At 31.0% G+C, this 65062-nt stretch overlaps 4 protein-coding genes across 7 annotated transcripts; 1 reads left to right on the top strand and 3 right to left on the bottom strand.

The window, feature by feature from the left end:
- Window positions 1-30711: 30711 nt before the first annotated feature.
- LOC120085301 (coenzyme Q-binding protein COQ10 homolog, mitochondrial) lies at window positions 30712-34822 on the bottom strand. Its single transcript, XM_039041217.1, has 5 exons — window positions 34665-34822; window positions 34186-34529; window positions 33677-33872; window positions 31813-31944; window positions 30712-31118 (listed from the first exon to the last, which is right to left on the bottom strand). The coding sequence occupies exons 2-5, from the start codon at window positions 34488-34490 to the stop codon at window positions 30996-30998; spliced, it is 756 nt and encodes a 251-aa protein (XP_038897145.1). The 5' UTR covers window positions 34491-34529; window positions 34665-34822; the 3' UTR covers window positions 30712-30995.
- Window positions 34823-39332: 4510 nt separating this feature from the next.
- LOC120084481 (cold-regulated protein 27) lies at window positions 39333-41630 on the bottom strand. 4 transcript variants are annotated; one of them, XM_039040270.1, is made up of 5 exons: window positions 41370-41630; window positions 40676-40882; window positions 40306-40576; window positions 39833-39939; window positions 39333-39767 (listed from the first exon to the last, which is right to left on the bottom strand). In XM_039040270.1, the coding sequence occupies exons 1-5, from the start codon at window positions 41493-41495 to the stop codon at window positions 39708-39710; spliced, it is 771 nt and encodes a 256-aa protein (XP_038896198.1). In that variant the 5' UTR covers window positions 41496-41630; the 3' UTR covers window positions 39333-39707. The 4 variants fall into 4 exon arrangements, with proteins under 4 accessions (XP_038896198.1, XP_038896199.1, XP_038896200.1 ...); XM_039040271.1 differs by having other exon boundaries at window positions 39333-39755; XM_039040272.1 differs by having other exon boundaries at window positions 39333-39712; window positions 41370-41629.
- Window positions 41631-50982: 9352 nt separating this feature from the next.
- On the top strand, window positions 50983-53846 carry LOC120085295 (protein DCL homolog, chloroplastic). The gene is made up of 3 exons (XM_039041209.1): window positions 50983-51580; window positions 52536-52650; window positions 53381-53846. The coding sequence occupies exons 1-3, from the start codon at window positions 51195-51197 to the stop codon at window positions 53561-53563; spliced, it is 684 nt and encodes a 227-aa protein (XP_038897137.1). The 5' UTR covers window positions 50983-51194; the 3' UTR covers window positions 53564-53846.
- A 640-nt stretch (window positions 53847-54486) lies between these two features.
- Window positions 54487-59215, bottom strand: LOC120085294 (THO complex subunit 5B). The gene is made up of 8 exons (XM_039041208.1): window positions 58824-59215; window positions 58336-58626; window positions 57482-57818; window positions 57035-57372; window positions 56655-56911; window positions 55734-56337; window positions 55534-55659; window positions 54487-55318 (listed from the first exon to the last, which is right to left on the bottom strand). Exons 1-8 carry the CDS (start codon window positions 59049-59051, stop codon window positions 55052-55054), a joined length of 2448 nt encoding a protein of 815 aa, XP_038897136.1. The 5' UTR covers window positions 59052-59215; the 3' UTR covers window positions 54487-55051.
- Window positions 59216-65062: the final 5847 nt, after the last annotated feature.

Here is a 65062-nt window from a genome sequence, read left to right as displayed (position 1 = left end):
AACTTTTTTATTTTTTTATTTTTGAAAATCCTTTTTGTTTATGTATTTAATAATTTTCTTTTTACCACTCCCTATTTCAAATTCAATGCATCAAAAAGGGAAACTTATCCACTTGGATAATTATAAACATGATACATAACTTTCCTCCTGGTGTATATTTCGAATACTCATCATTTTTAGGATGCGTCTGGAACAATGAGTTAGTTATTATAGATGGGTTATGATAGTTTGTATTTGAAGTGTAGATTATTTTAGTTTGAGTTATAATAATATGTATTTGACTTGTAAACTATTTAAATTTGAGAAGGAAATAGTAAACAATGTAACAAATAATAAAAAAATGATAAATGTAAACTAATAAAAACTATAGTAAATAATAAATATCGTAGCAAATTGAGGTTTTGAAATAATAATTTTTACTGTAACAAGATGTCATTATTGTATTTTAATGATAATCCTGACCCCAAATATCACTTTAGGGTTAATCACTTACACTTTCAATTCCATTCATTCTTTCCATTCAAATTTACCGTCCACGTCCACGTGTGTCATCTCCCATAAATTAGTCGAGCGTTATTTCTTTAAAAAGAAAATTTGTTGGGAGTTGTTGGAATTGGAGTAATGTGGGAGATTGCTTTTTTTACAAAAAAATTTATTTGATAAATTACGCTATTTTTTTTACCGTTAGATGTATGAAATAAAAATATAAGAATTTATTATCTAATTATTACTGTTAAAGAGCATCCATATTTTTTAGTGCACATCCAAATGTTACTTTTGAGTTATTTACAGTATTGACTTTTTATTAGTTTATTTCCTTTTTTCCCCCCTTAAATTTTACACTACTCAATGTATGGGTTAAAATTTTAAAAATTTACTTTATACTTCTATTGAACATTTATCTTTAAAATATGATTATTTTAAATTTGCATCTAACAGTTATTAATTTATCATCTTACTGAATGAATTTTTATCATTTTTTTATTATAAATATAACCTAAATTGAAAATTATGTAATAATAAAAATAAGCCCCAGTACTATTTTTTCGCTTGAATTTTAAGATGGGTGTTTATTTAGTCACGCTTTTGATTTTATGAGATTTGAAGTCGTTAATTAACTAACAAAAATATGACGTGTGATAGATAATTTATATTAATTTTAAATAACTTTTCGATGATTGAACACATGAGTTGGCAATCAAATTCTTTCTTTTTATATCGTTTTCTTCCTTTTTCTCTTTCTCCTCCCGTAAATTTCTCCCGACGCTTGTTCGTCGTCCCTCTCATATTTCTCTCTCTCTCCAATATCTTCTCTTTTCCTTCCATTGCCTTTCTCTACTTTTTCAATCGTGAATGTGTGCAACCATCGTCTTTCTCATTGCAATTCATCGAAGAAAACAAGCTAGCTAACTATACAAGATTCAAAAAGGTCTTATCTTTATTAGTATGAAACTTATGAAGCGCAAATTTTCAAATACTTGCACTCAAAGTAAACGATATCATCTTATTGTAGGCCCATAGAAATATATTGTTAAGTCACTGATTAATCCAAAAAATTAAAAGGGGTTTAAACATAGAAATTTATGTTCGAATATCATGATAAATGACCGATTTACCCCAAAACTTAAGTTGATAGATAAAAGTAAATTTAACATTAATCTATCGTTGAAACGATATCTTGTCTTCTATAACGTTGGGTGCATTTTTGGTAATTGGATTATGAAATTAGTAAAAAGGGAGTAGATGGGTAGAGATTGGAGTGTGATTGATGTGGAAAAAGTTGAACAGATAGAGAGAGAGAGAAAGAGTCCAAAGAAAAAGAGGAGGGAGTGTTGTAATTACTGAGGTGATTAAATAAATGGAAGGATGCACAAGAAGTGGTTAGGCGTTATACGAAAGGAAGGGGAAGAGGGAGTGTTTCTTACCAAAATTTTGTTGAATAGTGAATTAATAAAGGAAAACAAACAGAATAAGGATGTCAGTGCCATTAATAAACAGTTCTTTACGTTCCCTTTTTTCATGCATGTCATGTGTTTCAACCTGTAACCCTACTGACTTTCACACGTACCAATCCCACGTGCCGTTTCCTTATTTGTTGTGTTATAGGGATTGTATTTGAGCCATGCATGCAACCGTCTTTGGTTTGAAGAAATTATTCGAGGAGACTGCTACAATGTAACTTTATATATATTGTTAGATATATATCAGAGAAATGACGGAAAAGTATCTAAAATATAATTATCTCAATAATTTATTTTTCCTCATCTTAGAGATTAAATGGAAGATTAATATTGTTTATTGAAACTAATTGAGAAAAAAATGAGCGAATTTGAAACCGTTTAGAAATGTTGATTGGGAATGTTTGTCTTTTGGAAAGACGTGCGTTAAGATCGACCGTAAGATGATTTTGTTAAATTGAATGCGTATGGTATTGCTATATCTAATATTGGATATTTTTATTATTCAATATATATAACTTCAATATCGATAATATATACCAAATTTGTGTTAATTGACCTATGCTCATTTTAACATATGTGTGGCAATAGTATAATTTTTTGTCGAGGAGATTTTAGACGATTGTTATTATGTTTTTTTTTTAAATTTTTAATTTGACATGATTATAAATATAGCATAAGTTAAATGTTGTAAGAATAATCAGCAAAATTTTCTAGTCTTTTTTCGAAAAAGGAATTGGTTTGTTAATTTCTTTTTACTTGATTATGGGGAAAAATATTTGATTTTCCTTTTGTTTCTTTTAATTAATTATCATATGCTTATATAATATAATTTCACATGGAATCATTAAATGAAAAAAAATCTTCCCTGTAAAATCTCAAATTTACATTAAATAAAAGAAAAAAAACACATCTTATCTATAAAATTTCAAATATAATTCACGTTAAAATAAGGAAAAAATTATAATTTTAAATTATATTTCATCAAATTGAAATCTAATTTTTTTATAAATAACTAATTTCAACCTCTCAAGGTAACTCCCGTCTTTTTTAGAAAATTTTGTTAACCTGGACACTATTTTGCTTTCATTTTTTTAAGGAATTTGTTGTAGCATTTAGGTATTTATTTTAATTTTATTTATAGTAACATCTTTCAAATGTTTCTTTTTCTTCATAAGAGTTAATTGTTCCACTTCATATATCTCTTTTAAGTCTATATGAAATATCATCTCTCTCTTCTTCTTTTTTCTTCTTTTAATTTAGGTTCTCTTTTTCAATTTTTTTCACTTTTTAAATTTGTAAAATCTATAGAGTAATCTACTATATAATTTATATGCTTTTGTAGTTTTTTCCTATACACACAAATTTACCTACTAATCTTTAAATATTGAAGAGAGTAAAGAAGAAGGCAAAGGTTCAACGAGATTAAGTAATTTAGAAGTCCACAAAGCGACAACAAGAAAGTGATTCACTATTTGTATATTTTTGTAATTTTTTTCGCTCTTTAATTTTTGTAAAAGCACACGGTTAAAAATAATTTTTACTATATTTTATATGTTTTTGCACTTTTTTCCTGTTTTTCATAATATTTTGAAATAAAGTTTATAATAAAAAAATATTTCAAATCAAAACAGATCTAAGTTTTTAGGGTTTTAATTAAAAAATATATCTTTATTTAAATTAAAAGTTTAAAAAATAAAAATTAGAAATATATACCCAAAAGATTTGCCCCTTTTATTTGATGGATATATCAATATATGAAATTTTATTTTAATTACCAATATTAAATTATTTGTAACACCCTCTATTTATTATTTTATAATCTTAATTTTTATTGCTTTAAAATCATTTTAGATTTAATTTTCAACCTTTTACATTAATTTGTTATTAAAATTTTGGTTTAAATCCTATTTTGATGCCTGGACTTTCAACCTTATTCTATTTTGATCCTTAATTTTTTTTTTTTTTTAAAAAAACATCCATTTTAATATCTGAATTTTTAAAAAGTGTTTTTTATTTTTGTCCCTACTATTAAAATTTTATTAACATTTTAAAGATAAAATATGTTTAAAATGAAATTGCATCTAACATGGATTGAGCAAGATGAATGTAAAGTAAAATATCAACAACGTGTCAAAATAGTGAAAGGCCAAAAATCTTGAATGCAAAACTACTTTTGAGATCACCTATAGAAAATTGCTTTACCACCTAATTCAAAATTGAAACCTTATATTTTTTAACATGACTAACTTATTTGGTAACCTAGTCATAATATTTTTCCTATCTTTTGGCATTCACACATTAATTTTTTTTATAAAAAAATCCCTTATTTTTTCAGCATTTACACGTAAAATAAATATTAAAAAAAAAATCTCCTATTTTTGGGATTCACAATGTTAAATGATAATATATATATATATATTTTAAAAAATCACATTTTATCCTCTAATCTTTTTAAAAAAATCATATTGTATCCTCTAATTGCTAATTCATGTTAAATAAAGAGAAAATAATCTAAAGAGAATCACATTTTTCTATTTCATATCTATCTCTAGTTTACATTAAAATAAAAAAAATAATAAAAGAAATTTTAAAAGAAAAAGTCATGCGACCTAAAAACCTATTATTCACATTTAATTATTGTAGTTTTTTTAATCATATTTTATCTTTAACTCACGTTAAAAGAAAAGAATTAGATAAAAAAAATCACAATTTATTTATAATTCACCTTAAAAGAAAAAAAATAAAGAATCACATTTTATCTCATATCGTTGAATAATCTCATTATATCCAAGTTTAAATACATAACAAAGATAACAAAAAGATCATTCATGTTAAATGCATAATAAATTAAAAATAATAATTTTATCTAATAATTTTTAAGATTAAATCAAATTAAATTTTGAATCTAAATTTCCTCTATACAAGAGCTAAATTACCTTACAATTTTCTAAGCCATCTCTCTCTCTTTTTTTTTTTTTCCTTTTTTTTCTTCCTCCCCTTTCTTATTTTTATATTTCGTTATAGTTATTTTTTCTTCTTGGAACTCCAATCATTTTTATTCAATTTGATATATCTACAATCCGTGTATATATGAGGAGCTTTTATTTTTATTTTTATTTTTAATATTGTGATTAGGAAAACAATTTAGGAAAATATAGTGGTTCTGAAACTATTTAGAAATCTATGGTTGTTTTAGAGTTTTCGAGGGTGAGGATTTTATGTAAAATATTTTGTCGAACCCTCGACCTGTTGAAAGAAAAGAAGAGGTCGAGGGTTTGACCCACGACCTAAAGAAAATTGAAAAATACGACAAAATTTGAATAATAGACCCTCGACCTGTCGAAAATTAAAGAAGAGGTCCAGGGTTTAACCCTCGATCTCAAGGAAATTAAGGAAAGAGGACAAATTTTTAAGAAGAAACCATCGACCTAAAGGAAATTAAAGAATCGTTTAGTAATTATACACGATCGCACACAATCGTTTAGTAAGTTACAATGCAATCGTTTAGTAATTATACTCGATCGCATACAATCGTTTAATAAAATTACTATACGGTCATTTAGTATTTCTTTATTAACGTAACAATAGCTGCAAACTTCTGGAAAGAACAAGTAAACGATAGGAATCAAACAAGATTAATCGATCGCTTACGAGACGCTAAACGATCGTTTACAATCTTTTCACGATCGCTCAGTATGACTAAACGATCGCTTACTAAATCCTCTGCGATCGACCACAAACTCCTACACGATCGCTTAACTGTTATTATTACATGATCGCCTTCTCAGAACCTATACGATCACATACTTTTTACTATACGATCGTCAACGAAGTGCTACACGATCGCTGAGCTTTACTACGCGATCGCCTAGTGGATGTAGACAATGAGCGACATACTGTGATGGCTTCTCCACGACAGCGTCTGCTGAACTCCCACTCTCGAGAGCTCTCTTTCCTCACTACCTAATCGCCCACAAACTCCTACACGATCGCTTAGCTATTACAATTAGGCGATCGCCTTCTCAAAACCTATACGATCGCCTACCTTTAACTATACGATTGTATACCAAGTGTTACATGATCGCCTAGTGGAAGTACACGATGAGCGGCACGCTGCAATGGCCTCTCCAGGACAACGTCTTCCAAACTCCCACTCTCGAGAGCTCTCTTTCCTCACTATACGATCGCCCACAAACTCCTACACGATTGCTTAGCTATTCCAATTAGACGATTGCCTGCTCAAAATCTATATGATCGCCTACCTTTTACTATACGATCATATACCAAGTGCTACACGATCGCTGAGCTTTATTACACGATGAACGGCACGCTGCGATGGCCTTTCCAGGACAGCGTCTTCTGAACTCCCACTTTCGAGAGCTCTCTTTCCTTACTACACGATAGCCCACAAACTCCTACACAATCGCTTAGCTATTATAATTAGACGACCGCCTTCTCAAAACCTATACGATCGCCTACTTTTTACTATACAATCGTATACCAAATGCTACACGAACGCTGAGTTTTACGACATGATCGTCTAGTGGAAGTACACGATGAGCGGCATGCTGCAATGACCTCTCTAGGACAGCGTCTTCTGAACTCCCACTCTCGAGAGTTTTCTTTCCTCACTACACGATTGTCCACAAACTCCTACACGATCGCTTAGTTATTACTATTAGACGATCGCCTTTTCAGAACCTATACAATCGCCTACCTTTTACTATACAATCGTCTACCAAGTGCTACACGATCACTAAGCTTTGTTACACGATCGTATAGTGGAAGTAGATGATAAGCGGCGCGCTATGATGGATTCTCCATGACAACGTCTTCCGAACTCCCACTCTCAAGAGCCTGTCTCTTATACACATCTAGATGTGTATAAGAGACAGATGATCGCTTAATGGACGTAGACGATGAACAACACACTGCGATAGCTTCTTCACGACAGCGTCTTCCGAACTCCCACTCTCAAGAGCTCTTCTTCCTCTGTCTCTTATACACATCTAGATGTGTATAAGAGACAGGTCCCATCCCATCCATTTAATTTTCCCAACGTCGAACGCCCGTGGGTCAAGTTTTCAAAACTCGACCTTTAACCTAATAACCTATATCCTCTCCTCTCATTTTCTCACAGCCTTCGTTCTCTCATTTTCACTACCTTCAGCCTCTCATTTTCTCACATTTTCTCACTGCCTTTATTCTCTCATTCTCACTACCTTCAGCTTTCGTTCTTTCATTCTGCCTTCTTCAAACCTAATTAAAACTCTTACAAATTTGTTTCTGTCTTCTTCATTTCTTCATTGGCAAATCTTCTTCTTCTCCCACATTCGTCCATGAAATTGTGAGGTTTGTACCTTTACTATACAAAATTTCATTTTTTTCAAAGAACTATAAATTTTGTTCCTATTCTCATACTATTATATATATATATATATATTTATATATAGTTTTTGTTGCTGTTTGGGAAACAAAGAACAAAAAAGGTAACGTTAACAAAAAAATCATATATTCTCATAATATTTTGTTTTTTTTCATAGTTTTTGTTGTAGATATATTCTCATAATATTTTATTTTTTTCATAGTTTTTGTTGTTGGATAACAGAGAAAAGAGAGACCTTTGTCACTTTGGGGGAAAAAAGTAAAACCACTATTAAACTTGTGAGTTTACTATTTATTTATTACTAGTTTTATTATATTTAGTAGATTTATCATGTTGAATTCAATAATATTTACATATTGATGTTAGTAGTTCTTTCTCTATTAGTGTCAATCTTAGTAGTTGTTATTAGTGTCATCTTATAGTTGAGATGTTATACTAACATGTTAATCTTATTTATATTTTGTTTGTATTTAAGTATAGTTCATTGTTATGTTTAAAAAGTTGATGTTTATGCTTTAATGTTTTTAGTTTGATACAAAATTATTATAATTTTTAAAATATATTTCTTATGATATTTGATTTTTTAATATTAACTTTGAAAATATAAACTTGATGACCCAACTTTGAAAAAGTAAAACCACTTTAAATGTAAATAGGATAGGGTGGATATAAACTTGAATATACCGGTTAGTCAGTTTGAAGATCCAACTGAATGTATTAAGTGTAGATACTTTTATTGTATATTCAATTTTTTTATTATAATTTATAAAGTTGTACATTATTCTTTTAATTAAGTTGTACATTATTTAATTGAGAAATAAATAATTTTTTATCATGTATATTTAATTTAGTTAATTAAGTTATACATTATTCTTCTAATTGAGAAATAAATATTTTTTTTTTCTTTCAAATCATGGCTTTAAACCCAAAACCTGTTGATCCCGATGTTTTGTATGACCAATCCATTCATCGATCATCTGTTGTATGGCGAGAAAAGAAATATCTTGCAGGCGTCAAGAGGCAGTTCTCCAGCACACTATCCCACTCCACCCTCAAATACTATCGCTACTCTACACATTTGGATTCTATGGGGTTACCATATTGGGATTTATTTAGTTGGACTGGCAGCTGATCATCGAGAGATGGAGGCCTAAGAAACATACATTTCATATTTCTGTTGGAGAGTGCAATATCACTCTACATGACATAGAAGTGTTGTTGGGGTTACCTGTTGACGATGAGCTGGTCATCGAAGTGATGTACGATGGTTGGTCACAAGTTTGTCAACTGTACCTCGATGTGACCCCTCCTGCCGACAAAATTAAAGGATCAAGGTTAAGTTTTATATGGTTAGGGACACAATTTTATGAGCTCGCAAATGATGCAGACGAGGAAACCGTCATAAGACATGCACGAGCATATATACTATAAATGATAGGTGGAAGTCTGTTTTTCGATAAATCAAGTAATTTTGTTTACTTGATGTTCCTACCACTATTAGCTAACCTCTATGATGCGGGGCAGTACTCGTGGGGTGGAGCATGCTTCGCATGGTTGTATAGACAACTATGCAAAGCAGCAAAACATAGCTGGGCCTCTCATACTTTTGCAACTATGGGCTTGGGAGCAATTTCCAACAATGGCTCCACAACTACAACATGTCAATGGTGCTCAGTTAGAGCCTACGGTTCTCGGTATGTTATTTTAATTCAATTTGATTTTTATATCACTGATCTAGTTAATTTAGAATCTAAATTATCAATTTAAAAATTTAGGTGGAGAGACAAAATTTGTGTAACTAGGACAACCACACATGTAGTCAGCCAGTGCAGATACATGTTTGATCTGCTTCAACCTGATTAGGTATATTAATACTGAACCAAATTGATTATTTTATACAAATTTTTATTGTATTTGTCTTAAATGTTCTCCAATATAATATTTTGTGTTTTAGGTTATTTGGGAGTCGTACAAAATTATTATGCATATTTTGCGCAATTTCTGTACGAATGGTCAAAACATATAGTGGACGATGAGTCCTCTCATATGTTTTTACATTGGTGAGTGGCATCTTCTTGACAAGATGATGAGACAATTCGGTTTTTAGTAGTATGTCCCATCACCTTGTAATACTGAACTATTACTGCATGATATCGACTTAAGACTGTAAATTGGTCCAAAAAAGTTGCACATTTGGTAATACGATGGCACTATTGTGCAAGGTTTATTACAGTGGGGGTTCTATTTATCAGTTTGATAGAGATGTCACTCAAGACTACATTCACTGGTATAATAATATCACAAGACACTACATCACTCGTCTGGGAGCAGGGTCATCTGGTAAATGAATGAATATTATCTAATTATTTTTAATTTAAATTTATTTTAAATATTATCTAATTGTTTTATAATTCACAAAGATCGAACAACAATAGACTCCATGATGTTGCGAATGATCCGAACCAAATTCTTGCTATATGTAGTGACAACCAAAGCTATATGGAGAAGATACATTATATGTACGATATACCTATTGTTCCTCCACCAACTTCTAGATGTAGAGGACCTGTTTGGGAAGAGGATGAGTTTGATGAGGTTGTCCATAATGTGGAAGAATTGCCCCATGTGATGCAGACGCAGAGTCAAACTTATTATGTTAGTCTGATAATGAATATTTATATTATGAAGCGTCTGCAGAGGTACCAGAGCAATATCAGGAAGAACCAGAGCAACCTCAAGTTCGAAGTCGACGACGAAAACTAGCTCGAAATCGACGACGTTCGCTTTATGGGACATATTGATTTTTGTAATTATTTTTATATAAATGAGATATTTTAATTTACACTTTTTTATTTTTATGAGATATTATTTTTTTTTAATTTGTTCTTTTTAGAGTTAAGTTAAATAAAATGATAAAATAATAAAATATTTTTAGAAATTGTTTTTATAAAATGAAAAATAAATAAATAAATAAAAGGTAAAGGTCGAAAGGTCGAATTTTCAACACTTGACATATGAAAATTTAAAATTTTAATTTTTTTTTTAAAAAAGGCAAAGGTCGAATGTTGACCTAGGTTGGTCGAATTTTCAACACTCGACATATTTAAAAAAAAAAAACAACAATATTTTTTTAAATAATTTCAAAACAACAATATTTTCATAAATTATTTTTAAAACTACAATATCCTTTTAATTTTCCCTATATATGATCTCTTTATCTCTTTTATTTTGTTAACAATATGCTTTTTATTTCTGAATATATCTCTCTCTCTTTCTTAACTATTTTTTTTTTTTTTTTTTTTTTTTATACTTTTAGAGGTAAATCCTTTCTCCAATTTTTCTTATATTTTCTTGTTCACCAGTCCCTTATGTATGTTTATTTTTTACATTCACCTTTGTAGAGGACATACGAAGACAATATTCTTTATATTTGTTTTTATTTAGTTATTTTTTTTTTATTTTTTTGTGAGATTGAGATTGAGATTAATTTTTTTTAGATTGAGATTTAGATAGAATAAAAATAGTACTTTTTTTAATATAGAAATAGGTTTTTAATTCTAATCAAAGTTGTTTAGCTTTATTATAAAGTTTTCTTATTATAAATATAAATATTATTAGTTTTTTCTTTTTTTTTTTCTTTTTTTTTTTCTTTTGAAGGGAGTTTGTTTGCTCTCTTAATATAAAAGATGTAAAGTGGTAAAAAAAATTCATTTTTTTGTGGGAGAAGATATCTTTTGATTGTTCTCTTCAACACTTCGCTCATAAATACTCGACTTTACTTTATTAAATTTTTTATATATAAGATTTTTATTTCACTTTTCATTTTATAAAATACATATAATTTCAATTAGTAAATTAAAATGTGTTCATGAAAAATCATGGATTTTTTTTAGAAAATAAACTATATTTAAATTAAATTTCTGAATGAAATCTCCAGCTCTTTATATATGTAATCCATTATATTTCAAGAAAATAACGTGGTTGATATATTTTATCCATTTACACAAATTCTCAAATTAAAATGGGAAGATTGTCCTCTCTCCCCGCTCAAAACAGAGAATCTTCGTCCTGTTCGGCCAGTCCGGTGGAAAAAAATAGTTTCTTGTTTGCCACGTAGGAATATCATTTTGGAAATTAATAATAATAATAAAAAAGAATTATTCTCTGAAATAAAGAATGTTTCTTCGAAAAACAAATGAAAATGAAAAATAAAAGAAAAAGAAAATGACAAAAAGTAGTCAACTCAATTGTATATGGTCGTGAAGTCACGTGACATGGATGTGGCCCGCTTTATCTACTTTATTTCATAATAAAAATTTTACAGATGTAAAAATGAAGAGATGATCTTTTGAATTAAAAATAGATTTTATTAAAAAACCACATTTCTTCTTCAGCCCTTCGTTCAATGTGCATTCAATGTACCACCAACATTTCACCAAAATATTTATTCTCAACTAATATTCTGAAGAGAATGAAATGTCTCTCTCATTATTCACTTTCTGCCGTCGAACTCCCCACGAAATTTTCTCATTATTTTCTCGTAGTTTTCTCTCAAAGTTTCAGCCCAACATCTTCGAATTCTCTCGTAGCTTTCATTGTCAGATTCAGTCTATATTTCTTCTTCCTTCAACGGTTTCTTCAGCCCTTCATTCAATGTACGATTTCCTCTCTGAGATCACTTTCATAATACGTATCGTTTAGCATTAAATTACTACACAATCGTTTATAATTCACTATACGATTGTGCAGTAAATTATACACGATCGTATAGTAAATTATAAACGATCGTATAGTAATTTATACACGATCGTATAGTAAATTATAAACGATCGTATAATAATTTATACACGATCGTTTAGTAAATTATAAATGATCGTTTAGTAATATATACAATGAATATTCTTAAGGAATCGTTTACTATGCGATCGTTTATAACATAAGGAATCGTTTACTATGTGAACCTTTAGTAAATTACTATGCAATCGTTTATAAATTACTACACAATCGTTCATAAATTACAACACGATTGTGTAATAAATTATAAACGATCGCATTTTCAGTTTTAGAAAAGTTTTCAATTTTGTTGGTGGTCATATGAAAGGTCTGAAAGTCAGAAATGATATAAAAGTCAGTGAATTAGAGTATGATGTACTAACGACTGAATATCGATCTGGATATATTTGATATACACATCAAATGTTGCTTCAATCTATTAGTCTCGGCTCCCCAATTGACATAGTCAACGATGAAGATCTTAGCTTCTTTTTAGAAGGTAGTGAGGCATCCCGGATGCCATTATTTGTATCAGTTACACCTGCTAACAATCATGGAGTACATCAACATTGCAATCCAACCGATTAACCCAATCCAATTCATACCATGTCTTCACTTAATGATCATATTGAGCCACGTGCTTACTGCTTACGCCGAACCAATCTTCCCAGTCAAACACAGTCAAGATTGGGTTGTAGTAAGTGTAGATCGACGTCAAACCGTCAGGATACCTTCAATTGGAGAGGAGCCACGACAAATACACAGGTGTACATGATGTGATCAGACAGGACATAACAAGAAAACATGCAGACAAACGTTGATAACACCTGGCACTAGCCCATCTAGATTAAACAATATGTAATTTTCGCTTCGATTTTTCTGTACAACAACAATTATACTATACAATATGTAATTTTAGCACCAATTATACTATACAATATGTAATTTTAGCACCAATTATACTATGCAATATGTAATTTCAGCACCAATTATATTCTATACAACATCAATTATACTGTACAATGTGTAATTTTAGCACAATTTTATCTAAACAATCGCTTAGTTATTTATTTGCTTAGTTAAATGTACAACACCAATTGTATTCTACAAATTTAGCACAAATTTATCTAAACGATCGAATAACAAAATCTAAACGATCGCATAACAAAACCTAAACGATCGTTTAACAAAAACTATACGATCGCATAACAGATATCTAAACGATCGCGTAACATTTAGCTAAACGATCGCTTAGTATTATCTATCCGATCGTTGAGTAATATCTAAATGCTTGCTTAAAGTATTTTAGAGACGCGTTCACCGTGCGGTCTGAAGGTTTTTTAAAAATTCGGGGTAATTTTGAAATTTCGCATGAGAAAAAGGTTAGTGGTAGAAAAGTTTTCGAATTTCGGGTCATTTCGTGAAATTTTCGTGGACAAATTGTCATTTGGGACGATGTTTACAATCTATGTGGAAATCAGGGCTCAAATTTAAATTAAGGTCATTAAATCTTGCTTCTTTTGCCAAAATATCAGCAACAACATTACAAATAAGATTAACATGCTTCAAAGAGATTTTTGATGTCTTCAATCCAGCAATTAGCAGTATAGGACCAACAATTTTCATCGAAAATTTGGTTTATGGCTTTGAATGCAATCTGATTCGACGATGATGTTGCTACATAAAAGGGATTTTGCAAATTTGATTACTTCTCGAATGGCCAATATTTCAACGGAAGGGGCTTCAAAATCTATCTCTATTTATCGGAATGTCACTCCAATTAGGTTTCCATTAGAATTTCTGAGAATGGCGCTTAAATTTGTTGATGGACATTTCACTATAAAAAAAAATTGACCTATTTTGACCTCTTTAATCGGATGTTATTAAAAATCTTAAAAAAATATGTACATTTATCCAAGGTAATGAAAAAACCTTTGAGAAATATGTAATTTTTATCGAAGGTTAATAGAAACATTTGAAAAAAAAAATATTACTTTTGAAAAAGATATACATTTATCAAATGATATTAAAATTCTTTGAAAAAATATATTATCCTTTATCGAAGGGCTTTAAAAAACCTTTAAAAAATATATACTTTTATCAAAAGATATTAAGGAGATTTTTAAAACATTTAAAAAATATATTATTCTTAATCGAAGGTTTTCTAAAAACCTTTGAGAAATATCGGTTTTTTTTTTTTTTTTTTTTTATCAAAAGTTATTAAACACCTTTGAAACAAATATACAGTTATCAAAGACTTTAAAACTTTAAAAACTTTTGAAAGATATATTATCTTTTATGAGAATTATTTTTTTTTTTTTAAGGTTATTAGACTTCTTTCGAAAAAATATATTTATCCTTTATCAAAGGTTTTTTAAAAAACCATTAAAAAAAATACTACTATAAAAATTATTAAAAATCGATAAAGAGATAATATTCATAAAAATATATTGACCTCTGTCCTTTTTAGTAATTATTAACCTTTATTAAAGGTGTTTCTACCAGTGAAAATAATACTTTCATTGAAGGTTATTAAAAGCTTTGAAAAGAGTGAGATATATTAATTAAATTTTAAAACCAAAAGGATAAAAAGAAAGATGTTAAGTTAAAAATATATGTATTTTGTACACATGTATAAGGAAAAATTTATATGTATTTTGTACGCTCAGTATTTTGGACGCACAACCCACTCTCGTTCAGGAAAAGGAACCCTATGAATCCCTCACCGCTACTCTTTTCATCCTTCATTAGTAACAGCGTCGTCGCTTGCTTTCTCTCTCAATCTCAGCATCACACATTTTCGTTGATTGACACAACTTCGCCGCTTGTCAGGTCATGTGCCGTTCATTACCAGATCAACAATGGCGGAACTCTAAGCTTCTTCGTCAGTGTAAAAAGGCAATCTTCTTTTCCTCTCTATCTCTCTATCTCTCTTGTTCTTTACTCACCATTGATGAATAATCTGATCGAGCTTTTTGTCGAAGTTGAACATGAAACATTATCTTCATTCCCATGTTCCTTTTTCTGGCATAAGCTTTTCAATAATTTCTAGAATTTAATTGAGATGTTTTGCAATTTTTTATTTATGAATCTTGTTTAAATGAATTATTGCAATAAAAATTTTCGTTGGATATAAGGAAGAAATTGATGGAGGAGTTCGAGAGTTTTTCGTTTAATTTGCACATGACCGAACTCCTCTCTCTATACTTACTACGAATTATCAAGTTTTGCGCTTACCTCGTCGCCACCGTCAATTCCTTCAGAGTCGTTGTTCAGTCATTTTTCCTTGACAATTTTCTCATTTATGCACCTTTGGTAGTGAAGGTCAGTGGTTCGAATTAAGATACATAAGCACATTTATGGCTGTGATATCAAAAAAATGACTTCCATTACTTCTCAATTATGTAAAATTTGATTCTCTAGTATAAGACTTCAATACTACTGGGTGCTAGGAGTTATTGCCACTTCAAAATCCATCAGTATTTAAAAAAACAAAAAAAAAGTATAGATTCTGAATATATGTATGATTGTATTCTGGACCAACTTGTATAATTATCTTGTTTCTTTCAGAACAAGAGACAAATTTTGGTTTAATGGAGATTAGGTTTTGGGGAAGAGATCTTCGGTAAGAGAGTTTAGATTCTTTTATATAGTGGAACAAAATCCAACTTTAAGATAGAAGTCTTAAAGCAATCATAATTACTAGTGAAGATTTGGTTTTTGGCATTTTCAAAATCCATTCGTTATTTAGTAAATTGTTGTTTGCAAAATTTGATTCTACAAGCTATGATTTCATTTTGATTTAATTCTATCAATGAAGATCAACTGTGTTCCCAATTATTATATCAAATATGAGAGAATTGTCCTTATATAGATCAATCTGTGTGTTATACTTCATGTAATTTTCATAATAAGTTAGAAGATAGATAGGAACATGACTCCTTCCGATCAATTATTTTTAGTTGTAGGCTACTATTGTCATAGTACTTGTAAAAATCTCTTTGAATCTAGGCTTTCAATTTATCTTATGAGTTATGTTGCAGGTGATGAATATCTCAAGTCATTTGTTATCTCCAAACCAGAAGTGACTCTAACCAATCTCAATTTTTGAAAGACCAACTTAAATCTTCTTTTGAGTTAATTTTAGGATAGGTTTTGATCATCAAATTAGTCTTCTTCTCCGTGTCTTTCCCCCACTCACCTTTCATAATTTGTTGCCCTTCGTAGATCAAATTTTAGATTTAAATGAGAAGATGTTCCTTATTTTCTCTTATTTTAAGCTTGCTTAATAAGGTGCTAAGGTACTATAATTTTGAAAAGAGATCAAGGGAGGAAGGTGTTCTTGAGTAACAATAAGGTGCTAGAATTTTAAAATTTGTTTAACTTCTTTCCATTAACTTTCCCATTCCATTATTGAAAGTGAATTGTTTAATTTGTGTAGCTTTTAATTTTCCATGAATTAGGAATAAGCATGAATTGAAGTGCTCTATTTAGACATTCAACTTCAATTTTGAACCTAAAAGACCATGAAACCACTAATCTCTATTGATTTACATTATATATCTGTTTCTGGTGTTAGAGAAACCCAAATGAAATGTATGTACTATAACAATTTGATTTTTTTTTTTAAATAAGTATGTGGATTATATTAATAGGGACGAAGAAAAGAATGTTATTTTCCAACATTTTATTGTTAAAATTTTTCTATTTATCAATAGGTTCTGGTATCAAAACATGGGAGTAAAAAAAATAGGAGGATTGTTTGCAGCAGAGCTCACCCTACCTTTTTTGGGGAATGAGAAAAAGTTAACTAGGTTGAACAAATAATTTGGATCACTTGACCTATTTCAATTCTCTTTTTGATTCACCAGATACAATTTCGTCTATTATGTAAAATTGAGTTACAAAACAATTCGAGATTTATAGGAAATTTTGAGATCATTGTTATTTGTTCATTGGACTTACTGCAATTTTAGATTCTGATTTGATGATTTTTTTTTTTTTTAAGGATTTACCATTGTTGATAAAAATTATATCTCAAGACTTTAAAATCTTTGAAAATAATAAGTCTTAAAATATAATAAAAACTTTTGACAAAAAAACATTTGACAATAAATAATCATCGGCGAATAGTTTGACAATTATCGAAGGTATGTGACCTTTGAAAAATAATTATTTTTGAAGGTTAATAAATCTTTAAAAATAATAATTTTTGAAAGTTAGTAAACCTTTGAAAAAGTTTTTTCGACGGGTTTTTATTTCGATACTTTTTAAAGGTTGAGATAACCTTAGAAAATAGATATATCGAAAGTCAAGGTTGTGACCTTCGAAAATGGTCAATTTTCTTATAGTGTAATTTGAGAAAAATTTCGGGTGGATTTGACCATCTTCGATAAAAAATGAAGAGATGATATTTTAAAACTGTAAACATATTTTTCAAGCAGAAAAAAACTACAAACACATACTTCAAGGACCTATTATTTTACCAAAATAAGTATAATTCAACTAGCATAATATTTGTACTATCAACCTAGAAATTAGAGGTTTGATTCAATGTGAGGAATATGTATATATATAAGAGAGAGATACTTTTATAATTATATTATATGTACAGCACAAGTCCCTTAATAGTTTCAATAGTGAATTTTGATTTCATATCACGGTCTTAATGATCGTCACGGGATAAGATTTAATTATTATTAAGAAAAATAAGACTAATATAATGTGTTAAAGACTTATTAAATTACGTACTGATTTAGAGGTGCAATAGCATCTCCAAGCTCTCCATGGCGAAAACAATTTAAATATCTAGAACCTATTGATTGAAAAGTCTAGATATATTAATAAGATTTTTTTTTGGTTGATTCTCCGTGTGATTTGCATAAAGGTTGTTCGATTCACGACTTTTTTTTTTTTTTTGTCAACCGTCAGTGTAAATGTTGCTCATGTCTTAACTTTTCATGTTTAATGTCTCAATTTTTCATAAATTTAGCTCCAACACCATCCTCCATATGGATGAATTTTGTTTTACTTTTTAATTTATTTATTAAGTTCTCTTGTTACCGTTGTGCTCAATATATATAACCATTTATTTTCTCATCATTGTTTTCATCTTTCCTAATTAAATATTTGAATTCTAAACCCAACTAAAGAAAAAAATACAAGTTTTTGAAAATCACTTTGAGCAGTTTTTAAAACTTTGATTTTTTTTGAAAACTATTCTAATTAAAAGAAATTAACTAAATTAATTAATTAATAACAAAAGTAGGGTTCATAAATAAAAAAAAACGTTATATATTCATAATACATTTCAACATCCAACGATAATTAAACTAAAATACAACAACAATCTCAGCTTGAAAAATAAAATAATGTCCTTTAAGAAATTAATTTTGTATGGTTTTATAAATTAATTAGGAGAATAAAAAATGTTAGACAAAAAGGTCAATATTTATGGACATGGCAAAGTAAACATAATCCGATGGTAATTAAAATGAACTCTATCTCTTTTTAAATTAAAATTCAAATCTTTACTTCCACTAATTCAATTGAAAAAAAATAAAGTCATTATAGTTATAGACATTGAAATAAATATTAATATCACATACGTTCGTGGAAAGATTGCAGAACTCAATAGATATGTGAAAAATTATTCAGATTAATAAACAAGTATTTCCCATTTCTTAAATAGAGATCAATTTTGTGGCCTTATTTCCTCGCCATGTGTATATATTACCTTTGTATTCATATATTAATTTTTTAGAAAAAAACGAATAATGAATATAAAATCTTAAATAATACTTTTCTCTAAAATTTAAAATTTAATACATATGTCCAACCATGTTAGTAAAGGAAAGTGCCAACCTGAACCTAACACGATTGATATGAATTTGTTTACATATTATTAAAAAAAAAAAAAAAAAAAGGTTTGCAAGAAATATCTAACATTATAAATCCCTGTAACTTACCTAACAAATCACATGTAAGAACGAGAAAATTAAAATTTTCAAAGAAGTATATATATTAAAAGGCTAATTTTGAGCTTCTTAGTTTGTATTTATTTGGCCTTTTAAGTAAAATTTTAAAATCGTTAAAATTATTTTTATCTTATTCATAATTTAAAATCAATCTGGTGTCTAAGTTTGCAATTTTAAACACAAATTTCATATTATAAAAAGTTCAAATAATTAAAAATACGAAAAAATATTTTTTTGTCCCTAAGTTTTGGATCTAGTTTATATCTAGTCCTATATTTCAAAAGATTGCACGATTAGTCCTTAAGTTTGGAGTCTGGTGTCAATTTAGTACCTGAGTTAAAATGTTACAATTTTTATCCTTGACATTTGAGTTTTACTTCAATTTGGTCCCTATGTTTCAATATTTACATTTTTTTAACTCGATTATTCACTAAATATTCATTTTCCATCTTTAGTATGAATTTATGTTAATAAATAAAAGTCATTAAAAGAATAATAATTAATCAAGATTCACTAGTTTTATCACTTTTAAAATTAAACTTAAAATTTCACTTCATAATTATTTTTAATTAATTAATAGAAATTGACTTCAATAATAAAAATAAAACTCAAATTTTAATAAATAATAACATTTCAAAATTTATGGAATAAATTGAAATAAAACTCAAAATTTAATGACTAAATGTGTAACACTTTAAAATCTAGTGACCGAATCGAAACTAAATCCAAATGTTAAAAATTAAAGTTTTAGAATAATTTTAAATACTAATAAGTGAGGATAGTTTTTTTAAGTCCTCAAGTTCATTTTCATATAATAAAAATGAGGGGGAAAATGAATGAGGGATATTTTTATGGACGAGATTTTCGTGGTGGGAATTGGAATCCAGCTCACGTGTGGGGGAGGGTGGTATGGAATTCTTAAGATCTCCGACGACGACGCCGTTTTAGGGTGGTATGGAATTTCTTTCTTTTTTTTTTTTTAAATAACGAATTTCTTACTTTTGAGTTTTTGAGTTTCATAATTGATTCGTATTCGGTGGGGCCGTCAATGTAGACGTGTACGGTAAAGTCAATTTTAGGGCTCCACGTGGAATTCTCTGAACGACGTGGACCCCATCTGTGCGTCCACCTTTTTAACTCCTAATTTCAAATTCGCCTTGCGATGCCTTCCACCAACACCAGCCTCTTTGCCAGCTGGCTTTTTCTCATGACTTGTTAAACATCCCTTGTGGCCCATTCCCAATTTTTTTTTTCCTAAATGTGAAAAGAAAAGACTTTTACTTTTTTAATTTATTTTGCATTTCAGTTTTCTTTTTCTTGGTGGAGATCCTATAAATAACAGCTCCATCTCCATTAATTCTTAAATATATATCTATATCGTTTTTGTTTATATAAGTGATCACTGTTTAGTGGGGCTAATTTTGAATCTCTTATGTTAGAAAAAAAATATTGAAAAATTATAAATCCAGTAGTGGATGCACTTACAAGGTTTGGTTGGATGAATTTGATGATACGTTCATACAGAAAAAAAAAGAAAGAAACCTTCTTAAATATAGAAAATATTTAAAAATATTTATAATTTATAACAAAAAATTCGAAAAATATAAAACACTTTTAAATTTTTTTGCTATAGAGTATAAATATTTTTTAGATTTTTCTATTTATAAGAATATTCCAAAAAAAAAATCATTTTCTTTTTTCTAACACTTACATTAATTTTTATTACCGTTTTGGCTTTATTTTAGGATTTGAAAAGTATTTTTTTTCCCCATTTTTTATGTTTTGTTTTGTTTTGAATTTTGAAGAAATAATGTTTTGATTTTAGTTCTACTCGTTATTTGAGATGAGTGTTGTGTAAAGTTTGAGAGCAATCAATTTATGCAATTTATACTGAAATGCTAATTTGTTAGGTAAGTTTTAATTTTCTTTTTATTACTTTTCTTATTTAAAGAAGAAAAAAAATCCAGAGAAACCAGCATTGTTTTTTTGTTTTTTTGTTTTTTTGTTTTTTTTTTTTTGACAAAAATAATGATTTGATTATTCCACTACTAAAAATACTCCAAACGTATTAAGGTAACCACTTTCTTTTTTAGTTTCTTGAAACATTATTTGTTGGTAGACAAAGGTATGCTTTTCAAAATTAAAATAATAATAAATTTATTAAATTGACAAAAAGAGAAAAATTATTACAGAAAATCAAATAACGATAAAATAACAAGAAATTATTTTAAATAACAAAACTGTTAAAAATATTTTTAATTAATAGAAAAATACATTTATATAGATAATAGTGTATCGCTATTTATCGTTAGCTATCACAGATAAATTGTGATATTTAGGTATTATATGTAAATATTTTGGTTTAGTTTTTTAAAAATTTGAAAACAGAGGTAATGGACAAAATGAAACATGAAAGTCTTCTGAAGGTGTAGAATGCTGGCTAGTTGCATGTGCAATGAAGCTTGAAAGTGTTTATTGAATATAATGTGAGTAAAGCATTTTAGGTATTTTTTTAATTAAAATCCAAAATTTTAAAACTTAACAACATTATTCAGATGTGATAAATTGACACTGTCAAAAGCATAGCATCATTTTATGTCTCGTATTCACCCGCAAAGTTCGTGAGGAGGTCTCATTTGCACTAAAAAATGGACAAAACCTAGAGGTTGATATCACTCGGCAAGCGGAGACGAGAGGAAAGGATCCGAAGCAAATGCATTTGTTTGTCTGGATGGAGAGAAAGGGCATCGGACTAGAACTAGAAGTTATATAATTTTGGTATGTAAAGTTTTAGGAAAGGAATCTATATTGATATTATTGTAAGAGAGAAGGGTGAAGATTTGAGAAATGATGAAGGTTGATATGGTTTAGTACTGGGCGTGTGGGCCTAAGATGCACACGTGTCAGAAAATGAAGCTGTTGGAGGGGTAGGTGGCACGTGGTGGGTTCGTATTGGGTGTCTGGATTTATTGAAATAAGAGAAGAATCTGAAATTGGATCTTGTTTTGGGGTTATCTGTCGAGCTGTCCAAGGCTACCATTGTCTAAGTCGTACGCTCACTGACTCCACCAACCACTCTTCTCATGCTCTCTCATATTAATTCACCCTCTCTTCTAAATTTGTGTCCACTCTTAAGATTCTACAATTTTTATCAGAAAATATTTACTGCCATATACTTTAAATTGAGACTTTTTTTTAAGTGAAATTTTTGGGGGGGTTTTATAAAAATAGATTTTTTTTTTTAAAAAAAATTATTTTAAAAAATATTGTTGTTTTAAAAACGGCCTTCTTAAAACACTTATTTCCAAGGATAAATTTAGAATCAATCCTCTGACAAATTGTGCTCCTTACATGCCCTCCAACTCCACCAAGATGCTCCTAGGAGCCCAACTTTTGGACTGCCTTCGCCATTGATCTGACTATAACGTTGAAGGATGAAGGGGAAGAGGTTGTTATTTTCCGTCACCCACGCATTTTTGGAAGCCTTTGCTTCATCCCCTTTCTTGATTCCTTCCCCTACTCAATTCTTCAAAATTAGGGATCCGATAATTGTTATTGCAAATTCGCGATTTTTGCTTTTGTTTGAATAAAATAATCAAAAAAAGGGGGAATACTTCATATGATTAAATATTACTTTTATCTCTCTTACTTTGTAATCGTATTTTCAAGTTGTTTACATCTTTTCACAAGGTCGTATGTTGAACATGTGATCTTTTATTTATTTTTAGTAAGGTCACATGTGAACATGCAGTCTTCCATTTTTTTTTAAAAAAAAAGGTTGATTTTTTGTCTTCGAATATGTGTTTTAAAAATATGTGATATTCTTAAAAACTATAATGTTTTTCTAAATAGTTTGAAAAGTTATATATTTTTATAATAACTTTAAAAAATTGCAATTTTTTTTTTTTTAAAAAAAAAAACCGTTTAAATTGAAGCAATTAAACATCATAGTGATGGCATACAACGTGAGTTGTACTAGTTTGGAACATAAGATGAGATTGATGGCCGTCTTAGTTTGACTATTAAGATAAGATAATCTAGGAGTTGTATAGGGAAGTATAGCTCCAATATGGATGGATTTGATTACGTGCAATTTGACTTAGGTGAGATGGAGATAAATGACCTAGTTCGAGTGAGATGGGGGAGATCTACGGTACCTAAAATAATGACTCAAGAGATTAATTAGACGTGTGATGTAAAGATGTGCTCATTCGTCAATTTAACTTAAGTGTAGGACTTTATGGAGTAAGAAAAATATGCAGTCAATGGCATGTCCTTTTGTGTCGACGTAGTATGTCACTGTAGAATTGAAATAGTATCACGTTTTAAGTCGTCTACATCCCTAGATTCCTTATGAAGTAATATATGTGTTATTCTTAATAAGTCATGTCATGAGCATCTATGATGTTTGTGTGTTTTGACCTTATCAGACTACTTATTTGATCTTCATGCATTTTCTTCTTTATTTATACAAGGATGGAAGAAAATGAAAATATGCTCTTTTACAATAAGTTGAAACTATTTAAACTCAAAGCTCGAACTTACTTTAGGTTTTGTTGAAATTTCGGCAAACACAACACATTTGTTGGCCAATATTTGTTAGTATTTGTCTATAAATTTTAATTATAATAGTCTCTTTCTATTATTGTTAATTCTAAATATCATGTTCATTTGATAAGGATTGTTAATGATATCAAAATGAGCATATCTCAGATGTAATTAATATATACTCATTTTTTTGAAGTCGAAGATTCACATTTTCACACTAAACATTTAAAAAAAATTGAAAAAACATTTGGATTGTCAATATATCCTATACCAAACTATCTAACGGTTAGTAGAATCTTATTGCTTTACAAAAAAATCTTATCTCTTTTCTCTTTTTCTCTCAACAAAGTCAAAAGTTTTTTTTTTCTTTGGAAAGATGTCCAAAAATCAAGTCAATAGATATTGATTTGAAGGCTGGTCTATTATTAAAAAAGAGAAAAGAATTCAAAACATGCTTGAGAATTAGTATGATAATGAATTTTATAAAGGAAATTTGTAATGGGTAACAAATCCAAAATGTATAAATAACCATGTCTTCAACGTATGTAAAATTGTAGATATGAAAAAATTATCAATTTTAAATTTTAGTTTATTCCGTATACCAATTTTGCCCTTTTAACAAATCTATATTTTTTGGTATATCAGTCAATTAATATGTCATATTTAAAGTTATTAGTTGTGTATTTTTCCTATTGATTTGTAAACTTTTTGCATCTTTTGTTTGTAGCAATATGAGTTATTACTCACTTTAATTTTTGTTTTTTCTATATTTTTATACCTTTTGTAGTTTTTTTCTTTTTTAAATGATGTTATTTCTTTCAATTTTAAGTACAAATGTACAATAGGCCGAAGAGATTCAACCTAAAGTTCACTAACACAAACTTTAGTATACTCATTTTGACAATTTGGACGTATTTGGAATAACTAGAGAAAATGTGTTTTTCAATAAAATAATTTTTTTTGTCTTTTTTAAAACATTTCAATAATTAGTCATTTTCAACCGTGTATCAAGTGTGTATCAATAGTATATCAAGTGTATATCAATAACATATTAAGTATATCAAAGGTATTAAATGTATCAAGTTGGTTGAATTTGTTTTTTTGCTATTTTTGCTAATAAGTCAGGGTTATGTGTCTAACCTTTTAAACTTATTTGGTCAAATCTACCAGAAAAATTGTTTATTCTTTTTTTTTTTCCCTTTTATAATTCATTTTCACGATATCCATCCAAACTTGTTAAACCAATTTACTATTATTATTATTATTATTATTATTCAAACATAGTTGATAAATCTAAATTTAATTTTATGATCTGTAAGAGGTCATTCATACATTTAGTTTTATCGAGATAAATACACTAAATAAATGAATTACATGAACTAATAAGTGCTTAACTTTATTTCTATTTTTAAGGCATTATTTTGCTAATTATATTATTTTAGCTTGGATAAATCTAAGTCAACAATATTAATGTTTTATTCTTTAAACGAAGTCCATTCATCTATAGATTAGAAAGGCATATTATATCTTTAAGGTTATATTGTATTATTCATTATTGACAACCACAATAAAGGAATTTTAATATAGAAAAAAATTGAAATTATTGAGATTATAAGTCACATACATAATGAGATAACCTTTAGAAAAATGAATATAACTTTACTCTAAATTAGACCGAGTTAAAAGAATTGACATGATATTTGAGAGCTTGAATGTATGGTTTGTATTAAATTAGAATGGGTGGTTTCGTAGCTAGCTATTCGATTTAAAAATTAAATTAAACATAAAGTCTTGTATTAATGTTTAACACATTAAAATGGAGTGAAGGGAGTTGGAAGGTGGTGGATAATTGATGGGGGACTTAACCCACAATGCACCATTCAGCCATATCATTACACTTTCCACAAGGTTTTGTTTCACAAATATTCCTATCTAACTATTTTTTTTTTTCTTAAGAGAGTATAAGTTTGTTTCTGATAAATATTTGGAAAAATTCAGAATATAATTAAACACTTCTTTTATTTATTTATTTGTTTTTGTTATCTATTTTAAGATTGGTTTAAAAAACCAAGTCAATTTTTTTTAACTTAAAAAATAATTTTAAAATACTCGTTTTTGCTTAGTTGGGAAAATATGAAAATATGTTTAAAGGAAATTGTGAAAAGCAAGTAGAATTTTTTAAAAACTAAAGCCCCCCAAAAACCATATCACCAAAAATATTTATATTATTATTTTAGCTTCTAAAGTTGTAAGTTTGAGTTAAATATATTATTAGACTAATAAATCTTTTAACTTTCAATGTTGAATTTTATCTGTTTGTTGAAGGTTGTTTAGTAAGGCCCAAAGTCTATAGACGGGTCCAAGTCCAAGAAAAGTTAAACTCTCGAATTTCAGGTGGACTAGATAACTCACAAAATTATACCAAAAGGGAAATAAGTCAGTCAAACTCTTCCATATTGGCACTTTACAACCTCAAAGGTCATAATCACCTTACCTCTCTCCCGACGTTACAGATAATCCAAATTAGGTGTCAAAGAAAGAACCTTATAAATAGCCCCCCTTTTGACAACTACATGGGGACAAATAAGTGAACTCCAAGTGAGAGACTCTAATCTCTATGTGTTTAGCTGAGCTAAATACTCCTTTACTATCCTAGGCATTTGAAGTGTACTCGACTCGACTCCACATTATTGAGTACTTTCACACAAGTTAGCTCCATAGACGATGTTAGACCAAAGGACTGGTTCGAAGAAATGAACTAGGACTCACGTGTAAGTTTCCCACGCTAACATGTTTAATTAATAGTCCTCTGAATTTTAAAATGTGTTTAATAAGTCACTAATTTCATTTTATAACAAGTTTTTGAACTTTCAATTGTGTGTTTAATAGGATTTTGCCCGACACTTCTTTAAAAAATTCATAGATTTATCAAATAGAATTGAAAGTGTATAATTTTAGTATACACAATTTAATTTTACATCTTATTTAAGTATTAATTTAATTTTTTTTATAAGTCAGAGATTTATTAAATACTTTAGACTTAAAAAGTTATAAAATAAGATTTATAGAGGTCAGATTCATAGACGTATTAGAAATACAGCGATTAGAGATAAATTTAATATTCCAAAAGTTGACCGCACGTGCCAAATTGTTGGTTTACATCCTTTTCAGTTCATGGGCTCGCTCGCTTCGATCACTGCTCACTTTTAAAGTCTAATTAAATTAACAAACAGTTTCATTTTTATTATGTTCCTATTATATATACGTGTGTAAATATTGTATTTTTTTCTTCATCCATAATACTTGAAAGTTGTTATATTTCATTTGTTTTATTTAGTATGCTTTTTATTTATGTTTTTTTTTCTTTACGGTGGGTGAGATTTATACCATCGACTTTGAAATCAGAAATTCAAATAATTATTATATGATAAAATAGAAGATTTTTTTCATGGTAATATCAGACATTAAAGTTCTACTAAATATGGATTCATTAGAATAATAATAACAACAATAATAAAAACATATTATAAATTAGGACGTTGATGATATTCATAGCTAACCACCCTCTTTTTTTAATCTAAAAACATCTATTTAATAATTATGTTTGTATAATTTATGTATGTTTTTCATTCTATAACTTGTATAAGTTGTTAAAGAACATAACTCAATCGATATAAATCTATATTATTAACCTCAAAGTTTAAAGTTCAATCCTCTCTCACGTATTATCCAAACAAAAAACTATTTTATAATATAATATATAAATTTCACATTGTAAGTTTTTTTTAATAAGAAGTTAAAGTGATTCATTGAATTAGCTTACTCAATAAATAAACTCATAGGAATTTAGGTCTTGTTTGGTTTACCCTTTTTTTTTTCTCTTTTGAATTAAATTTATAAACATTATCTTCACATTTCTTTTTCTTTTCTTTTTGAAGGCCACTCATTTCCCTGTTTTGCTATTTATGATGTGTTTCGTTTTATTTTTCAAGTTAATCTAAAAAAACAATTGAAAAAAATATCATTTTAAAAAAAATAAAGTGTTTGACAACTACTAATATAGTTTTTAAAACACTATCGAAATATATTTTAAACAGTTTTTTTTTTTTTTATCAAAATAGCTTAAATAAAAATGATTTATTTTGAAAACATTTTTTTCTCTAGTCAATCCAAATGAGCCTTTACTTCAGTGTTTTCAAAAAGCAAGTCAAATTTTGAAAAAAAGTAATTAATAATTTGTTATTATTTTTTAAATTTTGTTAAAAAATCAAATATTTAGTAAAAAAAAAAAAAATAACTACAATAAAGGAATTATGAAAGACCTAAGAAATGAATTTAAACTAAATTGTTGGAATAGCTACCTCCACTAGACAGAAAATGATTGCAAACGAATGACGTTTATCATCGAAAAAAAAAAACCCTGCAAAACAGAAGATTGGTTATAGGCTGAGTCGCAAAACTCACTCCCTTTAAGACATTTCACAGCTCTTCCCCTTGTGCAAGCAGTCCAAAAAATTGTCACACTGTCCCCAACAATCCATTAAAATGAAATATGTCTCAATCGAAGCTGCACCAAAACTTAATAGGAATACTCACATCCTTTAATATGTAAATTGCTTGGAAATGTAAAACTGGATGAAAGAATAGCTGGAAGTAAGTAGAGAAGAGAAGAGAAAATTGTTGTGTTTAGAATGAAGGAATTCGGCTATATTTATAGACCTTGAAGGCCAACCGTTGCACAAAACTGATGGGGGAGAGGGACGCACGTAACCACAAAACGTGCGCGAAGGCCATGCGTAAGATGCCGGGAGAAGACTGGAACGGCAATGTGGGTGGAAGACCACTCTTTCTTTTATTTAATAATAATGATAAAATAAAATAAAAAAGATTAAAATAATAATTATTTTTAATAAAAAAAGAAAAAAAAAATAATTACAATTACCTATCTTCTCAATCCTTCTAAAATATAGTTATCCTTTGAGACCCAAACCTATAATTCAAGATAAGAGTATAAGAAGGAGATTCCACTTCTCAAACTAAACAAAACAATGGGGATTTTAAAATTACCTTTTTATTTTCAATTAACACTTTTAAATTTTCACTAACAAAAACTTAATATCTGGACGAATTGAAGTATGTTGAAATCAATGGTTACTTACGTGGCAAGAACTTTTGGGACAAGGAAAAGGTAGAAATTGGCATGGGGGATTTGGATTGGCAATGAAGGGAAAGGGAAGGGACCCAATTCATAATTTCTTGCAGCAGATCCAGCTGGAAGAGTATCTCTCAAAGTGAATGAATTATTGGATATAGTGCTTCAAAGGCCATGGCATTCCACGGGCAACTCAGTCAAGATCATGACACCTCTTGTCTTCTGCACTATAAGTAATCATAGGTTTCCTTCATTTCTTAACCCTAAAGTTCACTACCCTTTTTTTTCTCTTCTTTTACTATTTCAATCATACACATACACACCTATAATACATAACAACTTCAAAATTTGAGGAGTGAGTTGGGTCTTGTCTCCTTATTTTATCCCTATATGTGCAGTAGAACGCTAATCGTGTTGCCTAGTATGCTGCTAGGTTTGTTAATTTGATTGATTTTTGTGATTTTTCCAATTCAGGAGATTAAGGATGGAGTTAGATTTCCGATTTCCAATTTTCAATTATTTTAGATTAGTTGTTTACCCATATTTGAAAAGTATTTTTTTATTTAAAAAACCATTTAAAACTTTATCCATCGTCCACTACTAAAGCACTAACTATGAACCACATATCAAGTTAAGATATTTTTTTATCCACTTTTGTACTTTAGGTTATCTAATTTGCCAAAAATCGCTTTTTTGGTGGAGTCTTTTTTGAAATTCTTAAAATGATGGATTGAAATCGATGAAACAAAGTTAGGAGACATTGAGTGACAACTGTTTGAGTATCTTCCGATAGAAACCGCATATGATTTGTCTCTCTTTTTTTTTTTCTTAAATTTTTTCTTTTTGGTTTTTTCTCTATCTCTATCTTGTTACTATTTGAGGTCACTTTCACTTTTTCCAATCTGTCATCCAATAGCCAAAATTTTCTTTTGGTGACTCCAAGATTTATTATTTTTTTTTTTTTCACATAAGAAAAAAAGGAAGGAATGAGAAAAAAGATGAAATACTTTCTCCACCTTCCAAATAAAAAGAGAAGATGAGAAAGGTGAAAAAATTAGATGAAACAAACCATATCAGAGGAACAAACCCAAAAGGCCAACAAGATCCTAAAGAAGTCCATGATAGAAGGGCCCAGCCCAAACGTTTAGTTGGTCCATAACATCACCAACTGGGACCCATTGTATCGTATGGTAGGTATGGTTGAAGGAGAAAATATGACGAAATTGGTGTTTATATTGTTGCTGCTAATAATTGTACTTGCTGCTAGCTGGTCCCTTTCCCTACAAGTGACTGGGAAATAGACGAAAAGAAACACGTGTTCTTAGGTCAAATTACATTTCATTCTCTATGTTTTAGAAAATTTGTTTTAAATGGCATCACGTTGATAACCCCTTAATGTAAATTTGAGATTCTTTTCTAAATAATTTCACCATATAATTTAATTTCGATTTCATTTAAAGACAATTTCATATGATGAGTTACTTAAAATTGCTAATTACTAGTGATTAAAACATATATCCTAAATTAAACCCCGAAAATAAAATCGCACCCTAAATTCCTTAGTTCACCATGTTTTAACTCTATTTGATTATGTTAAAACATTTTAATTTCAATTTCTTCTCTACAAATCTAGAAGACAATTTCATTGTTATCTTTAATCATAGTGATAATGATGAGTTACTTATGATCGCCAATTAAAATAATTGAGATTATAACTAGTGGTTAAAAACGCGCTCTAAATTCCATACCAAGTTGGTTAATTATTTGAAAATCATAACTAAAGAATGGAGGATATCAAGTGCCAGTCGATTCATATGTACGGATATAACCTGCAAAATACAGCCTAAAACTTGAAATATTATTTTTTCTAGAGCAGCATGTGACCTATTCTAACAAGAATAAACAACATTCATAAAGGTGTCGAATCATACTCTAAATGTTAAACAAGAAAAGGTGAACAATTACAAGAACTAGAAATAAAAGAAAACAAATGAAAATTCAACCAAATAATTAATGTCTTTTGATGGGCCACAGCAAAATAAGCAAGCTGCAAGTTACCCAGAAGGTGCATTAATCAGTCAAATTTAGGATACTTCTACTTCCCTATCTGCTCTCTATGAGGATTCTGTCAATTCTAAATTCATTCTCGCTAAATATCCTCAATCAAATGATACATCTTATGAAAAATTTCAACAAATTTAAGCTCGTTGGCTGTATGAATTTTCAAGGACTGGAACCCCTGGACCATATATCAAACGGCAGCGTTCATTAAATGAACCAACCAGTTTTGAGACGACCTCCTTAAAGAACACTGAAGCCACCTGAAAAAGAATGTCATATGAGAAATCATAATGATAGGCTGTAAGAGACTATGGTGACAAAACAGCTGGCAGTATGAAACAAAACATATTTAATACATCCTGAATTTATTTATTTACCAATTGAGTTCAACCGTTAGTGAGAGTGGATATTCTAACTTCGAATTTTTTGGTTGAGGTATAATGACTTAACCAATTGAGTAATGCTTTAGTAGACAGTTACAAATGAAAACAGTATACAAAACTACAGGATCGGCCAGCAATTTTGAATTTTGTTAAAAGCAGCCACGGGATCAATTGAGATGAGATTTCCAATAAAATTGTTCAAATATTATGCTCTCAAGCGCATAATAACAGGTTAGATAAATTTGCCAGTTTCATATTTAAGGCATAGCTGGCAATGGCATTTCACTCAAAGTTTAGATGTCAAAATTAACGAATATAATTTCGGTCTCTATTCATCAGTTATAGAAGCAGCCAGCCTTGAGGAACCTCATACTCTACCACAGGTAAGGCCACAAAGCAAAGGAGGCTACATTGTTATTATTACTGTTTCTTTTAAATTGAGAGTCAGAGACTAAATGCTAGACTTCAACAGGAGTCCTTAGCATTCCTGCTCAATGCCCATGATATAATTGAAATTTGAGATTTGAAATTTGAAATGAGGAAGGATGCTTGGAGTGAGAGAGAGCTTTACCTGTCGATAAAGTGGAGACTGGAACTTAAAATCTACCAAAAAGTAAAGGTTGCAAGTCCCTGGAATCGGTCCCGGATTGAACTCCCAAGTATTTATCAAGTGGTCAAAAAGCGCACTTCGAGATACTGTAGTCTGTAAGTGGAAAGAGCAATCAAGACAATCAGTACGATGCCTATTAAACATCAAAAGTTTGGGCAATCAAGAGCAAAAAATGCTTTATAGATACATATATCAATATTTTGTGTCTAGTGTACACATGAATACAGGAATAGACAGTACTGAAAACTAAGAATTGGAGAATATTATTGATTTGTTAATTCTTCTTTTAAAAAAGGTCTATATTCTAACACCATTCAATAATAGAAAAACGATCGGGCAACAATATTAACAAGGGAAATGGAGACTCTAGTGGTGAAAGGAGTGTGCTTGCTCTAATGATGTGAGTGAAAGCGAGAAAATTGTCTTGTTTATAGGAAAACATCTAAATGGAGACTCTAGTGGTGAAAGGAGTGTGCTTGCTCTAATGATGTGAGTGAAAGCGAGAAAATTGTCTTGTTTATAGGAAAACATCTAAAAAATTCAATGCATTTTTGTTTTCACTAAAGACTCGACTGCTACTGCTGCACAAATTGAACATGTACTTGGCTTACTTTTGGACTTCTAGAGAAGGATTTGAAAAAGAGGGAAAAGCCTGGAGAGAGTTAAAAAGAAAGAGAAAAAATGAAAGGAAAGAAAAGAAATGAAAAGAAAAAGGGAGGGGGAGGGGGAGGGAGAGAGAGATAACAGAACCAAAAAGGAGATGAAGAGTCTAATAGGATGGAGTGCTCTTCCTCATATGGTCTGAGTGAAGGTATGAAGAAGTCTTGTTTATAGCCAGCCCCTAAAATTCTATACAATTTTTTTTTCTCTTTCAATAAAGCATGTCAACCAATTTCCGACATTGAATTACAATATAAAGCAGTGCCTCTCAGGACTATAGAGCGCAAACTTCCTACTTAAACACTTCAAAGACAACACTGCACAATGCTGCCTGCAACTAGAAAAGATAGACTACTTCAAAATTGGCGACATGCTGTTGATTAGCAATATATCAATGCTAGTGGCATCGGTAAAAGACAGTGTCCATGTAGGAGAGATGTTGCAGGCATGTAATTGTTTCATTATCATGCATGTGTCCAATATTCTTGATATATCAATGTGTCAGAAACGATTTCAAAATGCCAACAATCTGTCGCCAACACATTGTAAAAACAACCCTTCACTTATTAATATCAATATGCCCATATTTCCAACACTGTGCATTGCCGATTATTTAATCTTAGTGTGCAATTTAAATTTTTCTTGTCGTGTTCGTGTCTAAAAGAATAACATTTTCTTTCTTATGCATGGAAGAAAATACAAACAAGTCTGGAACAAATCAAAACCAGGCATATGAAGTAAATGTGTGAAGGCATGATCTATAAGTTGATGTTCAAAAGCATGCAACCTGTACACCAACATGGCTCACGTTTTTTTCTTTGACCAAAGTCCATGTGCATTTAAGCTTACTGTTAAGATTGTAAAACCTGATATATACGATTTATCAATGGACTATGAAATCACACATGCAACATGCTTGAGCCCTCTAAAATAATACTGGAAGATAAAAAGAAATCTACACCACCTAACATCTCCAAATTTCTTGGACCTCTTTTAAGCATCCACCACATCGTCGTGTTACCCAATGTAACACAAACATAAACTAACTGATACCCTAAAATCCTTGGTTCTGAATATCAACCACGATAATATCACCACTAGCTAGCCGCATGAGTTACCAATTCAGTATGAGAAATTCATGATAAGTTATGGATGAGTTCATTACCTTTATAGATTTTGGTCTGTTCATCTCTACGTGTGAAATGTAACTCTCAACAAGAAATTTAAAGCCAATCTCTAGTTCAGCATCAAAGGATCCATCAGGATACTTTTTTAGTACCTCTGACCGCTGGCACCAAGGAACAAAATCATGGTACATGTCTACAGCAGCAACTACGTCAAATAACTGTTCCGGAGAATACCTAATAACAATTTAAAAGATGTAATTAGCTCAGCAACAACCACTAACAATGTAAACATAAAATTTCATGATCAACCAATTTTTTGGCTAACATCAAACGTGAAAGGAAGGAAGCTAAGTCAAATACCTCCTCAAATGCTTCAGATTCTCAATAGAAAAATAAAATAAAAGCCTTTATTAACAAAGCTAATTCAATCCCCTAGACAATGCAGGACCACGATAAGACAAATCCAAATTCCTATACTAATGTTTGCTAACCAAAACGTAGAAAACCGCATATTATATATAGCGCAAAAGAAGATTAATTTGTTTACCCCATTACGCGCCTCTCTTCATAAATTTTGGATAAAACGCCGGTCTCTGCCCCGTCTCCACAGCCAAGAAATCGTCTCGATTGTACAGCACTAATATCACGGAAGCTCTCGGAAATCTTACGGTCCTGATCGAACAGTCTATAAATCGTCGAGGTCTGAACGCCGGGAATACACCTTAAATGTCGAACGTTTTGATACTTCCACGACTCGGCATTACACCTAGCGTATTTGATCGCATGTCTGATACCACCTCTACGCGAAATCAATGACTCAACGACCTTCGAGGTAGACAGAAACGGCGGCATTGCTGTCCTTGGTGATAAAAAACTTGAATGTTTCTCCGCCTGCAAATGTACCACACAACCTAAGCAACGATTAGGCACTTCCCGCCTCTTCTCGCAAACAGAATACAAATCGGAACGAAAGAAATTCAAAAACTAGGGATTCAATTCAACGAAACAAACAAAAAAGGTACTGACTCGATGATTGCGATAAAGATTTGGCGGTAAACAATCACGAACAAATCCTCCTTTCCCCGTTAATAAATCTGAACAGGAGAAGAACTGAATGTTGTTATATATACAAATGGAAGGAAGATTCCTACTGTTCTAGTTTTTGTTTTGCCGTTCCTTTTGTATTTAGGATTGACGAAGATGAACTTGCGGATCCGACCCGATCCGAATCCGTCTACGAATTGGACTCTACGTGCAACCGCCCACGTGATTGATCAGCGCTTGAAGATTATTTGACCGGGAAAATGCCACGTGGATTTTGAGAAATACACTTTAAAATTGCGTTCCAAAGTAAATATTTTTGGTCCACAAAAGTCAAAGATCGTAACCCAATTTCAATTTATTTTCCTTTTTGGCCAATAGGCAAACCCGAGGTAGCTACCTAAAAAATACCGAACTTACAATTGATTTTTTTGGGGGGGGCTATTTTTTACAGACATTTGAAATGTAGCCTCAAATCAAATCTTAGCCATGACTATCAATATTCCAACCAATACCTTTAGATCGTCTTTCATAATCATTTAGGTCTGTTTCATAATCATTTTATCTTTATTTTTTATTTTTTAAAATTAAATCTATGTACACTACTTTCACTTCCAAACTTTTATCTACTTTTCATCCATGATTTAAAAAATTAAGTCAAATTTGATAAAGTTTTCAAAAAAATTATTTTTTTTTTTTAGAATTGGCTAAGAATTCAAATACTTGTACTTAAAAAAATGTAGATTATTGTAAAAAATGTGGGATGCTTAATTTTAAAAAATAAAAACAAAAAATCAAATAGTTACCAAACATAACCTAGTTTTTGGTTTTTAGTTTTTGAAAATTAAGCTTTTAGATACCTCTCCCACCTCTAGCTATCTTGTTTTAGTATCTACTTTCTATCCATATTTTAAAAAACCAATCCAAAATTTGAAAATTTTTTAAAAAATAGTTTTTAAAATCTTGTTTTGTTTTTAGATTTTGATTAAGTTTTTAACTTTTCTATTTAAGAAATATGCAAATCATAATAAGAAACTAAGAGAATATAAGCTTAATTAAAAAAAACGAAATGATTACCAAACAGGATCTTAGTAAATGATAATCCAAAGATAATCTTATTTTTTTAAAAAATTGTTTTTTAGAAAATAAAATCTTAAAAAATCAAATCATGTTTTAAATAAATTTATTTTCAATAATGATAAAAAAAATTATTAACTTCAAGCTGGACATAGCTCAACTAATTTAAAAGATTTGTGATTCGAAATTTCCAATTCTAAATACTTAAGAAAACATAATTATTGTGTATATAGCACATGTACTGACATAATAAACAAACTATATTTGTATGTAATTGTGTATATACTCATTGAAGTAAAGTAATCGATAACGTACTTATATTACCTACGCCGCCTGCAAATGAATAAATTTTTGGAACGAGAGTCTTAAAATTAATTTCGGCATAATTAAATGTGAAAAAGAAAGTTTTATTGATAATTATAAAGTGAATAATAATTTATCTGAAATTAAGTTATCTAAAAGTAAGAGAATAATAATTTATCTGAAATTAAGTTATCCAAAAGTAGTCATTAAAAAAAAGTTATCTAAAAGTATCTTTTAAAATATCTAAAAAAATAAATTATCTTTAAGAAAAATTATCGATTGAATTTTTATTCCCATTTGATCAATGGATAATTACTTCCGTTGATTCAACAATCGTTTGGTTTAAGAGTTTTATACATGAAAATTGATACGCGCATCTAAAAAATAAATTTGTTTCACCGTTTTTAATATTTTGTCTGAGAATAAACAATTTTCATGCATCCTATTTTCCTAATTTTCTTTTGTATTTTCTTTTTTTCCCCTTTTTTGTCTGTTTTTCATTTTATTATATAATTTTATTTTAAATATAGTTAATTAATTAATATTAATTTAATAAAATTAACATAAATATTTGTTTTAATAAAAAATTAATAATAAACTAAAATATTTACTTAATTTATTTTTATAATAAAAATTAATTGGTTAACAATATCTCAAATATATTTAATTAGTAAACTATAATTTAGTTAGTAGAAAAATTCATTTTACAATAACAATAATTGATTAGGTATTGTTTTTTTTATAATCAAACAATTATTTACTAAGATTAATTTTAATATGATATTTCATTATGAGCATATGATCATTATTCATTATTTATGATCGGTAAATTATTTATTGTGTCTAAATTTTATTTCTTTATTCATTATTAACCTATCATATTTATAAAAAAAAAATAGTATTCTTTACTAATATTCTTTATTAGCATATCATATTTTTATCTCATTTTTTTAATTTTTATATAATATATTTTTTATTAAAATATATTTTCTTATGTAATTTATTAAAATTAGAATTATTAATGTTTAATTAATTAAAAATAATTAAATATTATATTATAATTAATATGAGATTCATTAGGTATATTAGCTGGTTAATTTTAATGATAAATTACTCAATTTCAAGTATTTATAGTTAAAATTATTATTGATTTATAATTAATTCATTCTTATTAATATATTGAAATATATTTATTTAATTAATGAATCTATTAAATGTATGTAAAATTATCATATTTAATTTCATAAATATAATACAAATATAGGCATACAATACCGCAACCTACTCAAGATTTTTTCTTATCCTCACAATAAGGCTCGTCCTCACATAAACTTAATGTAGATGCAACCTGAAAGTCTGATTCTTCATCAATAAAATAAGTGTGATTATTAGAAAATCGGAAGGAAATCTATTGGGAGTAGCAGTTCATTCTATAGATCTAGACTTTGAAGTCCGTCAACATAAATCCTTGCAATTCGAGAGGATATTTGTAACATCTCGAATTTTAGAAAAATTTAAGTTAATTATCTAAAATTATTTAGTTTAAATTTTCCTTTCATTTGAAAAATTGAAATTAAATTGAAATAATTGGAAAAAAAATTATTGATTAAATTTAATTTAATTTATTAGATATTCGAACTGATTATCTTGACAATATTGAATTTTACTTCATTTGATTTTGAATTTTAGGGTCAACTTAAAAATAAATAAATAAGAGATAATTAATTTTATGTGGTTTTGAATTGATTTAAATATTTGAAGGATTTAACTTGTATCAAATTGATGGATTTTATGCCTTTTAATTTTGGTTTTTAAAGTCTAAATTAAGATAATTTAAAAAGTTAATTGATTTATAAATTTAATAGAATCTTTTGAGATATTGTGATAAAATATTTTATTTATCTTTTAAAAATTTGAAAAAAACAAAAGAGTTGAGATTTTTTCGAAATTAAATGATAGTAAAAAGAGGAAAAAAATTGGAGAGAAAGTAATTCGGTTTTTTAGCGATAGCTTTCACAAAATTGTCGATTGCTGGAGTTTGAACCGTTGGATCGTGTTCAAATTTGGTCAGTCTGATTAGAGACATGTGGAGTTTCATTTGAATGGTTGGATCATTGTTTAAAGCTATAATTTGTTTATAATTGCTACTGAATAAAATCTGTAAAACTAGAAATTCACCAAATAAAAGCTATGGTTTGTTCACTCCGCTTCTTCTTGCCGATGCCCTAAGCTGATCTTAAGAACGTACATAAAAGCACCGAAAATCGGACCGATGTAGCAAAAATTTGTGTTGGTTATTGGATAGGTGAGTAATTATGAGAAGAAGAAATTTGGGCGGTGGAGCACTTATAAAACAAGAAATATGCATGAATTATTTCTTGATTTATTTTAATGTTAATGGGCCCTGTCCATTATTAAGCGGCAGAAACACACATTGTATATATGTTTGTGAATGAAGAAAGAATTTTGTAAGTGAGCCGAAGGTATCTTTATGCAGCTGAAGAAGAAGAGAAGGTCGAGAGCACCGAAATTTCTATTCTTTAGCATTTTGGTTCGGCAGTGAGCAAATTTACATTGTGAATTTTTTTCTTTTTGGGTTAAATGTTTCTCTTATTATTTATTTCAAGTTATCGAATTGTGGTACTTGAATTCAAATAGTTTTCAAATAGTTTGTATTACGTTATTTGAGGAGAAATTCGAATTTACAAATATTACATTCATTCATTGAATTTCTTTGTTTTATCATGATGGTTTTTGGGGGGGGGGGGGTGGGAAGGGAAGGGTTTTCAAAAATTAGTTTTTATTTTTGAAAACTGGCCAGGATTTCGATTTTCGTTGTCAATTTGCCTTAAGATTGAGCCTTTGATAGATGTCAATATGGTAAAAAAATCAGACATTTTTTTAAAAAATAATTTTTAACTTTGGCACTTGAACATCATGCTAAATGATCCATATCCATACAAATTATGACACATCCACCCACAAGACTCGTCTCTGAATTTTGTCCGGTGTATATTATTTTCCAATTTATCAAAATGAAAAACCAATGTCTTCTTTTCAGGTTCATGTCAACCACAAACAAAGATGAAAACAAACTTCAAAAATCCAAACCTGTGAAGGAGAAATGACCAATCACAGGCAATAGAGAAAATTTGGTTATCTCTATTTAATGGACAAAGCTAAAGAAACAAAATGATGTGAATAAACATCTATTTCAATTGACAAACAATCAATGGCATAAAAATCTTGTTCAAATAAACATTTTATGAACAATTGAGGAGAAAATTAGAATTTTCTTACAATTTCATTTCAGGCTTCTGTTTATCAAAAGGGGAGAAAACTAGAAAAAAATGTTTCATAATCTTGTTATACCAAAAGAAATACATATATACACATATGCTGAATGACAATACCATACACATTTACCCAGTCAAAAACATAGCTGCTGATTTTCTAGTTACTACGTAACTGCAGATACCCAAAAGTATTAGAACTTACATTACCAGAAAAAGAAAAAACCCCAAGAACATCAAAAGGAGCATTATAGACCACCAACAATCTTTGATCTTCTATAGCCTTTCCCGAGTTAGAAAAGTAGTCGGTAAGTCTTTTGCCACGTCTTGGCGACAATCTGGGATCTAGCTATCTTCAGGCTGTAATAGAATTCTTGTTAAACATCATCTCCTTTTCATGGAACTTAAGGAACACCTAAAAGAAATCAGTGATCATTTTGGAGCAAGAGATGGTAGTTAAGTTTATATCACTTGAATTACCTGGTCATTGATCAAAGCATTGGTTTGTGGAGTTTTGACCCTTTTGGCATTACAATCACTGCTTCCTTTTTCAGCTTCTTCATCAACAAAGTTCTGATCTGATACTTCTGCAACATGAAAATCATTTGTCCAGCTTAAAATTTAAACAGTCATTTATCATCTGAAATAATTCAGCTTCACATCAGTGCAATTTTGATTGTCGTACAATTGAAATTAAAATCATAATGGGAACTCGAACATAGCAGATTACAAGAAGAAGTTGAGTTTCACTTCAGTCACATTAATCTGTTTTTACTCGGAACTTTCTGGTAGTAAAGATTAGACACAGCAAACATCTTCCCCAACGTAGAATCATTATTCACTAACTAGCAAACTTAAACTTGATAAACTAAATTATAATTACAACCAAAGGGAGGCACACATCTATATATAAAATATTGATCATTTATATGTTCTAAAGCCAAAAGATCCACCTTTATTACTGCTGATAAATTGCTGGGACAAATCAGAGTCGGAAGCACGCATAGATCCTGAATTATTAGCTGCTCCGAATGGCAACGAATTCCTCCCTCTTGAACCGATAGATTGACTTTTGCACGCAACATTTTTGTTTTTACGAGCAGCTCTAAAGTGGTGTATCCAAGGATTATGTGAGAGAGCTTGGTAATCATTTAATAAATTCGACCGAGATTCAGTTGGTTCAAAATTAATGTTCTTCCAGCTGCCTCGTCGAAGAACCTTAAACTGAGTAGATAAAAGCAAGGAAAAGAACAAAAAGAGAATTTACAAGCCATGATCAGAAAAGAGTTAAAACTCATAAAGAAAAAGCAATTGGAACTGAACCTGGCCAAAATGTGAATGAACATGAGAGGCGGATTGGCTTTGGCCGAGCAATTTTGCGCGTGAAGAATTTTCCTTGCTGGGGCAGGAACCAACTGAATGCACAGAATCAAACATTTGGCTGACAAACGATGCCTCCATGGATTCAAGAAACAAATGGTGCTTCTCATCGGTCCAATCAGAAGGTACAGAATCCGTCATATGAGTGCCCTAAAACCGAAACCGCATTATCAGCAATTCCCGCGGCAAGTTCATGGTCTATCTTACTAAATAACGGAAAAACGCTACTATTAGTCATCTTAATCACAAATCATAATGTTGAACAATCAAAACTCGTGTTGAATTTCCAGAATAATTTGCCAAAGATCCAAACCCCTTACAACGCCCTACAAATTCCATCGACAAAGGGCAAGATCGATCCAAACAGAGCCGAACAAAATACAAAACAAAAATCCTTCAGCCACGATAGGTAAGTGCGAAAGCAGTACTGTATTCTTGCCCTTCCTCTTTCTTTCAATTGTTTAATTCGTATATTTTCACTTTTAACACGAAAATAAAGAGAAACAGTGTAGTCTATGGTGACAGAGCATGAAATTGAAGATACGAAACATCACAGAAGCAAAACCTGATCGGAACAACAAAAACATCTAAAACGAAGATAATCTGAAGTATAAGGAAGAAAGTAGGGTAACAGTACCTGGCTAGAAGATACCACCGGGAGGGCAAACTCGGTAGACTCGTCCTTGGCGAATTCAGAGACGATTGAGTCAGAGCGAGTTTCTACGGCCTTGAGATTCTCCAAGTTTCGAGGTAACAACTCCATGAATGGGGAAGAAGATGAAGGATTATCTCCAGATTTGCAGTGGCGACAGAGAGAGGGAAGAAAGATGGAAGCGGGCCAGTGGGAGAGATATCGAAGAGGAGAGAGAGAGGCGGTGTTTTGGGACAGAAGAACCTTCACAGTTGTCACGGCTTTACACACGGCAATGGGCCTACATGTGCCACGTCAACAAAGTGTTGATTAACGCTGAGGAATCGGGCAGATATTATCTGGACCAACTGAAATATCTTCGGCCCTTTTTATCACAATATTCTATTTCGGTCGCAGCGCTTTTTTTAACTGTCAAACAGCCGAAACTCTTTTATTTCCTCCCTTTTTCTTTTCCCTAGAAGATACCAAATGTTATGCCGGTAACTGCCAGATAAATATCTTATTCCTAGGGGAAAAAACAAAGAATTTATTTGGTAGCATAACCAAACAAAAAATTGAAAATAAATTATTAATTAGAGACTATGAAGTACAGATACTTTTTATCACAATATTTTATTTCGGTGGCGGCACTTTTTTAACTGTCAAACAGCCGAAACTCTTTTATTTCCTCCCTTTTTCTTTTCCCTAGAAAATACCAAATGTTATGTTGATAACTGCCAGATAAATATCTTATTCCTAGGGAAAAAAAATTAGAATTTATTTGGTAGCATAACCAAACAAAAAATTGAAAATAAATTATTAATTAGGGACTATGAAGCACAGATACTTTAAGGTAAAGAATCAGTATAAGACACGTATCGAATATCGATATCGATACTTTTAAATACTTTCCAGATACGTATCTGACACGCGATTTGACGTATCTATTTCTATGCGTAATTTTTTTAAAGAAAAAAAGACAAGTAACTTATCTAATTTTTCCAATCTAAAATTAGACAACCTATTTAAAAAGCTCACTACTCGAGTCTAAAACTAAAAGAAAAATAAATAAATAATGGATCAAATCCTAGACTATAATCATCTAAACTCCAAATTCACATTTGAGTCCCCACAAAGTACACCAAAATATAAATCATTTGGATATCTTCAACAATAAGTTCTTCGTTTATCTTCATACTTTTCTCTCTAATCTTCTTTTTCTTCTTCTTTGCTATATGAATCATTTTCCTATTACATTTTATTAACTATTGTACTTCAACATCTTAGATATTGCTTTTTTTGTATTGTATTTCAATGTTTGTATTCTGTTTTGTGCTATTGTTATTAACTTGTATGTTAAATTTATCTATATCCTAGATTTTTTTGAAGAAAAAATGTATTTTCAACGTATCAGTATCCTCGTTTTTTTAGAAATATATAAAAAAAATGGCGCATCTTTAGACATATCCGTATCTTGGTTTTTTAGAAATTGACGAATCACCGTATCCGATCGTATCCGTATCGTGTAGTTGTATCTGTGTCTGTGTTTCATAGATTAGAGATGTTTGATAATATTTTCGTTTTTTATTTTTTATTTTCTGTTTCTATTCTCATAAAAAAAAAACATATTTATTTAATAACTGTTCTCTTTTTAGAAAATTGACAAATTTTGAGAAAGGAAACTTCTCGTTTCATTTCTATTTTATCTATTTTTATTTCTAAAAAAACATTCGTTTTTTTTTTAAAAAAATTCTTTGTTGTATTTCTTATTATTTTGAATTTATTAAAAAAATTTACATATTAAAATAATGAATGTCTTCAATGTCTTTTAAATTCAAAATAAAACTACTAAACTAAATTAGTTTTATTTTGAATTTAAAAGATCACTTTATACATTATTTTAATTTAAAATTTTTAAATTTTTAATACGTAAATTTTTTTAATATTAAATTTTGTAATATACATGTTTATATATTATTTTAATTTAAACTTCAATTTTTATTTCATATAAAATCAATTACAATTTTTTACTCTCATTGAAGGCATCCGCTTTTCTTTTTTTTTTTTAATCTTTTTTTCTTGCATTTCTTAATTCTTTATTTATATATTGTTTTAATTTTGAATTAAAAAAATATCTTTATGTATTATTTTAATTTTTAATTTTCAAATTTTTAATATATAGATTATTTTTAAAATTTTTAATTTTGATATTTGCAATATGTCTGATTATATATTATTTTAATTTTTATTGCATTTAAAACTAGTAACAATTTTAGAGCACATAAATTTTTTCACTAAAACATTCATTTCACTTCACTTTAATACTTTTTTTATCACATGCTCGATCAACTTCTTACCACTAAAAGTTATACTAATAACATGTTGTACAATCCAAACATTAGCCTTCTTACCACTCAACACAAAAAAATCACACTAATAGCATATTGCACAATCCACAATTATATTAGACTGAATGATGGTTAAGATAATCTATTCAATTACTTTAGCAATGAATTAATGTGTTGGTTTTTTGGCTCTTATTTCTAATTAATTAATATTTTGATGATAATAAATTTGATTTTGTTTACTAACGATTTCATTATTTTGAATAGTCTTTAGTGTAGAGCTTGAAACAATAATTTGGATGCCTCTTGAATCACAGAACTACATTATTTTGAATTAAATTGATTTAATTAGTTTATTAAAATTTGAATTTATGAAATTCAAAATTATGAAATTTGTTTATTAATTTTTTGAAATTATGAAATTCAAAAGTATTAATTTTGTTTATTTGATTTTGAATTTGAGAATTTCATATTTATAGCTTTGGTTTTAATATCAATTAACCCAATTTCACATTTAAAATTGGATTAAATGGAAAGTAGGATTGTAACGACTCGACCTTTTGATTACTCTGACAAAAGTCGTTATGATTAAATACACATTTAAAATCTAGATATTTTGTTTTTTTTTTTTTAAAAAAAAAAAGATCATTAAGACAATAAGGATAGTTTTTCCAAAATAGACTCGAAAACAAATAAATAAAACTTTTATTTGGGGTCCCTAAAAAAATAATATTCATAAAGAAAACATTCAAAACGTTAAAATTTGCTGTCTCACATTAGATTCTAGTTTCAAAAGATTCAAATGACAAAAACATAGACTAAGTGGAAGCGATTTCTCTTGTCTCCATATGGCTCTGTCACAGATCTTGTCTGTCACTCGCCAACCTGTTCCTGTCATTCCCTGAAAAAAAAAAAATAATAAAGGAATAAAGGATGAGTATAACAATACCCAGTAATTGATCCCATTACCGAGATCAGGTTGTGCATTCATATACAGTGAATGCTTGTGGGTAGTGGAACTTTCATGGTGAAGCTGTTCCTGAATGGCTAACTAAGGGGATAATCTGACTCGTCTTAACTTGCATGTCTAGTGGCGTAGTGGCACACCGTCAATCATGGAAAAGTAACATAAACGTGAACATGTCGATTCACGCATGTCTAGCAGCTCGAAAGCATATCGTCAAATATGGAAAAGTAACATGAACGTGAACCTATCGATTCACGCATGTCTAGCGGCCCGAAAACACACCGTCAACACATGGAAAAGTAACATGAATGTGAACCTATCGATTCACGCATGTCTAGCAGTCCGAAAGCATCCGTCAAACATGGAAAAAGTAACATGAACATGAACCTATTGATTCCCGCATGTCTAGTGGCCTGAAAGCACACCGTCAAACATGGAAAAGTAACATGAACGTGAACCTGTCGATTCACGCATGTCTAGTGGCCTAAAAGCACACCGTCAAACATAGAAAAGTAACATGAACGTGAACCTGTAAATTCACACATGTCTAGCAACCCGAAAGCACACTGTCAAACATGGATAATTAACATGAACGTGAACTTGTCGATTCACACATGTCTAGCAGCTCGAAGGCACATCGTCAAACATGGAAAAGTAACATGAACGCGAATTTGTCAATTCACGCATGTCTAGCGGCCCGAAGACACACTGTTAAATATGAAACTAGACCAGTTGGTCCTCTGAAATAAAACATGCATCAAGGCAAGACAGTAAACTACCTTATTAGTCTAATCATGCATCACATACATAATTTCAGTACTGTTTCCGCCGCACAGATCATAACATAACATGGAAGTTCAAACATGCTCATAATACTTATAACTGTCATGCAACAAGTATATCACAAAGACGAAATCATGCTTCTAAAGTCCATTAAGTAACTTTGTAAATCTAATCTAGGCCGCCTAGCATGAAGGCACCGGTAATAGTACCACTTACCTCAAATTAAGTCAAGGACAGTTATCTTGACAACCAACTCCAACAATTTACTTGAGCTAAAACCAACGAAAGGACCAAACGATCATAAATCCTGCAAGAAAGCACGCCATTGATCTCCAAACTTCGAATAGTAAATGTTCAACCTTGTTGTATATTGATAGAAACGCTCCCAAACTTCAATCTAAAAGCGAAACATAAAGGATATCAACTAATTTGGGCCAAAAGCTAATGGGTGGTCAAGAACCTCCAAGAATTCTAAAACTTACCCAAAATATCAATTTCGGTAACAATAGTATCAGCAACAGTAGAAACCATAGATAAGCAGCAGGTGTTGTTGTTGGACGGCATAAATTGTTTAGGCTAGAGGCTGGTAGTGAGGGTCTTGCATGAGGAGAGTTTGTGAGAGTGAGAGAGAAGGAGAATTTCTAGTTTTACAGATTTTATTCAACAATGATTACGAACAAACTAGAGCTTCAAACAACGATCCAACCGTTCAGAATAAAACGCTATATGTCTCGGACAGACTGACCAAAATTGAGTATGATCCAACAGTTTAAATTCTGGAAATCAACAATTTTGTGGAAGTTGTCGCTAAAAATCGAATTGCTTTCTCCCCGATTTTTGGCCTCTTTTTACTCTTTAATTTCAAAAAATCTCAATTCTTTTATTTTTTTTAAAATTTGAAAAGACAAATAAAATATTTTATCACAATATCTCCAAAATCTCCAAAGATTATATTAAATTAATAAATCAATTAACTTTTCAAATTATCTTAATTTAGACTTCAAAAAACAAAATTAAATGGCATAGGACCATCAATTTGATACAAATTAAATCCTTCCAAATATTTAAATCAATTCAAAACCACATGAAGTTAATTATCTCCTTAATTTTTTTTTTAAAAGTTGGCCCTAAAATCCAAAATCAAATAGAAACAAAATTCGATATTTTCAAGATAATTAGTTCGAATATCTAATCATTTAACTAATAAAAAATTTTCAATTATTCCAATTTAATCCCAATTTCTAAATGAAAGGGAAATTTAAACTCAATAATTTTAGATTATTAATTTAAATTTTTTTGAAATTCGTGATGTTGCATTCTTCCCTTCTTAAGAGACTTTCGTCCTCGAAAGTTCAAGTCGTTAAAGTCTCGTGATACTTAGTTCTTGTCTTATTCACATGTTTCCAAATCGCTTCTTCAGACCGATAATTCTGCCAAGGAACTTCTAACTAGCATTGTCTTCAAGTTTCAGAAAGCCTTCACCACTCTAACAAGAATTTTCCCTAGATTGCTCATCGTAACTCATGTTTTCATTCAAATGTAAGCACTCGTAGTCCAACACATGAGACTGGTTTTTCATATACCTCCTTAGCATACAAAACTTCTGCTTAAGACAAACATTAGGCATAAGAAAATTGCCTTTTTGTTATGTATTTGTGACTTGGCTACTTCAACTCTCGTACCACTTGTATTTTACTTGGAGCTAAAATACTTTCACCTTTAAAGTCAAATTAATGATATCATTTGTTTCTTGTTCTAATTTTATGCCTAAAATCAAGATCATTTAAACCTTGATAACATTAGCAACGACATACCTTTTAACTAATAAAGCATTATTATTCCATGTCAATAGTTCTCGAACAACTATTGCTACTAATATCTCCACTTATAATATCTCCTCCAACTCCACTATAATCTGAAGTAGCTTTTCAAGCACTCTTCCAACGCGTGATTTCCTGACTTAATCAAATTCTCATACTAAAACTGAGTTCCAGGACCAATGGTTTAGGCATGATATTCATTCAACTAACAAATACGAAGATCTAAAGTTCCATGTCGTAATAGGATTGTTCATACCAATTCCAAAGGTTCGCAAACACATATACCTATCTTAAACACCCATGTTCTTAATCTCAAAACATTAATTCTCTTACCTTCTCAAAAAAAAAAAAAAAAAAAAAAAAATCTCAAATACTTTCATTTTCCCTCACACTTAATTTTGGAGTTCTTATGATTAAGCCACCAAAAAGGAAGGTGCACCTGGTTAGTATAGGTAGACACTCCCAATTCTTTTAAGCCTTTCTTAACCATACTTTCATGTCCTCAGGATTCCCCTCTCATTCAATGTGATATCGGTTCATTCATCTACCCCTCCTGAATTTGGGTCGTTACATTCCTTAACCAATTCATCTTAACTAGGTCATGTAAAGAGTTCCTCATACTATCACTTTATGCTCCATCTAGTAATTCTTCTTCCTTTTAGGCACGTTACATAAAGAACCAAAACACCATACATTACTTGGTCCACCAACTTCGGTACCATGAAAGTGAGCATGACCTGACTTTAATATCTACTAATTCTTAATAGAATTCATAGTCTCTTTTTCACCTCTTTCTTATCTTTTAAAGAAACTTTAATCTCGTAACTAAGAACATTTGCCTTGTGATAAAGTTCCCTGTAGCACCACTAGTTTTATTCTCGTAATGCAAAACTTAATATTGTTCCCCAGTGAATTTTCAGTTCACCTACCGTATTCTATAGCTTAACCAAATACATCCATTTCTTCCTTTCATGTCATAAATGCATAACACTTCATAATTCTATCAGGTTTCAATATCCCTGAAGAGAAATATATGTTTGTTTCTAACAATCCTTCCATGAATTAAACTAACGCCAAATGACCTTATTATGATCCTTCTTTATTTCCATAACACCAACAAAATAGTCATCCCATATTAACTTCTTCCAGATCGTTGAACTAGCAATAACAATTAGTCAATACAAAGTTTAGACTTGAAGGCTTTTAAACACACTTTCCATAAAACAATTAATGAAAGAACATATCTGACGAGGACAAAGGATCCGTGAATAGCCATAAGAGACACAAAACGAAGACTTACATCGTAAGTCAGTCTATAGAACCTAAAACTTAGGCTCCGATACCAACTGTAACGACCCGACCTTTCGAGTACTCTGACAAAGGCCGTTACGACTAAATACACATTTAAAACCTATATATTTTGTTAAAAAAAAAAAATCATTAAGACAATAAGGATAGTTTTTCTAAAATAAACTCATAAATAAATAAATAAAACTTTTATTCAGGGTCCTTTAAAAAAAACAATATTCATAAAGAAAACATTCAAAACGTGAAAATTTATTATCTCACATTAAATTCTAGTTTCAAAACATTCATATGACAAAAACATAGACTGAGCAAAAGCAATTTCTCTTGTCCCCATATGGCTTTATCACGGGTCCTGTCTGTCATTCGCCAACTTGTTCCTGTCATTCCCTGAAAAAAAAAAAAAAAAACATAAAGGAATAAAGGATATGTATAACAATACCCAGTAAATGATTCCATTACCGGGATTGAGTTGTGCATTCATATATAGTGAATGCTTGTGGTTAGTGGAATTTTCATGGTGAAGTTGTTCCTGAATGGCTAACTAAGGGGATAACCTGACTCGCCTTAACTTGCATGTCTAGTCCCCTAGTGACACACCGTCAATCATGGAAAAGTAACATGAACGTGAACCTATCGATTCACGCCTGTCTAGAGGCTCAAAAGCACACCGTCAAACATGGAAAAGTAACATGTATGTGAATAGTGGCCCGAAAGCACGCCGTCAAACATGGAAAAATAACATGAACGTGAACTTGTCGATTCACGCATGTCTAGCGGTCCGAAAGCACACAGTAAACATGGAAAAAGTAACATGAACGTGAACCTGTTGATTCACGCATGTCTAATGGCTCGAAAGCACACCGTCAAATATGGATAAGTAACATGAATGTGAACCTGTCGATTCACGCATGTCTAGCGGCCCGAAAGCACACCGTTAAAACATGGAAAAGTAACATGAACGTGAACATGTCGATTCACGCATGTCTAACAGTCTGAAAGCACACCGTCAAACATGGAAAAGTAACATGGATGTGAACCTGTCGATTCACGCAAGTCTAGTGGCCCGAAGACACACCGTCAAATATGGAAAAGTACATGAACGTGAACCTGTCGATTCACGCAGGTCCAGGGGCTCGAAGGCACACCGTCAAACATGAAACTAGACCCGTCGATCCTCTAAAATAAAATATGCATCAAGGCGAGACAGTAAACTGCTCTATTGATCTAATCATGCATCACATACATAATTTATGTATTGTTTCTGCCGCAATGATCATAGCATAACATGAAATTTCAAACATGCTCATAATACTTATAATTGTCATGCAACAAGTATATCACAAAGACAAAATCATGCTTCTAAAGTTCATTAATTAACTTTGTAAATCTAATCTAGGCCGTCTAGCACGAAGGCACCGGTAATAGTATCACTTACCTCAAATTAAGTCAAAGTCAGTTATCTCAACAACCAACTCATCTAAAACCAATGAAAGGACCGAACAATCGTAAATCTTGCTAGAAAGCATGTCATTGATCTCTATACTTCAAATAGTAAATGTTCAAAAACTCGTTTTCCTTGTTGGATAGTGACAAAAAACGCTCCCAAACTTCAATCTAAAAGTGAAATGTAAAGGACAACCAATTTGGGCCAACTAGAAACATGCATGCTAATTAACTAAAATTGATGTAGTTAATGAAAGATATTCACTAGAAATCCTAAAATACTGAAAACTATGAACATGCATGCTAATTAACTAAAATTGATGTAGTTAGATTGATTAGATCTTTGGTTGCTTCCCTATGTTGAATGTCAACTTCAACAAAATTTTCACCGAAAATTCGCCGGATGACAAACCCATCTTGCCTTAAATTTTAAACCAATCAAGAATATTCAACAGAGCAGAGAATCGATTATTCGTCAATTAGTCCTGTTTTCTTGTTGAAGAAAGAGAGGATGGGAGGGGAGAGAAAGTAATTGAAAAACATTTTTTAGAATAAAAAAGATTTTTTAACCTTGAAGTTTAAATTATATATCATATTTTATTATTTTTATTTGCCAACTCAACTGTTTTTATTTTCTGAGTTTTTATTTTCAATTGGATGTGAGGGACTATTTTTAAGTTTTATTGAAATTTTCGAGATTAAAATTAGACATTTCAAAATATAGAAATTAAAATAAAATAATTATCAAACTACACAACCAAAACAATATTTTAACCTAAAAGAAAGGGTGTGACGAGACACTGTCGATTGGACTTTATGAGCGCTTTTAAGTGAGAGCCCAACGAAGAAGCTAAAGGCCCAAAAAAGACATTTGGGCTTCGATTGAAAGGCTCATTTTGATGGCTCGAAATCCAACTGGAAGGGCTTGGCTTCGGCTACGGCTATAGCTCAGCAACACCGCGAGGCCAGAAAATGCGGATTGAAGAGAAATCCGGTAGAATCTACAAATCCATGAGATTGATGATAATGTGAGTGACCGTTAACAGTTCTTCTTTCCTCCGTTTTCTCAGAGAATTGGGAGAAAAACCATGCTCCGCAACCGCAGACTACCATCTCATTCTCAATAGTTGCAAATTCAAGCTCCTTGTTTCAATTGAACAAGGACATGCTCATGGCCATGGCGTCCATTTTGAAGCCACCGCCATTTGTGCCCTCTCACTCCCTAAATCCAAACTTTTTCAACTCTTCACCAGTGATCTTATGTTTTCCTACACAGCCAATGACGTCGTTTCACCTATCTACTCGTGCCCTAAAAACTGGCCCTGAAGGCAGTAGAATTCGAAGCCACGAAGAATATAGTTCCGATTTGCTGCGAAAACCGGTTGTTCCGCCGGCAAGGGACCTGGCTCGACTATCGGAGGATGACGACAGCAGTGAGGAGAGTGGAAATGACGACGAGGAGGAAGAGGACTGGGTTGATTGGGAGGACAAGATTTTGGAGGATACTGTTCCTCTAGTTGGCTTTGTTAGGATGGTTCTTCACTCTGGAAAGTAAGCAACCATTGGTTTGTTTATTGGTTTTTTAACTGAATTTGGATTGCCTGGTCAAATAGAAATTATGCAACCATGTCATTGGGTTAATATCGAGCTTGCTTTTGCTAAAATGAAAACGCGTTCTCGAAGATGAACGGAACTACATAACTTAAGGTTGAAATTCTAGAACTTTTACGGAATGTTCATCAATTTTCGTAGCTCAAGGACAATAATTACGAGTTCTGTCAGTTAATCTCTTCAAAGTTCTTTGATTTTTTATTCAGTCTGTTCGAATTTAATTATTACATGGCGATGGCGTATCCAAAGACTTTGAATCTAAAAAATTGAAGAAAAAAGGCTCTTGCAACAACAGTACATACTCAACCTGTGGCTCTTAGCCTATGGATATTGCTTGAAGTGTTCGCAATATGATATGAATGAAGGGGGTTTCATAATATGAATGATTAAGATGACTCCTATATCAATATGTAGTCTAAGCCAATTGTTAACTCAATATATCTTCTCTCTTTTATAATAATTTCAACGATCAGGCATTCGTAGCATGTATGCTGATATCTTTCACTAAGAGTTTCGAGTTGCTATCATTTCAGCATATCTTTGTGCAGAGAAAATTTTAACGTTTTTGTTAGGAATCAAGATAGTATGAGTTACCTTTATCCCACATGGGTTAGAATGGGATGACCAAATGTGGTACTTAAGTGGCTTGACTCTCTCACCTCAATAGCTGGCTTTTGGGGTGTGGTTCTCCAAGGTGCTTAAGTACCTAACAGTTTTATAGTTATTTTTCTTCATCTGGATGTATGAGATTTCTTGACTGCATGCTTTGATCTTGTGAACACACTGTTGGAGCACCTATTCTCTGAAAGAGAACACGTTATATCTTGAATTCATCAGCATGATGAGGTAGAGTTTAATCTCCATTCGTTATTCATCTTCAATCAAACACATGCAGATATGGAAGTGGGGATAGGTTAAACCCAGAGCACGAGAAAACGATTCTTGATAGGTTGCTTCCATATCATCCCGAGAGTGAGAAGAAGATTGGATGTGGGATTGATTATATCACGGTATATCTCTCTTCATACATATTTGTACATGTCTCTTGTTTTTAGCTTATAGTATAGCTTCTTTTCTATTTCCTTGGATGAAAGAAAGCTTTGGTCATGGACCTGGTAAAGAAATTAAATGTTTACTATCAAGTTTCTTAATTACTTCCAATGAAACACGTTGATTATTGTTGTTGATGATCTTGACTTCAATCAGTCATGATCACTCATTGCGGGAACATTTGACTAGCTTTACTTTGTAATCCTAAAACATTTGTCTATAATGTTCGACTTGGAAAGATATAAAATGTTGTTGAACAGAACAAGTATTAGAAGGGAAAGTTACTTCTCCTCTGCTCATGATCTACATTAACTGTGGATTTTTTTTTGTAAAAGATGCGTTGCCCATGATTTAAGTGAAGACACTTCAAGTAATTCTCAATGCACGATAGTGAGAAATGTGGGCATTGATAAGTGGCAATGATTTGGATCTTTGTTGAAACATTGGCTTTTTACTTGATTGTATATATGTGATGCTGCCAAAAGGGTTATACCTTGACTTGAATTCCAATATCTTGCCATGAGAAAAGTGATTATATGGGATATTGAAACAAGAACCTGCTTATGGGCAGTTCCATTTTCATTTTTTAAACTATTTTCTTTGAAATTATCTGGGCATTGAATATACGCTCTGTCTTTGTCAACTGAAATGATCATAGCGATCAAGTATTGGTGTTTTTTTGGTCGGCAGATTGGATATCATCCTGATTTTGAAAGCTCGAGATGTTTATTCATAGTCAGAAAAGATGGAGAGTTGGTTGACTTTTCATATTGGAAGTGCATCAAGGGTCTGATCAGAAAGAAGTATCCTCTTCACGCAGAAAGCTTCATTCTTAGGCATTTTCGGCGACGTAGACGGAATTTCCGTCGGTAACATGTGTAAGATCTGTTAATCATACTATTGTATCATTCAATTTCAGGAATTCTTTGAATATCAAAGCTTGAAATTGACCAACCACGCCTGTGTGGTTCTCTTGTGTTTAATGATTTGAAATGCACAAATCGAGATGGATATAGGGTGAATGTAGACTCTTGCTTGAGGAAGGTGCTGGTAAAATTCAATTTTGTAAATCCTAACAGTTACCTCCAGTTTTCCTTGATCCAATTATGCTTAGTCTCTAGTGATTAAATCGGTGAGCTCTTGCTCTTCACAGTTACTCGCCACCTAAATTCTTTCGCGTTCAGAATATATGCTCAAGATCCTCTAACTTTATAGCATTTTGTACTATGGCCAGTATTTATGCTATGAAAAACTCTATTGAATTGGAATCAAGTATCCCTTTAATTCTATATGGAGTTCATGTCATATTAGGTTTGAGTTAAAAAAAATATATCTACTTGTACTCGATCATGGCTAAACCAAAATATCATACTGCAACTAAACTACTACTTCGGTCGACTTCAGCATTAGTCACCTTTGGTCAGATGGGGACATTCTCAACTATAACTTTGAATCTAAATTTTATGTTTTGATCTTTACATCCTTCTTGACATTTTTAGGTTGGACAATGAAGAACACTGTAGGGAGGGAGATCTGTGTAATCAGGCGGGCCTTTCTTTAGTTGTATTTATCAGGCTATCGAAACAAGTAGCTTTCTTTTAAAGCTGTGTTAGATGATTCGTTCCTGAATTGCTGTCTATTTCTATCCTGGGGATTACGGGATAAAACTCGAAATAAAGAAGCAAATCCTGGCTATTTGGGAGTATTCTGAAAAGTAGTTTTCTATTTTTCAAAACCAAAATTAGGTGACAACGAGTTCAAATAACCATTCTTTTTTCAAGTGGGGGTTTCCGTAGTTTTTGAGTACACAACCACTTTACCATAACAAATCATTTAAAAATCATTCTTCTATTGTTTACATTATTTTAAACTAGGCGACAATAAAATTGAATGGCAACAATTGTGGATGTCAAGTAATACAGTAGTAACTCATAAGCCTTAACCTACAACAGTTTCCATGACGTGAAAAATTATGCCTCAAGCTGCGATTAAAATGCTGTGATTGAAATGCTGGGAATTGTGAGCCTGTTGGAACATTTCCGAAGAGTCTATTCAATAGACGATCTCATTGGAACATAAACAAATGCACTAGGAAGAAAATGATCGGTTTGGCAGAACATTCAAGCTTGTATTAGATCAAGGAGGTTGCGGATCATCTACCTATAGTCGACCGTCCTGCGGAATCAGGCATCTAAACACCCATTCGCACTACATCAATCAATATTTCAATACTGGAGAAACTGGCTAAAAAGAAATAATCTCATTCTTCATATTTTTCAGGCAGGCAAACTTTCTCCAACGATTCCACCAGCAACAGTAGCAGGAGGTGCTAACATAATATTGTTAAGATCCTAAAAGTTCTTAGCATGGATAGCCCGGGGTGCATTCAATATCTTTCCAGGATATCATCTTCCTACGATCCCTTCCTCTAAATGATCTGGCATGTAAACTACCACTAACAGGTTTGCATAATCCAACATCAATGACAGAACTGCTCTTTCTCCTTTCAGAGAACAGGGATTCCTCGCCAATGCAGTAGTTAAACAACATAGCAAGACAACAAATTTGATGAGACAATATGTAGTTCTCTTGATCCAAAGGCAGCATCTTAAGTATATGGAGATTCACCTACAAAACCAAGGACACAGATCTATTAAGTGAAAAACTACCAAGTCAATAACCAGTACTCGAGCTCTGAAGAGGTCAAATTCATAAAAATGCCAGTATGTCATCCCATACACCATTCACCACTTGGAAAAAGTACTGGTTATTTACGTGCAGGCAAGAGGATGAATGAAATTCAGGTGTGTGAGGAGATTAAAACAAACTTTCCTCCTCCTTACCTCAGCTTCCATGGCCCGAAGTTCATTATACCAATCAGAGTCAGGAGAGTTTTCTTCAGAATTCATCGTGTAGAGGTTCAAAGTGAAGACAGGAGGCCTAAGAGGGTACTCCATGCTGATTTTAATCTGCCATAACATTATTGATGTCAAGAATCAGAAAATCAATCAAATATAATTTTGACGAGAGAAAAAAATGATACCTTCGCTTGCAATTTAAGATTTTTGGCAGGTGGCTCAGTGTTCCTGGTAATAACAAGGCAATATTCCTTGGACCCGTAATCCATCCATGTCTTTGTTGTTATGTCGTTGGAAGGAACAGACGCCAAATCATCTGCTGCAAGCTCAGTTTGCACTGGCTCATCCTGGTCGCTGTCAACATCTAGCATCAACTCATAATCTTCATCATGTTTATTGAAACTTAGCACCCTAGAGTAATTGGTTTGAGGTGTAATGCTTTTGGAAATTAGAGTCAACTGTTTGGAATGCTCAAGATTGGATGTTTTTAAGGGAGTAACTTGAGCATTATTTAAGATAGATGTAGATGAAACTAGCGCAGGAAGTTCCCCATCTTCCCTAGCACCGTCAATCTCCTCTCTTGAAATGCCAGATTTTCCAACCATATCAACATCTACTGGATCCTGAACTTTCTCTTTCTCCATTGTAGTCAGAGATGATGCCTGCCTTGTGGAGTAACCTACGAGCGACCAATCTTGCAGACAGCATAAAGGTTTATGCAAAACCCATGGGACATCATCACATGTCAGAACTGGCCATTTGAGTTTTTCTAGTGAATCAAGCTGTTCCCTGTTAGTCAATACAAAAATCCCAATTTCTCAACACAAACTACAAACCACAAACCATACTTGGTTGAACTATTGATCCTCCCACCAACCGAAAAGAATTCCATTATACAAAATGCAGCAGAAGTAAAAGTAAACATGGCAAATATAGTTTTCCTGAGAAAATACGGTGTTAGTCTAAATTGCAAGTGACCAAAGCAACAAGACAACAGATTGTTTATTTGATCTCTAAGCTACATAACCATCTTCTATCATTCTCATCTTCTATCATTCTTCAAAGTCATTCATAATTAAAACTTTGAATACAAATCAATGACTCACACAAGAGCCAGCTGAGCCTTTTTCCGAGAGCGTAATCTTTGCACAACTGTCTGTATTCGGTTTTGCTGACGATACATTGAGAGGCCTGATACAATATCATTTCTAACAGTTTCACCACCAGCAGATTCTTGTGCACTCACCAACGGTGGCAATTCTGGCAAAAAGTCAATCCCAGCCAAATGTTGGGCCCACTTATATGGTCGAGAGGTTCTCTTATCACTAAATGCAATAGTTTCACCAACAACAAGCTTGGCTGACTGCATCATTTAAAACAAAATAATATACAGTCAAGGATTTCCCCTCTTTCATTGAAAATGTAAGTTGGAGTGGGGCATGGGGCAGAACAGTCAAAACATAAATGGAAATTTATGAATTCATACCTGGTGAGGCAGCTCAAGGCCAGTATCATCAGGGAACAAGTTGCATAAGATGTTATTCTCAGGACCTTCATGAGATCCTTCAATCCCAACACAAATAACGTTCAATTTTAACAACCACTCAAACTTCAGAGAAAGCAATTTCATTGACTTGGGTTCACATGTTTCATTGCCATATATATGAAGGATGATCTTTAAGGGATGAACTTGATATATCCCTGCATGCTCAATGTCCACCTTAGCGGGAATCTTCTTTGGCCGTTTTCTCCTCCTTTGGCCATCATCATCTTCGTCAAGGGCATCATCCTCCAACTTGTTGCTCTCGGTATTGGTCGATGCACCTAGAATATTTGAAAAAATTAAAACAATTCTGACAATACAAAAATTATCATATATGATATAAATATAACTATTCAACTAATGGTCCAAAGAAAATAAACACCCAGGTACCAGTTTCCTTATTTGCTTGATGGCGTGCAAAAGCTTGGGCATCTTTGACACTTCCTACTATCTCCAATTCTATGTTTTCGCCAAATGCTTCCTTTTGTGCCAAGAATTGGGAGTAGATTACATAAAGAGGAGGTGGAAGTAGCTCTGCTAGTTGGTGTTGCTTTAATTTCTTTGTCTGCAATATTCCCAACTGATTCTGTACGGGCAAGGATGCCTTTTTCAAGGACTTGAGGTGTGAGGGAAGACTTGACAAGAATTTCTTTCTATTAGCAATGACTTCTAGAAGACTTTTCTTATGTTGTTCAAGTTCATCTCGCCGTTTGCAAAGTTCTTTGCGCTGATAAAATGATGGATATATCAATACACTCAATAGCAGCAATGAAGGGAAAAAAAAAACATTTTCACTAACAGGGAAAAATCAGATATGTACATCCCCGTCGATAAAGGTGGAAAATTGGAACTTTCAAATAAAAACTAAAAACATGGAAAACATCATACATGCACCCATCCTGAAAAGGGAAAGATTCAAGCTTAGGTATGACATAAGTTTGCAGTCATGATCCAAATTATAATGTTTAGGATGTCTTTTAGAAGTAGTCAAGGGCACACAAGCAAGCTAGATTCCCGGAATTCTTGAAAATAGTAGTTAAGCCTATGGGGTGACCAAAATATATTTTTCTTAGAACCACATAATCGACCAAAAGGAAGAAGCTGAATCCTCAAATTTTGGTATAGAACATGAAGTTAATGCTTTTATCCATCCTAACCGAGGTATTAGTATCTCTAATTACCAGAAACATTCTGCACCCGTGATTAATTCAAAGAGACAATAGCAAACAACAACTGAAGGCTACCTGGAAAACCTCATAGTCAAGCCTCTGCAGCATCAGATTGTGCGCGCTGTCCTTTGACCTCGTGGAGTTCTTAATGTCTTCGGGTGCATCCCGGAAAAACTCATCCTCAGACACAAGTTCAATATCAGGATACTTTGATTTGAAGTCTTTGCAGGCCTTTATAGCTTTAACATAGTGACTCTTTTCATACATCAAGTTGTTAAGTTGCAAAGTCGTGAAGTCAACTGGAGCTTTTGCTCGCTCTGTTTCAGCTTTCACTCGGTCCTCTTCCAGCAAAATAGATCGGTTGGCCTGTGAGCAAACATTATCCCACGAGAGTCATCAATGACTGCAATTTGAAATTGAAATCTACTACAATACAAAATAGAAGTTCGTCGTACCGCATAGCGCATTAGCGAGGCAAAATAACACAAAAATTGCCATTTCGAACCAATGAATCCTGGAAATAACCTAAAACCCTAAAAAAGAGAGCGTATAGAAACAAGAACCTGGCGAAGGGTTACGAAGTGAAGGAACATCTGTGTAACGAGTTCTCTGAGCTGAGTTTTAGGCTCGCCATGCTTCTTGATGGAGAGCATCTTGGTGACGATCTCCTCCACAGAACTTTTGCTCTCTCGGAGCATTTCGTAGGGAGACATTTTGCCCGTATCGCCGTCTGGTGGCGGGGGATCGGTCTCGTCTTCTATGAGCATTCCCTCCTCTATCTCCTCGTCCATGTCCGTAGATTGTTGCCCGCCTGATTCAGTCACCCGCTATGCTCTGGTCCGAGCTTCGATGTTGGATGAAGCCAAATTTGTAGCGACACAAAAAGAAAACGGCGCAGTTATCGACCTAGCAAGGAATGGCACGACGGAGGGATCGGCTGCCGGTCGGGCGGATTATTATTATTTTTTTCTTTTATTTATTTAGTTAAAATTACACAAATCACCCTGAACTATAGGATTTATTGCAACTACATCCTTAAATTTTTAATTTTATCGATCACCTCCTAGATTTTGTTAGGTGTTGCAATTAACCCGTTAGATTTAAGGTTTTATGAATGCTTGAGAAATAATAATGTATGAGAATAAGATTTCTAGAAATAAGATCTTAATTAAAGATAACTATGTTTGATTATGTATGGAATGAGAATAGGATGTATGTGAATGTATTATACTTTTTTTTATGTCATTATAAAGTATAAAATTAATTAAAATAAATTCTAATAATTAATTTTTGTTTGTTAGATTGTTTTTATTACATTAAGTTATTAAATCAATTTTAAACCATTAAAATTTAATTAAATTTACCATCTCATCCTTCGGTTTAATGTATTTATTGTCAATTAATTTTTTATATTGTACATTTATATTATCAATTTTTAATAAAAATAATATTGGTAATTAATTAAAATATCTATTTTCTTTCTTTCTTTTTCTATAGTTTTGTTAATTAAAGAGTATTAGTTAATTGATTGAAGTTAATTATAAGCCTTATATATATACAAAAGATGCTATATAAACTAATGGTTTTAGATAATTAAACAATGTTTTTAATTTAAAAATTAATTATAATTATAAATTAAAATTAGAAGTACAAGTGTAAAATATTATTTAGTTTAAAAATTAAATCATTCTATTATTAGTTAATTAATTATGTTTTTTAAAAAGCTAATAAATAACAATTTTATGTAATGATAAAGTATTAAATTCAACCAAATTTAATTTTCAATAATTAATTTACTCTAGTTAATATTAAACAATTAGTTGTTAGTTAATTTGTTATTTTAAATCAATATTCTAAAATATTTTTGAACAATCTAATTTAAGTTTCATTCATAGAAGAAAAAAAAGAAGCAGATGAAAAAAATATAAAAATTGAAAGAAATAAGAAAAATAGAAAGACAAATAATTTAAAGTATAAGATAATAAATATGTTAAGAAAAAACATATAAAAACATCAACCAAAAAAAAAGAGAGAAATAATTGAAATAATAAATTTAAAAAAAGAAGAAGAGAAGAGAAAAATAAAAAATAAAGAAACAGAAAATAAAAAATAGAAGATAAAGAAAAAAAACTAAAAATGAATGAAAAACAGAGAGAGAAAATAAAAATATTTGGATATATATAAAAAAAAAGCCAAAAGTGGGAAGGTTTAATGAAAATCCACCTATTTTCGTGGGATTAAAAATCCATCAAGGACTTTTCCAAATGAATATCTCCAAACCTCTAACCAAATATGGGTATACAAAACCTATACCCATTCCAATACTCATTCCAACCTTCTATACCTTCGAACTAAACGGACCCTTAGGTTAAATTTGAGTGCATATATATAGGGATGGCAATCGGGCCAAGCTAAGGTAGGAATGCATTCCCCATCCTCGTCTCTGTGAGGATTTTTAATTTCCATCCCGTCCCATTTCCCGTTTTGGGGTTCAGGATAGTAGAGTCTTCGTTTAGAGATTCGGGTCCCCACGGAAAAAATCTCCGTTTTTTATTTTATTATTTTATTTTGTCATTATTTAAAATTAACTAAATTTAGTATTTACATTGAAATTGTAAATTGTAAGTTAGAAATTAGTATTATTGTTACATATATTTGTTTAAATTAATAATTAAAAAAATATCTTAATTTTTTTTATTATAAATCAATAAAAATTAAATTTATTATATCGGGGCGGGGATCCCCTCTCCCTCCCTGTTCCGTCCTCGATCAGGGACACGATTTAAATCTCTGATTTGGTTAAATTGGGATTCTTCGTCCCAATTGAGTAACCCACGAGAAATTTTGTCATCCCTACATATATATGTAAGGGAAGGGGAAATTTGTCCCAAGAAAGAAAATTGTGCTACTCAACTTTCTTCATTTAGTCTCTTCTTGAACCACGAAAACCAATGAACTCCATTTTGGCATCTTCATTTCCATTCCCTCCCATTTTCACCCACAAAAAATCTTATCCTCCATTTCTAATTTTCCATTCTTTCACTTCTCTATTTCCTAAGCACACCCTATTCACTCTCTTTGCGTCTCATCTTCTTCTTTGGATAATATAACCGTTATCGTTTCATCTCTATTGTGAATAAAAATTTCAAGTTGAAGAGAAAGAAATTCACTATTATTAAAGAAATAAATTCTCTTTGCTACAAAGAATTAATTCAAAGACGACGATGAGGTAATTCAGTGTACCGACTCATATTGTGCTCATATTTCGACGTTCTAGATCATGTAGATCCCAAAATGCTTCCTCTTGCTAAGATTGATTTACCCAAAATTTGGTTGCAAATAAGGTGGGAAATGAAAAACGATGTAATTAGGGTTGATTCCAATTGGACCATCAATCGAAATGGGCCTCAATTGTAAACCAATGTGATTGTGATGTTGGTGTTTACTCATCTAATTTTTCAAAAGAAATATGATTGTGATCGAGTCTATTTAATAGTATGTAAGTGGACTAGATATTTAATATGTTTTCTAATTGATATCCGATATACTAATGATTGTACTTGTCGCAAATTTAATATATTTGCTTATTAATGTTTGATAGTTACTAACATACTCTACAATTTTGATATAATAAAAAAATCGATAGGTTATAAAATGATAGAAGAAAAAAGATTGGAAAACTAACACTTGATTTTAAAAAAAGAGATGCGATGGAGAAAAAATAAGAGAGAATTCGACAATGGAAATTATATATATATATAAAGAGAGAGAGGAGAGAGAGGAGACAAAGGAAAAAGATTTGTTCAAAATAATGATACCTTTGCTATATTAGCATATTGATAAAATACCAACAAAATTGAAAATATGTTTATTACGCTCCCCGATACAATATTCCTTTATATAAAGAGGGGAAGTGGAGTCCTTTAAACCGATAAGAACATTTGAAGCCACGGTTGAGACAAAAATTAGTGGAATTTTACTATAGACGCAAAGTTGAAAAATGGGAGACATGGTTTCAAATACACAAATATATTTTACTACCCAATGCAATTTTTCACTATAAAATTACCAACTCCACTCAATTGGCAAAATGCCTCCCTTATGCTTTGATTTATACAACCATTATTTGAGTTATTGTTATATGCTTTCCCAGATTACTCTCCCAATCTAAGAAGGGATGTGAAGATAGCAGTTGTTAATCCTCTTATGACAACTATTGGTCAACATACTCCTGTAAACCTGTGTCCCCTCACACCTGTTACACCTGTTTAGCAGTTCATAATTCACTTTAACACACAATCTCAACAACAACTTAAAGCATACATATTACTATTAATCGAAATATTAACTTCAATATGTATAAAAATTCTAGAAAACTAGAATATTACAACCTTTGTTCAACACAAGTCTACCATGTTCCCCATGACATCAGCATAAAGACAAGATTAATGAAACATGATGAGCCACCTAAGCTTCAATTTCATGAGGGTCTGGGAAGTGACTAATTGGTAGAACTGCTAGACCTCGGGAAATCGACTGCTAACTGAGGAGGAAAACATTAAAAATAGTGATTTGGAAAGTCCAGTGAGTGACTTCTTTTATGAAAACATGCTTCCATAACTCATAGTATAAATAACTTAATAATAAAAGATTCTCATTAGCACACTAGGGTTCGGGAATAACATTTAGGAAATAAAGAAAACATAAAATGAAAACCCTGGTTAAAACTCACCAACATATCCTGTAGAATTCCTCTACTCCCTTACCTGAACATGTGGGAGAACTCTTTTACTCAATCCCTACTAACCTTAGTTGAGAGAGAGACCTTTTGCTCGATCTCATCAATGTCGATAACATAAGTCTTACGTACACATAGAATTGAATAAAATCCTGCTTATCTTACCATACCTTCGGTAGCAAGGATCGATATATAACTAGGTACCTTACCATACCTTCAATACCAAAACTTAAGGGTAAGTTTTCATATCAACGCACATGTTAACATCGTTAAATAATATGCGTTCAAACTTACAGGAATCAATGGATAACTCATTTAAATGCTAAGTTATGGTATGAACACTCAAATAAAATGCATGTATATTTTATATAAAAACTTGAAGGATCCATAACGGGAGGGAACCATAAGTGAAAGCAAGATCGACCCAAATTTCATTTTTCGTTGAATGTGAGATTTTACAATAAAGCAATAAACAAGATATGCATTTATATATAAGTTACAATATACTAATAAATGAGTTTTAGAAACCTCACCTTTGAAGACCTTTCTTCAATAATTCCTTTGAACAACACACGAACCACATGAAAATTTTCTTCAAGAAAAAACTCGAACAAGTTCGAACATGACCATGAAGGCTTCCTCGGTATTCTCAGGTTGAGAACCCAGGAGTGGTGGACTCTGGCTATTTTGGATTTGAGGGAATTTTTTGGAGAGGAATAAAAGAGATTTGGAGATTGTTCAACAACAATTTCACAAACACATTACTCTTTCTGTCGTTCTCCAAAAACCAAAAACGATCGATCAGCTAAGAAGCAGAAACTTTTTCTTTTTCTATATGCCAAAAATAACAACCACCCACTTACGTGGGTTGAGAGAAAAGAAAGGGAAGAGAGTTGTAATTCCCTCCTTTATTAGTAAAATAATAATTAATATAGATATAAATATGATAACTAATTTATCATATTATATATATATATATATATATATATCAAATTATATGTTATATCAAATATAACATATAACCTATAGTTTTAATATTGTATCACATATAATATAAACTATAGTTTCTTTTCTCTCTTATATGACATTTAATATAAATTACATTTATATTAAATTTAACAACTATGAATCCAATTCATAGAAACTATATTTGAATCTTATTCAAATATCTATTTTCTCTCACTAAAGTTATAATGTATCAAATAAATTATAATAATTATATCACATATAATTAAAATAACTTAATTATATCATATATAATTAAATCCCTCTACTAATTTGAACAATTTAAATTAATCCAAAATATGATTCTCAGTTAATCATATCAAGCTACCAAGGGAACCTCGTAGACCTATAGCTTGAAGCTCCAACGGTACATGAATAATTAATTAAACTCTTTAATTAAATTATTTACCATTTGTTAACTGTCGGACACTTCACTAAAGACCGACAGCTGTACTCTTCGGACTACAGATATATTTATGTGTCCATTGGATATAACCAATCAACAGTACGATGAACCTTCACAAATTGCTCATAAGTACAACTAGGGTAAAAATACCGTTTTGTCTCTGTAGTTACATCTAACTCCTTAAGTACCACTGATCCCTCTAACAAACAATAGATCATAGTCCAACTATGACTAAACCCCTCTCGGATCAGGAGAGGGTGTGACGCCACATTGTTTAAGACCCAGAATCAGCCTTTAAGGGAGCAATTTATCTGCTTATCCCGACCTCGAGGAATGAGTGAATTCCTTATTGTGTAGCTGTATTCCCAGCTTCCCAATAAGATGAATCTCCAAATGGTATTAAGTCGGCGATTTGGTCACTCTCACTCATACAAATCAAAGGATCGTTCTCATAGGCAGAAGTTTACAACTCACTCAGGATTCAGGTCATGTTACCTATGGTCATCCTGGTGAAATATAAGTTTTTATTATGAACGACGTTATATGATGAAAATAAACATTTTTCATGGTCCGGTCTTATACAAACTCCTTTGTATAGAATATCCCCGCTCACATGTCTATATATGAATGATTAGGATCAGATCATTTGTACA

The sequence above is a fragment of the Benincasa hispida genome, chromosome 9 (assembly GCF_009727055.1).
Source record: "Benincasa hispida cultivar B227 chromosome 9, ASM972705v1, whole genome shotgun sequence".
In the NCBI taxonomy this organism is placed as follows: domain Eukaryota; kingdom Viridiplantae; phylum Streptophyta; class Magnoliopsida; order Cucurbitales; family Cucurbitaceae; genus Benincasa; species Benincasa hispida.
Note: the sequence above shows the minus strand (reverse complement) of the source record. Positions and strands in the feature narration are given on the sequence as shown.

What these genes read in the sequence shown, in the direction of transcription:
- LOC120085301 (XM_039041217.1), bottom strand. Translation starts at nt 34,490, where the DNA reads ATGCCGCCGTTTCTGTCTACCTCGAAGGTCGTTGAGTCATTGATTTCG. An exon ending in GAAGAGAGGCGCGTAATGGG is followed by an intron (nt 33,873 to 34,185) that starts GTAAACAAATTA and finishes AATTGTTATTAG; the next exon opens with GTATTCTCCGGAACAGTTAT. An exon ending in AGTCTCCACTTTATCGACAG is followed by an intron (nt 31,119 to 31,812) that starts GTAAAGCTCTCT and finishes ATTCTTTTTCAG; the next exon opens with GTGGCTTCAGTGTTCTTTAA.
- LOC120084481 (XM_039040270.1), bottom strand. Translation starts at nt 41,495, where the DNA reads ATGGAGTTGTTACCTCGAAACTTGGAGAATCTCAAGGCCGTAGAAACT. An exon ending in ATTTATCAGCAGTAATAAAG is followed by an intron (nt 39,940 to 40,305) that starts GTGGATCTTTTG and finishes TTCATGTTGCAG; the next exon opens with AAGTATCAGATCAGAACTTT. An exon ending in ATGCTTTGATCAATGACCAG is followed by an intron (nt 39,768 to 39,832) that starts GTAATTCAAGTG and finishes GATTTCTTTTAG; the next exon opens with GTGTTCCTTAAGTTCCATGA.
- LOC120085295 (XM_039041209.1), top strand. Translation starts at nt 51,195, where the DNA reads ATGCTCATGGCCATGGCGTCCATTTTGAAGCCACCGCCATTTGTGCCC. An exon ending in ATGGTTCTTCACTCTGGAAA is followed by an intron (nt 51,581 to 52,535) that starts GTAAGCAACCAT and finishes AAACACATGCAG; the next exon opens with ATATGGAAGTGGGGATAGGT. An exon ending in GTGGGATTGATTATATCACG is followed by an intron (nt 52,651 to 53,380) that starts GTATATCTCTCT and finishes TTTGGTCGGCAG; the next exon opens with ATTGGATATCATCCTGATTT.
- LOC120085294 (XM_039041208.1), bottom strand. Translation starts at nt 59,051, where the DNA reads ATGGACGAGGAGATAGAGGAGGGAATGCTCATAGAAGACGAGACCGAT. An exon ending in TTGACTATGAGGTTTTCCAG is followed by an intron (nt 57,819 to 58,335) that starts GTAGCCTTCAGT and finishes TCATTTTATCAG; the next exon opens with CGCAAAGAACTTTGCAAACG. An exon ending in AAGGCTCAGCTGGCTCTTGT is followed by an intron (nt 56,338 to 56,654) that starts GTGAGTCATTGA and finishes ATTGACTAACAG; the next exon opens with GGAACAGCTTGATTCACTAG.